The sequence below is a fragment of the Molothrus aeneus genome, chromosome 2, assembly GCF_037042795.1.
Source record: "Molothrus aeneus isolate 106 chromosome 2, BPBGC_Maene_1.0, whole genome shotgun sequence".
Classification (NCBI taxonomy): Eukaryota; Metazoa; Chordata; class Aves; order Passeriformes; family Icteridae; genus Molothrus; species Molothrus aeneus.
The window spans coordinates 87549053-87621141 of NC_089647.1; the positions used below are offsets into that span (position 1 = coordinate 87549053).

Genomic DNA, 72089 nt, shown 5'->3' on the forward strand with positions numbered 1-72089 from the left:
AAAGGAATCACTTCACCCTCCAATTTCAGCCCTCCAACTTGAACTCATGGGAGAGAGTTAAGAAATACGTTTATCATATCTGTCATAATATATCAAACTCTGCTTTCAAAGGAAAATTCTCATTGTTGTTGATGGCATTGTAAGGCTAAAACTGGAAGTGTTCTTTTAGTCATTAACTTTCTTCGCCCCCGAAGTTAAACATTTAAATTAGTATTTCTGTATTCATGGCAGTGACAGGTGCTAAGCTTGAGAACAGTGGCTACTCTTGACAGCCAGCATGGGGACACAGCCTCTGAAATCATTCAATGACTAAGTGTCCTGGTGCAGAGTGAGCTAAAGAGGGGATTTACTGTTTAAACATTAAACATGTTGCTTAGCTATTAAGCAATTAGATTGTTCTAAGACTTAAGAGAAGGAGACCAGCCTGTGATGTTGAATTCTAGACTTTCAGCAAATGTGCCCAACAATGTAATTTTTCAGTGATATCCAGATCACCTCAAACAGAAGTAATAAAAGAAAAAACAGTACAATCACTCTCTGGGTTTCTGACTCTTGATTTTGCCTGTCTTATGAACAGAAGGCCACTTCACTTTGAAGCAATAGCAGAAATCAGCTTCATCGGTTATTTGTCTTCCTGGGTTATATATGTCCCTCTGGAGCTAGAAACATCACTTAGCACTCCTGCAGTAGTTTATGACAGGTCCCTTTTCTGTTCTTTGGATGATATTTAATTCTGATGCCCTGCCATGCTGCTGAAACCTCTCAGTTATTTGGTACGAGGCACAAAGGCTCTCTAGATCTTCCTGGCTGGATCTGCTGGAGATGCTTACTCATGGTGAGCAGAGTGCTGTGTACAAAGCTGCTGGCTGGGGAAAGCCTCAGGAAAAGTCTTTAGGAGAGTGTTCACATGGGTGCAATTACTCTGATGCCCAGATTAGTCCTGGCTTTGGGGAGGTGGTTGCCTGTAATCCACAGAAGCAGCAACATGTTGCTCCTTCAGGGCTTCACAATGGAATAACTGTGCTGGTGCTATGATGGCTGCTGTGTGTGGCCTAAGGAAACCCCAGAAAAGCAGAGCTCATCACTCTGAATTCAGCACTTCATTAATGGGGCTGCTTTTGAAGGCTAAAAAAATAGTTATGCTCCTTCCCTCATGTTCTGCAGCTATTGCCAGGCAATCTGCTGCTTCTACCATTCCTGGAGTCCTGGAATATTAGAAAGCTGATGGTAACTGTCCCCTGCTAACAGAGCTAGGGCCTTAAAATGGCTAACCAAAGTTCAGACCTGCAGAGCTAAATTGCTGCCATTAAAGTGCCCACATGAGCAAGGTATAATGCCTCTGGTGGACCTGGTTTATGGGGATGGTTGCTAAGCAGTCCTGGAACAGTCTGTGGAAAAACACATCCTAAATGGAGTGTTGATTTCAGATAATAAATCATTTGATAGTTGAGATATTAATTCACTAATTAATGGATTTAGAGACAGAGTTATTCAGCCAAGGCCCTGATGACACAGCCCTTATAAAAGAGTCTAACCCCTAATGGAATAGGTTTTGAGAAACAATTGTTAACATAATGCATGTAGGTGAGTGACCAGCCCCCACTCCTAGAGAAAACCACTCTCAGTCAAGCATGTTTATAATCCTTAAATCTTCAATGAGGCTGCTTCTAAACAAGTGAAAAAAAAATCTATGTCCTCTCTTTGATGTGTATTTTCACTTAACTCCAAGAACATCATGGTTGCATGCACTACGGGCACAGGATTTCCTTGTGTAATTGTGATTCCCATACAGCTGCAGATGTCAAGATGAGCCACCTCTCTGCCTGATATAGCCCAGAAACTTCCTTCCCTTTTCTAATGGGAATAGTAGACTTTTTTACAAATTTATTTTAGTAACACTCTAATGTATTTCAAAAAGGTAGTCTGTGTTTGTCTCCTGTGCACTAGGGGAAAATATTTTTGGGGAAAACTGGAAAAAGTTTTGGAGAATTTACTAGGAAGAATGGTGAAATGTATCCTTTTCTTCTGAAGAAGGAGCACAGATTTTACAATACTGCTATATAGACTGTGTCAGGGAAAGTTCAACAAGTATGCAAAATTCCCTGCACAGGGCTAATTTCCACCAAAATAAAACATCAGCAATAGATTATAATTTTTTTTTATTTTTTTATCTGCTGAAATTTTCTGTCAAACTAGAACAGCAATGAAAATTATGGACAAATATTTGTTATTATATTTATGATTTCCCCTCCAACCATTTTGATTTTTGAACTTGTTTACAAGAGAAGACCTAAAACATTTCTTGTAGAGGATCCAGTTAGTGGAATAGTCACATTAACTTTCCAGAATGCTTCTCTGATGACCAAGATGGGTCAGAACATCAAATATGAAAACATAATTTCATAATTTTTAGGGAATCCCTAAAATACGGAGCTAAATTTATGATACAGTGAAAATTCTCATTTTTTTCAAATTACTTATTACTCTTTTTATTGTGAAAGCAAAGTTTTTGTAATAGCAATAGACTGATCTTTGCTACTAAAAAGATAAAGCTGAAATTATAAACACAGACGACATACAACCCCGTAACTCAATGCCATGCTTACAATGACTAAGTCCCAGTGCCTACTCTAGCAAAAGTAAAACTAAACTGTCCTATCACCTGGATGAACCACTCAAGCTACTCCAAATTTGTGTGGTGTATGAGCCAATGCCTCCCTTTCCCAAACAGCTCTCTGTGGGTACCCTGGGCAGTCCCTTGCTCAGTAATAATCAATAAAAGGATTAAAAGGTAAACAAACTGAATCATGTGAGTTAGCATCTTGATGTATGAAATAACATGCACTTTGTCACGTGAAATGCTGTTAGCACTGTATCTGGCAAACCAGACAACGCCTGTGAGCAGAATTAAGGAGATGAAAGCGCACCAGGCGCAGATGGCTCGGCGCAGCGCGGGCAGGGAGGCAGAGCTGGGGGCTCAGTGGGAAGGTCCTCTATGGATCAGCTGGAATCAGGCAAGTGCGGCGTACGTGCTCTCTGTTTGTGCTGTCACTGAAATGGTGCGGAGCGACCTGACAGAAAATTGTTCTGAAGTGGAAGCAGATGCATTGAGCTGTCAGGCGCAGAGCCATGACGAGACACCGCGGCGCCAGCAACACACCTTCATGTCTCCCCTGTAGCTCTCCCTGAGCCCCCTCCCTCCCCTTCTTGGGCAGCACTGAAGCTCAGGGATATTTTTCTCTGTATGGAGAGGTCCCCAGTCATGGCTTCAGGAGAAGCTGCTTCTTGCACAGACACTTGCAGGGCTGGGCACAATGTGAAGGGCAGTGCAGGGAAATGAAGCTGTTGCTGCTGTCTCACACAGCCTACCTAGGTGAGGCAGAGGTAACAAGAATATCATACCCCATTCTGCTGTCTTAGGCAAAGCTCTGCCTGGATTCAAAGACCTTCCACCTGTGGTGAAACCCTCAGCATCTGTGGGACCAGGGCTGGTGGCAATGAAAAGTGGCATGTGTCAAAATATTGCCAGAAACTTCACAAGTGCTTCAGTACCTCATACCATGCTAAGCTTCACTGCAACCATTTCAGCTGGGTCCAAAGTCAAATAGGGTCCACTCCCCCGCTGCATCATTCTATTCTGTAAGAGTAATTCCTGTTCAAATGGTGGATAGTCTCATTTACACAATCCATCCATAAAATACATTAGTTTGGTTTAATAATAGACTATCATCTCTAATTAATCTCAATACCTTTGTTCTTTATTGTCTCAAGTGTTTTGGGGTCTGTGTCAATGCATTATTTCCCTTTTTATTACTGGCATGTAAGTCTCCAGGCTCAAGATTAATGACATCTTTCCGTCAGTTTTTTAAATTCCCATTTACCAACTTCTCATTTTCTTAATATAAAAAGAAAGTTAGCCTATTAACCAGACCCACAGCAGAGCTAGAGGGATTTCTCTCTAGCTCCCTCAGAGCTAGAGGGATTTCTGCTGTCTGCGCCCTTTTATTTTTGGAGTTGAGGAGAGCAAGAGGACAAATAATGGCAAATATCTGGATGGTGCCCCAAGGAAGGGTCTGTTTTCCCATGTGTGAGTGAAACTTTGTGACTAAAAGCACATGACCTGGGTGCTGAGGCATCTCTCTGTCTCTGCCAGCATGCAGCAGCCGTGTTCTGTCATCCCTCACTGCCTGTAATGAACAGGGCAGCAATGACGAACATTTTCCATGAGAATGGACCTTCCTCCACTTTTGTATGACTCAGTCTTTTCCCACTCATAGTGTTCCTTCCCCTCTTATGGCAAAGTGAAATTCCTCAGGCTGTTCAAAAATGTCCAAACATTGGTCTGGTGGCTGGTGCACCTGCAGGGCTGCTGCACAGCGGCTCAGTTCCCTGCTCTACAGTGCATTTTGGCTGTGTTATTGGATGGGGTATGAATTCCAGCATAGATCAGAATTATGAGGTGATTTTAGAGAAAAGGGTCGATGGGATACCTTGCTCTTGTCAATACTTACCAGCACTGAATAGAAGTCTCAGTTCAGTGCAGCATCCTGCAGATAGAGGGGATCCTAGGAGAGCAGGTATTGATTCTTTCATAACCTTATTTTTCAGAAAGGTTTTCTTTATCTGCAGAAAAGGTCATAAATGAAACATGTGAGTACCATTACAGATGTTGTAATTTTAGACTAAATTAAATTTATTATTTATAACAAATAGTGCTATCACCTTCACCTGAGGGTTAGACTTCTCTTCTTATGGATGGTCTGACTGGGACAAGGAGATTCAAAAATGAAAGATCATTTTCTTCTTGTATTCCTTTTCCTATAAAGGAAATGTCCTCAGAATTGGCAATATTTATGTGTTTCTTTTATATCAGAGAATCTAATAAAACAAATAAAAGAAGATATGAAGATATTGCATCAAGTTAGAGAGATGATGTATATAATGGTTTGATATTAAAATATGTTTTCCTGACTGCATTGTAGATAAATAAAGAGCATTTTTTTATTAATATAATGCCTTAAAATTTGTCATTCAAACCACAGGCTTAGTGACCTTTTTTCAGGTTCTGAAGGTAAATGACAATTACAGATATTCAGCTAATTGATTCTGAACTTTAACACCCTACAGACACAGTAGCCACTGATGCATTTGTGGAAAAAAATAACTCCTACTTCCTGCTTTAGTTTTATTGGAAGCCAAGAAAGACATGCTTTGCTATAGAGGCATGCAGAATGGTGTGCTCTAAAGATTTTATGAGTTTGAGCTTTGGAATACTGTCTTACTCATAAGTGATGAAGTCATGAGTAAATCTCGGGTGAGATTGATTCTTTCAGGAAATACAGAAACCTGGTGCTCAGCAGTATCTGATTGAATCAGATCGCAGTGCCTTTAGAAAGAGGATTTTGCCAGTCACATGTTCAATATTTGCAACACACACTGACACACACATACATATATTATCAGTCGTATATTTATATACACATATATGAGAATATATGTATGAGTGATCATATATGCTTATGCAGTGTGTAATTTTAACTGCCTGAATTAATAGAATGTGTATCTGTTAATAACATAAATCAGATTATGACTATCACATGTTTGAGAGGTGGAAACATATGGACAATATATTATATATTATTTTATATATTGAATATATAATATACTAATTATATATAATATAATATATACTTATATTCTATATTAGGCATATACATATATATATCAACCTACATACATATATGTATACAGTATGCACTGTTTTAACTTTCCAAATTAATAGAGTTTTAATTAGTAATTCTGAACAGTATGCTATCTTTCGTATATGTGGTAGAGGCACCTATGCTGCATTTGGTAATGGCAAAATACATACGCTTATACACACATACATATGTAAACATTACTTTAATGTATATATAAAAACATTAATATACATATATATATGTATATACATATGTATACATTTACACGTACGTGTATAGATGTACATGCATAAAGTCCCTAAATTGCGTTTAGATACATGTATTTAAAGACGCTATATGTATCCACAGGCGTACCATACTGAGTGTGTCAACACTTTAGATTAGTTTATGTAACTACATATGTATATATTTATATGACTGCGTATATATCTCTCTTAGAGTAACCTGCAGCTAGAGGAACACCCCCCGGCTCTGCCTACACCTGCGCAGCCCCGTTCATCCCCGCAGGTGCTGGGGGGCAGCAGCTGGTGCCGGGGTCCCCGCTCAGGCCGCAGCGCCAGGCGGCGGCTGGGACCCGGGACACAGGGGCAGGCGGCGGCTGGGACCCGGGACACAGGGGCAGGCGGCGGCTGGGACTCGGGACACAGGGGCAGGGTTCCCCCCGGGCGCTGCCCCGCCGGCGGCCGGCCGGACCCGGGGGCGGCGGGGGCGACTGCAGCGGGGCCGCCCCGTAGCTTGGCCCCGCGGGGGCGGCCCCGGGGGCGGCCCGGGGGAAGCGGAGCGCCGCGGGCGGCTGGAGGCGCCGGCCGGGACTCGCCCAGTCACCGGGGAGGAGGCGGGGCCGCGGCGGCGGCAGGTGCCCGCGGCGCGGGGATGGTGGCGGCGGCCGGCGCGGGGCTGTAGGGCAGCGCAGCGGGGACGCCATGGGCGGCCGCGGCCCCCCGCGCCCCGCCGCGCCTCTGCTGCCGCTGCCCGCGCTGCTGCCCGTGCTGGCCGCGCTGGCGGCCGGCGCCGCGGAGGCGCGGGCCACCTCGGAGGGGCAGCTGCCCGGCGCCGCGGCGATGGGCACCGGCACCCCTCCGAGCCCCAGCGGCACCGCTTTCGAGGAGACGCGGCTCCACGTCTTCACCCTGGACTACCCCCACGTGCAAATCCCCTTCGAGATCACCCTCTGGATCCTGCTGGCCTCCCTCGCCAAGATCGGTGAGCGGGGCCGTGGGCGAGCCTCCCTCCGTGCCGGTGCCTGGCCGGGCCGGCGCGCAGAGCCGCGCTGGGGCGGTCCGTGCCCGGCGCGGGGGGCGCGGGGCGCACGGAGGGGGCCGATGCTCCTCCGCGGAGCAGGATGCTCGGGCGGGATTTGGCCGGAAGAAGTCGGGGTCCTTTCAGTTAGGACAGGTGCGGAGAAGAAAAGAGACGGGTAAACCCGGCACTACGAGGACCGTAAACCCCGGAGTTCAGCCGGTGCATGACTGACTTTTTCTTGATCGCTCTGCTGTCATTTGAGTACGGTCTTCTTTTTCTTAAAATAACGCCGGGTATAATGACAGTCTCAAAGCAGAAAAACGGATCGATGAAAAGCAAATATTTATGAGGGTAGAGTATGCCTCCTCCTTACTCTGCTTTTCCGCCATTCACTTAAGTCCCGAGAAAAATATAAAAGACAGCACTGTAAGAGTAAGGAAGGCCACCTCTTCCCTCATGTGGAAAACATTTGCATTGCATAGTTTCACTGAGTTTTGTGCAGCTTATATGTCATATTTTTAGTTAGCTTCTATGTCCCAAACAGATAAATGAGTAAAGACTGTCAGGTGATGGTATGCTAGATAGCTATTTAAAATCCAGTAAGTCTCTATGAATTGTGAACTTTGTATCTTCTTACCTAGAAGATAATGTAAGGAGTAAAGTTCTGGGAACAAAATAAGTAAGTTTATCCACACTACAGTTTCATTCAGAACTCTTTGACTTTGCAGCACAGATTATCATAAAAAACACCATCATGCTCATTCTAATGAAACATTTTTATCGAAGTTAAAACTTTTAACCTCTACTTGTGACATTTAAATAGACTGTGTCACAATTTGGTTAGTGATCGGGTAATTAGGATTCTGATAAAACAAAAATTTGTACTCACGTCCTGACATGTCTAACATTGTATCTGGGGGCCTGATCCTTGACCCAAGTAACCTGGTCTGCTACCATAACTTGCTGCAGAAATAATGTGTTGCAGCCATTAAGCAGGCATGCATCCTGATGCACATGTCTTAATGCATTAAAGGTGCACGCTTAGTCTTAAGTCTGAGTGTTCAAATATGATACACTCAAATATACTGTAAACTTTAATAACCAGGAAATAGGGAGTTTGGTAGAGAATTTAGCCTGTTGAGTACTGAAAATTGCTCTAGCTTCTGAGTTTAGATAAAGTGAAAACTCTTGTTTAAGCTGAAACTATTGAAAAAGTTTCTGTTTTATTAAAGGTTTTTATTGAAATGAAAGCCATTTCAAACATGTAAATACACACACAGACACAATAATATATAGTTTCTGTAAAGCTATACATTCTGACTGTCATGGTATTTTGCTATGCATAGGCATCTAAAAAGCTAAAAAAAAGAAGTTGCCTGACTGCTTTAATTTTGCAGTCTGGTTCTGGTAAGTAAGCAAGCAAACATCACAGGTGAAGAAAAACATGTATAATTTTAAAATCCTTTCAGTTACACCACGTGAAAGCAAGTGTGGCTAATCTAGGGCATGCTGTTGTCAGTGCATGTGCGCAGAGCAATGAGGGCCAGATCCAGGAGTGGCCCTAGGTGTGGCAGTGCTCAGCTTCACCACACCTATCTGCCGGCGCCCTGACTCCAGGACTGGAATTAGGAACATCCAGTTCTTGCTCCTGGAGCTCTGTCTGTGCTTCCTTATCCAGTGAGTGCATCAGGTAAACCTTCCCAGGTCAGGCTCCCATCGCTCCTCAGTCACATTCCACATCAAATTTTCACTGGTTTATGCCTTCTTTTCTATTGAAGGTAGCCCAGATTGGCAGTTTTGAACCACCAATGGTGCTCTGCCATGTCCTACTGGTTACTAGGAATGAGCCGTGTGTCTCGATTCAAAAGGATGGAGATGGGTTTCCCAGCCCATCTCACTGCCTGTGGCCCTAAGAGGGGCCCTCTGAGAGGGGAGGCTCTCTGAAGCATTCCTCTCCTGATCATTTCCTGCTGGGCAGCAGGGGCATCTTGCCCCTGCCATGCCAGGCAGCGCGAGATCCACCTTGAACTCCCGCACTGCCCAGGAAACTTCGGTGCTTAATCTGGCATCACAAATTCCTTTCTGGGGCTAGGCACTGAATGCTTACACTTGGCACTGCCGAGTATCAAACCTTTATGAACAGATCCCTAAGGTCTTTTCAGCTGTGAGGAGCTCAGAAGATAGGGTCCTGTGTAACAACAGCTCTCTCAGTGTGTGAAAGATCCCAAAGAATACTCAACTGCAGCAATAAATCTTTTAACAAATGCGTTTTCACAGAAGTGCAGTTTCACCAGAGCTGAAATATTCCAGAATTTGCTAATTTTTGTAGGGAATTTACCTGAAAGGTTTGTCAGATCCTGCTGTGATCATGTCAATGTAAGCTTGGTTTAGAGGGAGCAAGAAAGCCAGCATAAGAAAGGAAAGACTGAAGTTGTCAAGCAGAACTTGAACATTTTGACAAGGTACATTTTCACAAGGATATTAGGAATATGGTGCTTTTTATTCCCATATAGGACATGAGCACAATTTGAAATCTAATAAATTACCTTGAATAGAATTATTTTATGACTACCTGTACTTATTTCTTGTTTTGTGTGTTGATACCAGAGGTGTTTTACTCACATGCTGATGGACTCCATGAGTGTATTAGATGGGACCATTGCACCTGAATATGCTAGAGTCTCTAAGCAGTGAGACTATTCTACCTGATCCCCAGTTTTGCTTAATTTTTATGCTATTAAACCTACAAAATATTGTGTAACCGATCCACATTCCCGTTATTTCTATGCTTAATCACAAATGCACAATGAGAAGTGTTTCTTCTGGCAACTGAGCTGATACCCTTCCAAACCTGCTCTCCTGAAAGAAGGTTTATGTTGTTCAGAGGTACTTATCTCAGTGGCATTTCCAGTATCAGAAAGCACTGGAATTCACCCCAAAAGAAGAAGGAAACTGAGATTCTAAGGTCTTTTATCTTGAAACATACTGAACTTGACTTTAGATAAATATCCTACTGTCATTTTTACTATGATATATGGAGGATGCTTACTCAATAAACATCTTCCATGCTGTTGAAGCTGGTCACTGCATAACCTGAAGCCCAAGGTCAGGGTCAGAGGAGAAGAAAGGAGCTGTAGTCTTGCATTCAGCATGAAAGTCTGAGTATTCCTGTACTGCAGGGGATCTGCTCACAGGGTGATCCTGACCCTGTGGCTGTGAATCCATCAGAGCAGGGAAGATGTCCCTCATTGGGCAGAGAATCTCCTACTGACTTGACATGCACTGGACTCTAACTCCTAGCTCCCTGCCTTCAAATCAGGAACCACAGCCTGTCCCTAATCACCCTTGAATACTTTTCATGTAGGCCGAAAGTCTTCCAGGAGTTTTGATGCTGTTTATGTTAGTAAAAAGCATATTTAACTTAGTGGGAGGCTTTCTGTTATCTTTAAGAATGAGGTGGAATCCCAAATCTCTGAGAGGCCATAAACTTTTCAGCGTAATTTGTAAAGAAGGAAAGAAAATATTTAATTTTTTTTTAATTCACAGTAGACATTTCACTGCCATTGTATTACAACTGGTTGGTATTTTTTTGTTTTTGTCAAAAGCTGCATTTACAAAACTTCCCTTCTCTTGAATTTTTATTGAGGAAATGATTTAAAATTCACTTTTGAAGGGTTTAAAAAAACTTTTGGCAAAACCTACTTACTCAGGGGAAACTTCCTTACCATTGTATTGGAATTGTATTTCTGCCACTGCAAGATGAATTACAAAATGTTTATATGTAAGTGGCTGAAAGGTGAAGAGTCAAGTCTCCAACTGCAAATTCCTGATTTTTCCAGGATCATTACCTGTTCTGCCAATATAGGACATTAGTGATTCTGGTTTTGAAGAATGGCAATGAATTTGGCAGTCCTTCTAATGAGTCACATAGGCTGTGTTTCTAGTTATTTAAAGCAGTCTGTGTTCATTTAAAAAGGAAAAAAAAATGCAGCTTGAGCTACTTGCTTTTAAAAATAGCTTTAATAGTTACAGAATATATAAGTAAAAAGTTCATAGATTAAAACAACTTTACTCATGCTCCTTCTTAACCATGTGTTTTTCCTAATTTGTTATATTATAAGTTCAGGCTTTCTTTTAACTGGAAAAAAATCCGTGGTGAAAGGAGAGTTAACAAAATAGCTGTTACAAGATACATAACCCTGAAACTGGGAAACTGGATGTAAACCAAGATTGCAGAAATTTACACTGTTTTGACTACAGGTGTGATTTTTACTGAAATAGTTTTACTGAAATAGACGCCCGTTATTACCACACCCAGTGTTTCCATGCAGCTCTCATTTAAAATAATTTAAATGCTTTTTAGTTAGGCAGGGATTGTGGGATCTTGTGGGTGTGGATCAATTTCTATATAATTATGTGGGCCAAATATAGATAAGGAGGAGTCTGGAAAAGATTGGCATCACTGGGACCTGGAATGTGACCTTGGAGCATAAGGTTGATCATTCCATTAGATTGGCCAGAGTAAGTTCCTTCAAAGCTTTTCCCATTCCTTACCAGAATTATCCTTAAAACAGCCAACTTCTATAAGTGATTAGAATCTTTAAATCAAAACAGCATGGCTTTGAGAGTTTTAGAAGGCTAAGTAACATTCAACCACTAAGTCCTCATTCAGAATCTTTTAAAATGAATTTCTTCAGTACTTTGCACAGATTTTTATGAGAGAATCCTGACTCTGCTACAATTCATACGATACAGAAGAATGAACATAATAATACAGGCCACAACTTATTGTCACTTTATGGAAAATATGTTGACTTTTGTGAAATTAATTTGGAGGCTCCACTAAAAATAATAATTGTATTTGTAAATGCTTCATTCTGGTTGTGGGGGAAGTGATCATGGGTAACTGGGTGGAAGTCATGTGCTAGTTCCCCTCACTAGCTTTGATACTAAAAGTAAAAATGAAATTAAAGTGCTCTTTAAACTCCTTTCTGAAGCTGTCCAGAGAGGAAGCAGTGGCTAGTGTGAATTTTTTTTCTCTATCTAGATGTAATTTACCCCAGAGAAGTGTTTGGACTGTGTTTCTGGAGGATTCCACACTTTAAAAAGACCCCACAGTTTCACAGAGAGTACCCTTGCACACAGCTGATAAGTGGAGTGTCTAGCTATCAATGTCCACCAAATCAATTGAATTAACTATGCTAGCCAACATATTTGCTTTGACCCATTGTGGATGTCCAGTTCAGTCTTTGCAATTAAAATGAAATTGCCCTGCAATCGCTGTTTGTTTAGCATAGAAATGACAATAACAGAATCCAGAATAATCATATGGATTCTGTACAAGTAACCATTTCCCTTTCTTGTGTTTGAATTTCCTTTGAAGGCTTTCATCTCTATCACAAGTTGCCCTCAATAGTACCCGAAAGCTGTCTCCTTATCCTGGTTGGATTGCTTCTTGGTGGGATTATTTTTGGAGCAGAGGAGAAGTCCCCACCTGTAATGAACAGTGATGTGTTTTTCTTGTATCTGTTACCGCCTATTGTACTTGACGCTGGATATTTTATGCCAACTCGTCTGTTCTTTGAGAACTTTGGTACCATATTCTGGTATGCTGTGGTGGGCACGCTCTGGAATGCCATCGGCATTGGAATTTCCCTGTATGGAATTTGCCAGATCAGTGCATTTGGTTTGACTGACATCACTTTGCTGCAGAATTTGCTCTTTGGCAGCCTCATTTCAGCTGTGGATCCTGTGGCGGTGCTGGCCGTCTTTGAAAATATCCATGTCAACGAGCAGCTTTATATCCTGGTGTTTGGAGAGTCTTTGCTGAATGATGCTATAACTGTGGTAAGTTACTTGATAAGTGATTAATTGATAAAAATGATGAATGATTGTTTACATGCCACTCTGTTGTATCTCCTCGTATCTGGTTACTACAATTTGCTACTAGATTGGAATTCAAGGAGTGCTACCGTGTCTAATTCTTTAAACTTTAGATTTAGAAATCACAGTAGTCTTACTACTTGAGAGTAATGGTAGCATATTTACTGTAGGGATTTTACTACTGGTCACTCTAGTTTCAGTATATTTGCAATTCTATTACTTCTGTAATCTGAAACTGTAGATTTTCCTCACCTGCAGAAATGTTGTTGGACAGGAAAGGAAAAGGGCCTGGTGTGGGGTGTCACAGCACGTTAATGGGGAGGATGGCAAATCATGGAGATGGCACAGGACCTTGCTGAGGCTAACTACTTGCAAATGCCCATCCACTTGGAACTGCCCTGAAACCAATACCTGTATCCCAGGCTACAGATGAGATAAGACAGCCACCTGGAGGCAATAATTTCTAATCATTAACTAGCTGAATTGGGGTTGTGGTGCTGACCTGAGGAGAGCAATCTGCAAATTCCATTATCCCCCCTCAGTGTCCCTCATTTGTACCTGATGACACTGTCTGGGGCATTACTCCCATTTATTCATGCCTTGAAGTCCTGCCCATGCCAGACATATCCTAGCATGCTTTCTGTTTTCTGAGACATAGAAGTACAGTTTTTCATATGCTGGAAGGATCAGAAAGATTTATGAATTGGGTCTGCACTTTCCTGTTTCTGTCCCTGGCTTCTTATTCCAGTCCCATTCTATGCAAAATTGTCCTGTTTTCCACTTCTCTTGGACTTTGCCTTACCTGTTTTTCCCTTTTCATAGACTTTCCCTCACCTGCTTAACACATGTATATGTCATAATTTATTTTGAGCCTTGGTATTGAGAAATTCTTGTGTGTCTGTGGGAATACTATATTATTTCTTCACTTAGACTGCATGCTTTATCTGAATCTGTTGCTATCCAGTCAGCTGAATCACATCTCCTCTTACAAACTTGCCTTAAAACCTAATTTTTCTCATTAGCTTACAGTTGGAACTGCCTGCCAATGCTAAACTGGTACTTTAAGCCAGTCCTGTAAATAAATAGGTGCACATACTGAGTTTCAAAAGGCTTAGCAGTTCAGCCATGACTGGGACTGTCTCTAGTCACTCTAATGGCCACTTGTGCGATGGATGTCTATTCATATAATTTTTTTTTTTTGGGGGGGGAAAGAATCTGGTTATTTAAAACTTGTTGTTTGGTGGATTTTTCCGAGCAAAATCACTTTTTTCAATGAAAGTCAGCCACTGAGGCAGCAGTTAATACAGCATGATTTGCTAGGAAAACTCTGCATCCTGATCACTGGCATATTCATATGTGCTATTTCCCAAAGGCAAATTTCTCTAAACCACCATTTTTATGGGGCTGGCATGGCAATTTATTGTGTAACTTTTCTGTAGGCATCATTATTGTCTTTGGAGGTTTCCTTATGGCCTGCCTCCCCAGATGCCCTAACAGAAGGAAGATAATCTGAGGAGTCTGTAGGGACAGGCCAGTAATGCACTGGCCTTGCATATATTTATGAAGGAGTGAAAGGAATGTGGAGTACCTTTGGTCTTACTTCCTATCACGCAAAGGTAGCGCAAAGGAGAGAGATCAAGTTGTTTCCACATGCACAGAAATGGTCTGCTAATGGTTCCTTGTTATGTTTTTGCACACCTGCAATCATGTGATTATACCTAAAATGTGACCCAGGCTGTCACACAGATTCCTGGGGCTGTCCTTACAGGACCTTACCTTCCCTGCCCAAGCAGATGCTGCTGGAGCAGCCTGTGCCAGGCTACTCAGCCCTGGGCTTGGAGGAGGTGGTGCTTTGTACTCTCCCTTCCTCTGTCCCTGTTTTATGGGGAGCTGACAAGACCAGCAACCAGCAGAACTCAGAACTTGTCAGCTTTCATCTTCTGGAGCCCTTGAGTCCCACCTGCCCTGGCAGGGCCCTGCAGTGGGATGTGGGGATGAGGTAGGAAGGGAGTTGAATGCAGGTTGGCCATCCATGGAACCTGCTTAAAAAAAACAGGGGCTATGCAGATAGGCAGTGCAAAACATAGTTGCTGTATTAAATGTGCTTTTATTAGAACAGCAGTGTCATCTATGCTTTCCTTTCCAGAGAACATGCTCCCACACCTTCATTTTGTATACAAAGAAAGGTGTGTTTTCTCAGGACTTATGAGTTCTGCTGCATTTTTCAGGTTGTCTTCCATGCCTAATAGTTTTTGCGATATGTCTGTCAAAAACATTTGAATGTTTTTTTCCCCCACTGGTGGAATTTTGGAACTTGAATTTGATAGAGGACATTGTTTGACAATTGGATTCTTGATCAGAGCTGGTGCTTTACCAAGAAACTGAGTCAGACATGACAAGCAAGGTGATAATAAATCATAAGATCGCAGCTGAGTGTTAGAAGTTCAAACTCCAGTTCTGGGCTTAAAATCAGAAAGGAGCCAGTGTCATTATAATAATATTATTCCCATGTTAGAAAACATTACAGCAGTACTTTGTACTCTGCATCTGCTGACAACATTATTTTAGAGTGCTCTAAAGTAATTTTAGAATTAAAAACTTAATAACTGAGAACTGATGAAAATAAGCAATTAGTGTTTCAGAGATACTCTGAGACAAGATTAAATAGTGGATAGTGACTAATATTGCTTGCTGTGACCTTCAGTGAGTTCAGATGAAGGCTTTTGAGTAAATGAAACTCTTGAAAAAAAACCCTCTGTTATCACATGAGATACATTAAAAATGTGACCAGAGTTGGTGTTTGATGCACCTGGAAGTTTAGAGAAAGCTCAGTAAAACTGAACTGCTGTAGAGTAAAGGAAAGTGAACCTGATTTTGATCTCATTTGCAATAGTGTAAATAAAAAACAATGAGGTTAAAATCCTGTTCATGACATTCCATAGTTGTAGCTGCTGCTTTAACCATGGCTGAGGTACAAAGGAGAAAATGGCTTTTCTTCTTTCAAATAATTTATGGCATTAAACTTGAGATTTATGAGGATGTCTCCACGTGGAGCAGCAGGCTCCATTTTATTTGCAGGGTGAATACTTTGCTGGGAAGTGACATTGTAGAAGGGCTTGGATAGATCAGAATTCTCTGCTTCTTTACAAGAACCTTGTATAGAACCTTTAGAAACTAGCCTTGTCTATATTTATATAGTTACTTTTTAAAACATAAAAAATACTATTTAAAATGCCAATTAAATAAAATAATCAGCTTCCCTAATATGTACCAAGAGAGTATTTTGCCAGGTCAGATTCTGTAGGTGTCTTAGAGAAACACACAACTCTGAGATCATGCCAAATTTCAACAAGTGACTCAGGGGAACTCTTTGCACACATCACAAGTCAACATTATTCTTCAGACTGTGATTAATGGAGTCCTGGGAGTGTGTGGAATGAGAGGTCCTTGTAAAGTGACCAGCAAAGGTACTCCTACTGTCAGTAGGTTTAATTCTGGTATACTTCTCTCCATGCAAATCCATAAGGTCTACAAATCAAAACAGATGGAAAAACTGTGGAGCCTATGACATTGCTTCCTTCCTGCACAGTACATAGTAACAATGAATGGGGAAAAAAGGCTGGGAGTCTGCCTCAGAGCAGCAAGGGGTTTGTGCAGATGAAAAAGGATGCTTCTCCCAAGTGGACTCATCCTGAGAGCATCATTGTTATCTAATAAATAGTTCATGATCCTGCTCTTATTGTATTTGCTTCTTTGTAATGAAAATTACTGGTGACCATTCTAGGTTTGATTTAACCTTCTATTTTCATGCTTGCTCTGGAATATCTTTTCTCTTTTCTGTTTGATTTCTTTCCTTTCACTTAGCCCAAATGACCCATAATAAGCCATGTCTTTGCATTAAACTTTCAGTTCTGTAAGACTTAGCCAGTTTTGACTAGGAAGGGCTGAACAGCTTATGTTCTGTCCTGTGAGAGAGAACAAGAGTGCAAACATGAAAAATCCTTGCACAGCCACTACTCAAACAACTACTTTGTTGGCACAATGCAAGTACTGATAAAACACTGTGATCTCAAATAGCATTCCTGATAGAGAAACCTGTTTGGTGTACTAAGAAGTCTAGAAAGAAAGCAGAGATTTAACTCCTGCAAGCTGTCTAAGATGACTGGTCTTCACTGGTTTAGTCTGTGAGCCCACTGTGGTAGGAGCAGGTGCCTGTGACCAAAGTTAGCTCTGTACAAGAGGACAGTGTAGCCACCCTGGTACCGCAGGGCTGGGGGCATACATGCAACACCATGGAATGGTTCAGTCTCCCAAGTGGATCTGCCAATGGGGCAATCCTTTAAAGTTTTTTTAAGACTAACTGGTTCCATTGGTTTCTGTTTTGGAGAAATTAAAACACTGTATATTAGAGAAATGTGGTCTTTAGATTGTTCTGTTTCCTGTATAAAAAAAAAGGGTCTCTGGCTAAGGAAATGTGATAGTCCCATTGACCTAGTTTGTTTTGAAGGATGGTTATAAATGCTTTGAAAATTAAACTGGACAAACACATGGCAACAGGTTTTTTTAATGGCAACTAAATCCAAATCTCTAGAAATACTCAATATTTTGAACAGTCTTTAAACCGTTGGATTCCTAATGGTCAAGAATTTTGAGAAAGAGCACTGACTTAATGAATACCATGTTTCTTTTACTCCTTGAGGTAGTGACAGTCCATCCCCAGCTGCTTCTACATCCCCTCCTACCCCAGCAGTTTAGATGCATCTGTGGTCTAGTTTAGTAGTCTACCTGTCAGTGTCATGTACAGCAAACAGATTTGAAAATAACCTGATTTTTCACTGGTTATGAAACTGTGGTTTTTTTTCTCCTTCTGTTTTATTTCTTTTAGTCTGGGGAAAATCTGAAATGTACATTAGGAGCTCTGTAAAATAAATTATTTTAAAGAAGAATTAGATAGATTTATGCTCCTGGCCCTCAGAGTGGCATGAGTGAAGAAATCTGTCCCCTTTGCAAAAATGGGGGTAATTATATTTATCTGTCTTTTGTGATCTCCCTGATATATATGGATGACAAATAACATGCCAGATATAAATAACAGCATATCTAAAAAAGCAAATTCAAGTTAGATAGAGAAATTCAAAGTTCAACATTTAAGCAGAGGAACATAATGGCATGAAGGGAAATTAAGAATAGTTCACAAAGATAATGTGCTTTCTTTTTCCTCATAGGTCCTGTACAATTTGTTCAAGTCTTTCTGCCAGATGCGCACAATTAAGGTTATTGACATATTCGCTGGGATTGCTAACTTCTTTATAGTGGGGATCGGTGGAGTATTGATTGGAATCCTTTTGGGATTTGTAGCAGCCTTTACCACCCGTTTCACCCATAAAATCCGAGTGATTGAGCCACTCTTTGTCTTCCTGTACAGTTACTTGTCATACATAACAGCCGAAATGTTTCATCTCTCAGGCATCATGGCGTAAGTACCACAAACTTCAGTACTTGTAGCATCCAAGTAAGAATGCCAAAGGGAATTGGAGAGAGGATCAGCTTTTGCAAACCCTGCCATGTGGCATTGCTCCACAGTGCATGGCACAGTTGCTGGCTTGAGGATTTCCAGCCTCTTCCCTCCCGCTTCCGCCCCGCATTCTCAGCTTGCCACCACACCAGCTGTGTCACTAAAACTGCTCATGGCATCACATCATAAGCTGTATCTTTGAAATGTTCCAAGTTAAAAATATTCACTTGTATTTTCAGTGGGCTTATTTTTAACCCAGGTCGCTTTGGTGACCTGTGTCCTAATGTGACCCTTCAACTATTCATAAGGGCATGGGTGTGGATTGGCCCACGGTGATGTAGGGGCAATGGTGGCAGGGAGGGAGTGGCAGTGGTAGCGGGGAACTTCATGAGCTGCCTTCACTTTCGATGCCAATATATTGTGAAACTGTGTTTAACAGTTAGTCATGTGAGCAGCCAGTAAATGCCATTCAATGAAGACAATGTATATATCATTAAGGCAAACTTCTGCTGGATTACAGGCACAGTAAGGATTGGGTGAATGTAAAATTTGCAGTCCAGTGGTAATATAATCCTATAGTTTAGTATCTTGATACATGTGCCTTTGTGTTACAATGTTCTCTGTATGCATCATTATGTATAAAATAATATTTTTCTTCCCGCTTCCAACAGATTCAAATATTTTCACTTCTGGTTTTTCACTCCTTGTCTTCAGTAAAAAAAGATCACAGCCTCTCTCTTCACTCTGTTTATACTGTAAGAACTTCAACATTAAAAAGAGCCTTTATGACATTTGATATAATTAAATATTTTGCTCTGGTTCCAAGTAATATTTTTAAAGTCAACTTTCTTTAATGACTTTTTATTGTTCTAGTGGCAAATATGAGTCATTCAGGCACGAGGAGCAGAGCTTTTTGTGTAAGCTCAGATGTTACTGCTGAGTGTCACTAATACTCGATAATACCTCATCTGATTATTATCTTTTAGGCAAGTGAAGATAGGTTTACTATTATAGGTATGGCAATATAAGGTTTTCTGGGGCTGGGAAGCAATTTGCAAGGAAACTTATGGGTGATGATTTCAGTAGTATAAAAATAGGAATATGCCATGAAACAACAGGGGTTGGAACTTTAATGCAAGTAAAGAGCTAAAGATTACATGGGTTTCTTTCTCTGATATGAGCCTAAATAAAGCAACATATGCATCCACTTTGACCGAGTTCATAAATGTGCCATCTCTTTCCATAGCTTCTATTCATAGCATTTGTGTGGTTTCTAGTTTCCTCCACCTCTAAAGCCAAATGTCCTTGACATCCTATGATCAAATGCTTAAAGGGTTTCTAAACCAAAAACATGTGGCTAAACTGTACATGGAAAAAATTGAGGCAGTGTTTATGAAAATACTGATTTGGACCTGCTGCATCCAGGACACAATGAATAGGGCATGGTGGATCTGCTGGTTGGTCAAGGGACCCACCACATGCCAGTGCCTGCCACCAGCACACCAGTGCTTCCCACAGCACTAACAACCTGTTCATTTTAGTTTCTGCAGTGGCCCCTGGAGGGGTGCAGAGCAGAAGAGGAAACACAAAGTATTTTCACCCTCAAACAGCACAGTAGAAAATGAGTTATCTTTAAAATGTTGTGTCTGTTTTTGTCTCTAAGCATACTTTGTGATAGCTGACAGAACTGTGTACAGCAGTAACATCCCAGCTGAGACAGAAGGGCTCTCTGCTGCCATGTAGTGTCTCAGCTGCTATAAGCCCTAAAGCTTGTCCCCTCCCAGCAGTGCTGCTGACAGCCTTGGAGCTCCTGCAATCTCTGCATCTCCTTGGAGTAAATCTGCCCTGTTCTTGTCACATTTCTTTGGCCTTTGAATTACAGAAAGTAATTTGCTCCGTGTCACAGTGCAAAAACACACACCAGTGTTAACCAGAGTTCTCTGTCATTTTTTTGCAGCGACTGCCTCATGTAAGATCATGGGTCTGATCTAAAACTCAGCCCTCCTTTGAGCAGGTAGTTGGAGCAAATGACCTTGGAATGTCCCTTACAACGGAGATAATTATTTTATTATTTGCTTCTGTGGCCATTTACAGTTCAGCCTGTGAGGAATAATTGCCTGGTCTCCCCTTTTTCACCCACATCCACATGAGCCTGTTAAACTACTGATTCCCACTTCTTTCATAACCAGGTTTATAAAGATACTCAGTGAGACCTTGTGGTTACATGCTGTACCATACTTTAGGAGAAGGCCATGAGCAGGAACATACAGTGTTACCAAATAAATAAGATACTTAGATTGCCTCATTCCTGGGGAAGTAGGAATTCACTGGCAGAGGAATAGAAGGGAAGGAAAGGCACTTGTCCCTCTTCTGATAAGTTTGTGTACTCATTCTAAGGATAAATGATTCTTGAAATGTCCGTGTATAACCCCTGCACCAGGTTACCTGGCTGCAACAGTGAAGGGACTGAACCATGTCCCTGGGAGCTGCAGGGAGAAAATCTCTTCAGAAGGAGAGGAAAGAGTTTCTACTGTAATTAGAGCTGGGCATGAATGAGGATCACAGCCATAAAACATACAGATCCAAATCTGAACTTTGTTCACTTGCTTCCATGCTGCATTTTCTTCTTACTAATTTCTCATAAAGGCTGTGAAGCAGCAGAAGTTTTAATATAGGTTTCTTTTTTTTTCTTTTTTTTCTTTTTTTTTTTTTGCAACAATGAATTAGCAGACTGAAAGGAGCAAACATTGAAACTACTGTAAATTTAGTAGGTCAAGGAAACTTGAGGATTGAACCCAGTGGCCTGGTTTATTGCAGTCCTGACAGAAACTGTACTGTTTATACAGTGAGACTTTTATTCTTCAGAAGTACAGAATGTTGCAGGTTAATTGCAATGAAGTACTTTTCCCTTCCCCTTCTTGACCAAGGCAACTACTCAGGTCACAGAATTGGAAGCCAGAATTAATGTATGTGGGTACAAAATGTAAAATAAAACACATCTAAGCTTTGGCTTTGATCATTGTGACAGTAAAAATTTAGTTTGTGAAGAATTTATTATAATAATCTATATAAAACCTTGCATAAAGACATTGATTTTATACTAAATTTTAACACTATATCCCCACACAATTTTCAAACGAAGGAGACTTCAACATTTTTTTCTCATGTAAATAAATACTCTAAAGAGATACCTGATTCCAAGTGAGCAGTGATTAGGTGTGGAATATTACTTATCTGAGGAGTAACAAATTGTGTGCAGCTCTATTCCTTGTAGCATTGAACCAACTCCTCTGTTGCTTGACACTAATTGAATGAATGCAAAATGTGACTGAAAATAAGAGTGTTGTCCCTTTAAATTCTAGTGGGTAAGCACGGTAGGTGTTTTAAGTTACAGCTTGCAAGGATTCTGATTAATCTGGTGACAGATTCTTATCTTAGACATCCATTTACAGTGTCTCCATTACCTCAGGTTCCAAAAACAAACCATGTCCAGAGCGTGATCCCCTGCTCCCCATGCTGCAGGGCTTTCCTAAATTACTATAATCATGAAAACGATTCATTTTAAGAAGATAGTAAATAGTACTGCGTGTTTTGTTGTGCCTTTGATGCAAACCTGACAGTCCTAATGCTTCAGGGCACTAAGCTGCTGCTTTGGGACTCTAAAATGACTGTGGGCCTAGAAATGGCTGTTTTCCAGCTCACCCACTGCCTTCTTGCTCTTTTGCACTTGCCAGCTCCAGTGAGTGCCATGGGCTGGAGCAGCCGGGCTGCACCAGACTGGTTACACTTGTGCAGATAAGCACTGTGCACACAGGAGAGCTGTCACAACCCAGGCATAGCTGACATCTTTGTGGCTGTGGCAGTGCAGTGAAGAGCTGTTTTGCCACTGATTATGAGGCTTTTGGCAGGTCAAAGTGTTAAGTGAATTTGAGAAGATTTGTGCAAGTACTTTTGTGGTTGATCATCAGAACAGTGTATAAACTGAGGAACATGGGAGTGTTTGAAGGCTTCTGGGCTTGAGTGCTGACTAAGCTGCTGCTTCTTGTCAGGACAAAATCTATGTCTGTGCCAGGTCCTCTCCCACTTTATTGCTCAGGCACATGATGTGGGATCTGTTGTAAGTCCACAATCTGGGCAACTGTAAGATCAGAACAAGAAGGAAAGCTATGAAAAGCATCATCAGTTTGTCAGTATTGGCACCTCTGTTATCCTAACCATGTGCTCAAACTAGGAATGTTACCTTAATACTGAGTGTTTCAGGGAGAAGGCTTGCATGCTTATGAAATCTACATTACATCTTCCACAGGGGAGCCTGTGTAGTCAGGATGAGCTCTGCTTCCCGGGCAGCATGCTACCTGTGGACCACATAGGATATTTCTGTTCAGGACTATGGTGAAATCAGCTGACAGTGAGGAGAGGGCTGACAATTATATCAGTAAATATATCAGTAAATATATATTACATCTATATTTACTGAATATAGATGGTGGTCTGGGATAGTCTTAGTGAGGCTTTCATCCTTCTTAGACTTGGACTTTGCTTAGGGGTGGAGTAGTCTTTGCATGTCAGTGGGCATTTTATTTTGTGCTGACTAGATCCTTCTCCATCACCAGTGTGGGCAAAAATGCAGGGTGAAGGGCAGGTTAGGTGCAATGTTCTGCCTGTATTTGTAAGCCACTATCTGCCCCTTCAGACTGCATCTGTCCCCATAGCACATCCTCTTCCTTGGGTTTTCTTCACTTTGATGTATATTCAGGGTCTCTGCTGCTTGGGAGAGGTCAGCAGAGTACGCTGTCCTCTCCCAGTGTCCACATGTCCTGCCAGACTTGTCCTTCAGAATTATTGTTGCCCAGCCACTTTGGGGATGTAGATGTGTTTCCATGTAAGAGAGTGGAACTTTTGGAGAAAACTAACTTTAATTAATCAATGTGTTCAGTCTGCCAGTGGCTACAACCTGAGCTGCTGCTACAGACTCCCTCTTGCAAAATGCAAAGAAAGTTCACTGTATGGAGGTCCTTTTGAAGTTACTGCTGCTTCTGGGATTCCTCCTGCTTTGCAAAAAAATTTTTAAATCCCTTATTTAGAAGAAAGAACCCAGGCATGCATGTTCATAAGGTCAGTGAGTTTTTCTGAGCTCTGCCCCAATCTGCCTTCCCATTTACATTCACATTCAGAGATGTTTGGTTCAGAGTGGTTCAGAGATGGGGCTCTTGGCTTAGAGGCAGAACAGGTTTAGCAGAAGAGTTTCTGCAGTGAAATCTCCACAAGATTTGGGAGATTTCAACAGAAATTTTCAGAGATGCTAGCAAGCGTGCCCTCCTGCCCCATGAGAGAGAGAAGTGTAGAGATTTCAGCATGAAGAAATATCCCCTATGTTAGCAATACTTATATCTGAAAACCTGGTGTAACTGGAATAAATAACCCTAGACAAGTTGGCTGTATTCAGAAAGACAATGTAAGTACAGCTCTCTTTCTTTGTTTAGATTTAGTGTGCTGAAACGTTTTAGCACAAACTTTTGTGGGTTTGACTGAGAACCCATACATGGATGTGAATAATGTTTTTCACTGGGAAATTAGAGCAGATGTTGTTGCCCTAGACAGTAGAACCAGGAATGACAGCTGTTTCACAATGTATCTTGCCTTAGTTGTCCTCCCTGATAATTATTAGTGAGCTCAGACTCTTTCCCTACACTGAGACACCACCTTGGAGTTATCCTCCAGCCAGTCTGCTAACTACCCTTAAACTTGTAAACATGTAGCTGAGTGCTCCTCAGCCATCCCTTTACTGTGGACAGCCACACTGAGCAAGTGATGTACAACCAGTAATGTTTTTCCCCCTTGCTTTTCCCAAGGATTAACAAACTCTGCTAAGACAGAAAATAGACTTGTGGATGCATTTACAGTAAGCCCTTTCTTTTCTCTCATGTATCAGCTGAGATGCCCATTTCATTCATTTGTAGATGCTTTAAATGTGCAGCAGCGCCAGTGTGATTTCTGGTGGTGTTTTTCTCCTATTCAGCCCTATGTGCAGGCAGAGCAGGTCTAAACTGGTGAAGGATGACAAATTGTCTGTAGCCTTGCTGCTTACTTTGCTTGGAAAGAGGAGCTGGCTACTGTCACTGCCACTGAGGTTGGACAGCTGCTCGTAGGGAAGGAGGGAAGTCCTGCCCTGCCCCAGGATATGCAGTTTCCACCCTGTCTGATGTCCCTCAGCAGCAAGAGATGCAGCAACTCCTGTTTTCCAAGGCTGTCCCTGTCTCTCCTCATCTCTGCCCCTTTCAAAACAGAGTTGGAGTAACCCCTGCACAGATCATGTGCAGTTAGTATGTGAAAAAACTCTCCATACACTGATGTCTGCTCAGAAAACTTCCCATTGCAGAAAAAAAAAAAATTGTGCCCAAAATTGTAGGTTCACCAAGTCTGTAAATTTGATATTGGGTATGAAATAAGTTATACTTTACATTTTAAAGAAAACTATGGAAAATTAATACTATTATATAGATATAAGAGAGGCTAAAAAAAAATAAAGCCAATGAAATATGAGATAATATTTGCCTTTCAGGATTACAGCTTGTGCCATGACCATGAATAAATACGTGGAGGAAAATGTTTCTCAGAAGTCCTACACAACGATAAAATATTTCATGAAGATGCTGAGCAGTGTCAGTGAGACTTTAATCTTCATCTTCATGGGTGTGTCTACAGTTGGGAAGAACCATGAGTGGAACTGGGCCTTTGTTAGCTTCACCCTCCTCTTCTGTTTAATCTGGAGGGCACTGGGTAAGCAAGTCTCTGACTATGGGTCAGTATTCTTTGCAAGTGAAATGTTTTATTTCTTATCAAGTAGAAATTGCCAAAAATTAAACAGAGACCCATCAGTTTGTGGAACGGTTTTTGTATTAGTAACATGCCCTATATCACAGGGTCAGCTTCTACCTTTCCCTAAAATGGAACCTAAAAATCAGTTTTGCCCTGATCCTACTTACCTAAAGTGAGAGGCAGTCTGCTTGTTAATCACAATACATGTATTTAAGTAAACATTTATTTACAAATGAGCAACTTTTGGTAAAAATAATTAGCAGTCATTCAGGAATTAAAAAGGTTGTGGGTTTTTTTTTTGCTTGTTTGTTTGTTTGTGGGATTTTTTCTTTGTTTTTGTTTTGTTTATAATTTATGTTTACTAGCTTTGGGATTTTTACAGTCATTGACAAGAATAGTATCAAACCAGGAAATGCTGTAATTGAAGTGTAAAGAAAAACTCCTGTAAGAAACTGATCCCTCCTGAATTTAAAGTACTACTCTTTTCCTTTTACCTAGAGAGCTAAGTGCAAAGGGCTTAGCTCTTAGGGCTAAGCTGGTAGGTCTTGAATCTGCTCCTCTCCCCAGCTTCATCTCTAATGATTCAGTTCCCTGCATGTGTAAAGGTGCATCATGCTCTAATCCAGCTCCCAAGTCTCCTTCCAGAGCAGAAACCTGGACTATTTTACTACTGCACCTGCCACCCCACAATCAATATGCTGAATCAATATGCTGAAAAGCAGCCAAACACCCTGATTGCCACTCAGCTCTTGCCCCCTGTGCTTGCTCCCTTCACCTGCCTTTATTCCTTTACTCCAATCATCCCTGGAACCTTTTGCCAAGGTACACCAGCATGCACCAGTGTCTTGTCCCCCCATCCCCAGTCCTGCATCCTTCATGTCTGTGTGAGTAAAATTGAGTGAACAGGAATTTCAGGGTTCAAAGCACAGATTGATGGTGGAGACAAACCAGTTTTCAAAATCACTCCAATGCAGTTAAAAAAGCAATTAGGAGTCTTGGACTATACTGACACAGAGAATTATTGCTGTTTTAGAGGTGCAGTCTAGCAGGTAGCTGTCTTGTAGACATCTGTTAGCTACTTCAGGTCCTAAATCCAGCTGACTCGAGGTGTTTAGCTCACTAAATATGTTCAAAATGATGTTCCTAAGGCTTTTTAATTTAATATTATGGTATTTCAAGCTGCTAAGTAATGTTTAATTTCTTCAATAATATATATTGAAGAAGCAAATAAAAGGTAAGAAGCAAATGGAAACATTTTTAAACAAATATTAGCATCATGGGCTAGTTCTGAAGTTCCTTTTTTTCCCCCCATCCTCTCTGTATTTCTGTTTTTTCCCCTCAGGTGTTTTTGTTCTGACTCAGATCATTAATGTATTCCGGACAATACCTCTCACTTTCAAGGACCAATTTATTATTGCCTATGGAGGTCTCCGAGGAGCAATTTGTTTTTCACTTGTATTTCTGCTTCCTCCTGCTGTGTTTCCCAGGAAGAAATTGTTCATCACTGCTGTTATTGTGGTGATATTCTTTACTGTTTTCATTCAGGTAATACCTTTCTCCTCCTGAACTTCTTCTTTCTCAGACGTGTTGTAAATAAGTACCTCTAATGGGTAGAATATGAAATTTTCTAACTTAATTACTGTAAGGAACATACTTGAAGGTACTTGCCATAGTCATAGTAGAAAAAATGCTATGCATACCACAGGCAGGTAGCAAAAGTATGCCAGATATTAAGTCCTTATGCTAACATGTAAATAGTACTAAGTATTTAAGACTAGTGAGGTTGGAGTAGAGACAGAAGATAATCTGGGCACAGCTTCAGCACTAATTCCTTTTCCTAGAATGTTTAAATTTGTGCATTCACCCAGAAGTTCAGTGTTGGACATAGTGCACAGTGAGCTAAAGACACTGAGGTCCCAGACAGGTGAACTGGAGTCTGGATGTTAGGAAGTGATGCTGCAAACCAGCTGGACAGCCCTAAAAAAGCACCAGGTGTGTGTTAGGACATGATGAACTTGTCTCTGATGACCAACTGGCCATGGAGGCCTCGTCAAGGGTGAGCGAGAGACTGAAACCTGCAAAATGTGGAGGAGGCCAAGCCCATCAGATAAACATATCAGACTGGTCATTATCCAGAGCAGTGAGAGAGATGTGAGTTGCTATTAATGAAATTTCAGATCTGTGGAAAAAAAAGTAGAATTTTTTTACTCTGCTTTTTACATGGAAAAAATTGCTGTGGGAAGCAAGCATATGTGCTCATGCTTGGGCAAAGGGGCAAGGTGGAGGTCAGGTAGTTGACTTCAGCTGTGAAAACTAATTTTGAAATACAGAATAATTTAAAATATGGAGATAAATGTCATATGCTGTGAGATGCAACATGATTTATCAAAGAAAAAACTGATATCATTCTTTCATACAGCAGTTTATTTTCTAGGGTAATCTCATTTAACTGGAATATAGTAAAATCTTTGGGGAGGGGGCTACAGAGGAGATTGTTAGTGTAACTACTCATTAAACTGAGGTTTAGATTGACATTAGGATGACTGTAAAATGAAGGAGGAAGGAGCTTACAGTTCCTCCTTTAAATGGAAATAGAAGCAATTTGTCCTTTGGGTCAGAAAGGATCTCTGGGGGTCTCTAGTCCAACCGTGTGCTCAAAGCAAAGCAGCCCTCAAGTCAGATCATGTTCCTCAGGGCCATGTCAAGCTGAGTTCTGAATGTATTGATGGATGGAGATACCCCAGCCTCTCTGGGCACCTGCTCAAGTGTTCAACCTCCCTGGCCAGATAATAGGCTGATGAGATATTATTAAAGGAATTCCTCAAGGATAAGTTAATACTCTTGTTAACTGACCATGGCACATAGATGTAGGAGTTTTTGTTGCTGATGTTTCTTGATGACAGATTTTGAAAAGTGCTCTCAGGGTGACAATGAGATAGAGTATCCTGTAGAAAGAACTGAGGGCAAATATGAAAGGAACAGAATGAAATTGAACAGTAATATGTGCAAATGTGTTCTTGCAAGGATTTTCTTACTAGGAGTTTCTCTTGTGAAATGGGAAATTTGATTTGGAAAAAAATAGAAAGGGAAAAAGATGCAGATGTACTAGTTGGTAATGGGGTAGATTTTAAGTCAGTGATACAGTGGGGACAGAAGAGAGGCAACTGTGATCTTAGGACACACTGTGACAGGTATTTCCATTAGAGCATAGTGGCACGTTCTGGAGTGATCAGGGGACTGGTAAGCCTGTCATGGGAAAGGACACCAGGATTCCTTGGCCTTAACAAGATGAAGGAGAAGAGGGAATATAATTACTGTTTATATGAGGGAGTGAACACTGTTTAAACTAAAAAGACAAATGTTGGCACAAGAACAAAGTGGTACACAGTGACCATGATGCAATTAAGAAGCAGCTTTCTAATTATCAGAACAATAAGATTCAAGATGAGTGTTCCATTATGAGCAATGGGGCAAAGAAACCTAACTACTTTTAAAATAAAGCTCGACTCATTTACGAAAAGAAATGTGACCTGGGTGTCTGGGATAGTAGGGACTGATTTCAACACCACAGGAGATTCATTCCTCTCCCCTGTGCCAGTGTGTCTGTACAAGTAAACAAATTATCTTAATTCTTCCACAAATATTTATTGAAAACCATTATATCATTCAGGGAACAGCCAAAACTCTTTTGTTCTTTCTCTGAGAATGGACAGGCAAGGATACATATTTACAAAAAACCTATAGTTTCATGATCTTAGATATCCATAATAGTACTGTTCACGTATCTTTGAATACCTATTTTGGATGTAAATACTAAAAAAGGACTTTACATGTTCATTTTGAAATTACAGGGAATCAGTTTATTAATTCATGTTTTTCTAACACATAAAAAAACTGGAAAAAAAAAGTTTAGAATTACTATGGATGGGATAGGTGATGTATTCCTGATAGTTTCTGTTAGGTTGACCCTCTTGGAGCTCTCAATACTAGGGTGCCCCTTTCTTCCTCCTGTTGCATTAATGGAGTTTGAGCTGACAAGGACTTCATAGCTAAGTGCAAAACTTGCTAATCAAAGGAATGAATTCACTTTTATAATTCTTGTGTTCTGTTATTCTTCACAGGGAATAACAATCCGCCCACTCGTGGAGTTTCTTGATGTCAAAAGGTCAAATAAAAAGCAGCCTGCTGTCAGTGAAGAGATTTATAACAGGGTATGTTGCAGCTTCAGTATCATAGGTGAAACCCTTGTATAGATGAAATTCCTAGTCATGTTCAGACAGACAAACATTCAGCATCAGTATTATGGAGAGGGTGTACTAGATTTCTTTTTGATAGCTGTAGTAAGCACAATAATTGTAAAGCTTATATTCAACTTTTGGCAATTACAGAAATTATTGTTACGTATCCTTATTTTGGAATCTCCCATTTTCTTAATTGTTCAGATATAGATGTAAATTAACTTTCTGTAGTTTATTTCACACATGAGATACATGTTATTTTATAATTCGGCTACATAAGGAAACCTTCGGCTTTATTTAATTACATTATACTGCATTTGATTTAATCAAATTAAACAAATGCAAACTTGTCTTAAACACTCTCTTAAAGTTACTAAACTCTTACATCATCAGCCTTTTTTATAGATATATGTTTGGTACATTTGTGTCTCCAATTGTTGCAGATTATTAGCCATGCATCTTGAACGTATTTCTCCTTGCAGCATACCTGAGGCAAGTGGTTTGAAATTTCAAAAGGGAGGAATAGTAAGGGCCACATTTGGGAAATAAGCCAATCTAGGCATTTAAAAGTCTCTTCTTTTAGAGCTTATCCTTTGGACATGTCTACCAGGGTTTTTCCCTGAGATTGAGAAACCCCTATGATGGTTCCAAACATGCTGCCTCTGGGATCAAGTGAGACCTTGGCTGAACTGATTCTGTTTTTCCTAATTGATAATAGACTCAGGAAGTGTATGTTTCTAATATTAGGTGGACAGAATGCTTTAAGATGATACAAATTCCTAAAATAGGATCTCAGGACCTATTGCTGGCTCTCAGTTCTGTCTGTGCATCCTGAGGGGCTGGTGCTGATGTAGGGAGCTTCTGTCCACTGAGATTCTCTTCTCCACAAAGTTATACTTGCCTCACTGTCAGGCCTGGGGGAGTTTCAGGCATAGCAGTGAGTGGTTAGGGCATTTCAAGTAAGTGAAAATATAGGAAAAACCTTTAGTTTCAGGCAGGAGGTGAGCAAGATTGACATTCAGGAAATCATCAACTAACTTCTGTCCTTTTGTGAGCTAAGGAAGATTCAGAGGGAAAGAAACAGATTCTGTCTTTAGCTTGGTTTGAACTGCTTTTGGTAGGACTGAACCATTGTCCTGAGTTGTGACTAGATGTTTCTGTTTTAAAGTAAGTTGGCAATTAATAAGGTCTAAGGACAAGGCAAGTGATGTCTATAAGTTTATGTAATGAACCAATGTTTTCCTTTAGTTCTTTGACCATGTGAAGACTGGAATTGAAGATGTGTGTGGACACTGGGGTCACAACTTTTGGAGAGATAAGTAAGAATGGCATTTGAAACTTTATTATACAGGAGAGGCTGAAATGGCTCTGCAGCAACAAACAAAGGCTGTTGGGCATCAAATTTCATTTTCAGCATTTATTCTTGAAAGCATATGGTTGTTTTTAGAACATGTGGGTTTCAAAGGGAAAGTAGCAAAACAATGTCTTTTACTAAACCACAAGCAAGTAGAACAGAATCTCCAGCTGGGAAGAAAGGCAGACCTCTGATCCCAGGGTGAAGGATGGTACCTTCTGAGGATGCATGATTCTGACTGTTGCAGAGCATCTCCTGTATGTCTGCTGAGCCTTTTTTCCCACCCAGCTGTCCTCTTGCGAGCTGTATTTCCTTGGGCAGTTAAGTGATGAGTTAGTTTCCTGTTTGACAGTAAACATACAAAAGCTAGTGGATTTCCTCTAGAAAGATCAAGGCAGCAGCTGGCATGAGATACATGAGAGGTGCTAATGGCAGGCAGCTCCACAGCTCTTGGTGGTATTCCTTAAGACTTAGTATCAGTTAAGAAGATTACCCCTGGCAATACCTGAATAATTAATATTTTTACTTTATCTGCTGAATCGTCATCATCATCATTATGTTGGATCTAATTCCTTTCACATCCAAATTCTTTAGATCCAAAGCAGGGGCACTGCTCACCACCCTCTAGTCTTTGTTCCAAGAAGAATTTAAGTGTTTTATATAAAGAGAGAATAGCACCAGCAGGAATGGCCCAGGAGACCCCTTTCCAAATGACTTGGGGGTGACACAGTGAGGATGCTTTCCTGACAGATGTGTGACATGGGTGCAGCTTTTCTTTATTTAGCCTGGTTCTCCTCCAGTCTGTGTGACATCTTTAATGAAAAGATTGCAGAGCTAAGGAGAGTCCCACCTCTTCATGACCTTCACACCCAAATTCAAGAATAATTTCAGAATGTCTGGAGGGCAAAATATTTTCTGACAAACAAAATCAACACCAGCTGTAATCAATATTTTTTCACTAAGCATCCAAGAGGGTGCAGTTGCTTTAGAGAAAGGAACAACTTCTAAAGTTTTACGAAAGCAGGCTAAAATTTCAAAGAAAAAGCAGTTGATGCAAATTTTGGCCTTTTATTTGTTATTACAGTAAATATTTAATGTTCTCTTTGTCTTGATGAAAACAGAGAATTAAAAATAATATTTTCTAATAACAGAACACCTAAAAGCTTAAAGTTGCTTCTAGGGAGACTGCCCATTAACATATTAACCTATCTAACCTATTAAGACTATCTATCTGAAGTAAAGTTGAAATTGACCCTTTCTTAAGTTACTCAGCATTAGGTTGTTAACATGACAGACACATTCCCAGACAATAAAGTCCTTTAAAATTTCATTAACTCAATGTATTGGCTTTCCTTAACTGTGCACAGTAAGAATTAACTGGTTGGGCTGGTTTGCCTCATGTACAGGTTTAAAAAGTTTGACAATAAATACCTGCGAAGACTTCTAATCCGTGAGAACCAGCCCAAGTCCAGCATTGTTTCTTTATACAAGAAGCTAGAGATCAAGCATGCCATAGAGATGGCAGAGAGTGGAATGATAAGCAAGGTGCCATCATCGGTGTCTCTCAGGTAAGGCAAGCGAGGCCAGCACAGCCAAGCAGCTCAGCTGGGTCACATAATTTATTTCACAGCCTGGGCTGTAAGGCAGGATAATCACTTTGACTTAGGATTCTTTGTGTCCTAATGACACCAGAACAGTGAGAGGGTGTGAAAGAAGAGCCTTTTGCCTATAGCTTCAGGTGAAGGGCTGTGTTCTTCTGGTGTGTGTGGTTTTACTGGGACAGCTGCTCACTGGCACATCCATCTGCCCTGAAGAGCGGAGGTGGACTTGAACACGTGCCTGCCTGCCTGCCTGCTGAGAACAGCTACAAGGCAAGCCTGAGGGGCATTTTGAATAGTACCTAAATACAGTTGACAAATTACTGTAATTTTTATCACATTTACATCTTACCACAGATTCAAATGAAATCACGATTTCAATTCTACATGTTATATTTTCACCTATTACTTGGTTGTTTTGAAATGTTGTTTCCACCTCTAACAAAGGAAATAATTCAAATGTCATTCCTGACCATAAAAATACAAACATCCTCTCTCTCTCTCTCCCTCTCCTCTATTTTCCTTTTTTTTTTTTTTATTCTGCCACAGTGACTATCATGAAGGAAAGATAAAGCCTCTTTCTCCCACTGAAATGGAAAACATGCGAGAAATATTAACAAAGAATCTCTACCAAATACGACACCGAGTAAGGATGAACTTTTGCCTACATAAATATCCCACTGCTCTTGTAATATACTGATTATCTTCTTAACACATCTTTGAGCTGGTGCATCTGCTCTATCGCATAATAACAAATAATGCTCTTATTTAACTCTGTTGCCTTGAATCCATATCCTGTCATATGTACAGTAGTATATTCACATTCCTCTGTGTAAATACTTACTTGATCTTATACTATTGATAAGGCTTAATGTTTTTGTCTTATTACCTCTGATGCAACCACAGTATTAAAATAGGATCATAGGTGCCAATTCAACCCAACACTGTCTACTTGTATCGCTATATTGGTCACTTCATGATACGGGATTAGATTTCCTATTTGCCTCCAGTTGTAAGATTGTTTGTATTAAGAGCAGAGATGATGAACTGGAAAAATCGTGAAATAAAAGCAAAAGGACATTTCACATTTGTCCTCCTGTGGCTAAGTAGTTTGAATGCCTGAGCCCTTGGAAAACATTCAAAAATTGAGCAAGCTTCAGCTTGCTGTATGTTAAAATGACTTCCCTCTAGGGGACTCATCACTTTCAAATATGTGTCCTCTGCTGACATACTGACCAAGCTACTACAGTGTGGGGGTAAACACGGTATTAAGCCAGCTTCTTCCATTTTGTCTTTCATTATAAATATCATCAGGTTAAAAAAAAATGAACCAAAGCCAAGAAAACCCCAGGTAATTGTGAAGCAGATGAATAAAAACATTCTCGGCATAATTATTGTTCTTGTTCTTAATCATCTGCAATAATCTTGTTCACAAGGAATTATGATGCTTATTAAAGCAAAAAGCCTGATTTTCCCTGCTCATATAGTCTAGCACATTTGACATCATGCTTTCCAGGCTGTGATCTCTGCTTTTCCATTTCAGACAATGTCCTACAACCGACATAGCCTGGCTGCAGATGCAAGTGAGAAGCAGGCCAAAGAAATTCTGATCCGTCGCCGGCACAGCCTTCGGGAGAGCCTGAGGAAAACCAACAGCCTGTCAAGGGAAAGACCGGTACTTGCAGTTTGTGTTGTTTTTTGGGGTTTTTTTTGGTCTGTTTGGGTTTTTTTAATTTTAATTTCTATTGAAAGCAGCTCTTTGTCGCTAACTGTCATGCAGAAAAAGCAATCTTCTGACATGCAGGGAAAAATCCTGAATTTGGAAGACAACTGCACATGTAGTATCACACTTACACCTTGAGTTGCACACATGAGCCCCTTAATTTGTGTTGACACCTTCAGCAAGGCTTCAGGCTTGTAGAAAGTGATGTGGGAGTGGGATCTGCTGCCATAATTTTACCTCAGAGAAGCTGGACAGGCTCTGTACACAATGTAGGTATGATCAGTATTCTCCATTAGTATTTTGATGAAGTGTGGATGATTAAAGGTTAAAAATTACTTTGAGATAGAAAAGCTACTTACAATAAACTCCAAAATATAGGAGAGGACTTTTGACCACATCAGTCGGAGCAAGCTCTTAACTTGAAAACTATTGTATGCTCTTTAGTATTTATAAAATGTAGTCAGGCCTTCAGATTTTGACACTGGTTAGGAAAGCTGCTTCCACTTACAAGGATTGCTGTGACATGATAATATTTGGCTCTCTGAGGCAATCCTGCAGTTGTAAACTTCCAACCATATTGGAATGCAGCACACTAATTAGGCAGGGAAACTGATCCTTTGGGTCATATCAGGTATCAAGGAAATTAGCCATCCTGTAAATATGTATTTTCATGTCACAGGAATATTTAGTGACTTAAAACAGTCACTGAACTGTATCAACATTGATACAGTTGTCCTTCAGCACCTGAGGCTGTAATAATGTCTCCAAAAGGATGATAATGTCTCATAGTTGATCATTACCAGAGCTACTGTGGTGTTAATTATGACAACAAGACTGTTGATTTCTTTTCTGAATGATTTTTTTTCTTCTTATCCGCAGTTACATATGTTATCTTTTTCATAGAATTAAATTATTTACTGTGTAGAATAGTGAGGAGACTCAGCAGGACTTTTGGGGCAGGGAAAGAAAAAAGGATGTCTGATAACTTTTTAAAACACACCAGCTATAATTTTAAGAATAATTATTCTTGGATAAATCCTCCACAGCGGGACGAGGAGAAAGAGGAAAAGAATAAAAATCCAAAGAAGAAAAATCTCTAAGGGAAAATAAATTTCCTTTCAGGTTCTCTTTGGGTCAGCCACAAGTCATGGTATTAGCATAGGAGAGCTGGTAGACTGTAAAGATTTTAAAAATCTTTGTAGCAAATGTAGGAAAGGATGTCCTTGAGAAACTTTTGAATTTAAAAAAAAAGCAACTTGTTCTGGAAAATACCTCTCATATTCTAGAAGTATGAAGTGTGGTCTGTTCCCAGAGCCTTTAAATCTTAGTCTGGGGAAAACAAGGATTTTATGCCCTGAACTGGTAAATGATCATGCTGGTGCCTAACGTCCTCATCAACTTCAGTGTGACTAGTCAACTGTATAAAGTCATTTATATGTATAAAGTGCTTGCAGGATCAGAATGCAGATTAGTTCTTGAGCCCAAGCTACATTCTCACCCATATTTTTGCGGCTGGCTAATAAAAAGTTTTAAACAAGTTTTAAGCTGCATGAAGTGCCATGCTTGTGGCATTTGCCTTCCTTAGGAAAGCCTGTGCAGGCAAGGTTGAGGTTAGAGACCATACATTTATTAACTCTGATCTCAGAGGGCATTTCACTAGGTTTTCATTTGATTAAACTGCTTGAGTTTATTCAGTCTTTACCTTAACTGATTACCTTACCTTCAGCCAGCAATCAGCGCTGAATGTGTAGTAAAGGATCACATATTACCTAATTCAAAACTACTCTCCAGCCCTTTAGCTACAGAAACCTGTTCAAGCCTCAGTTGTGTATCTTAACACGCATTATGCAGGTACACTAGCCTACAGTAACTTAAAATGTTTGGTTTTCTTTGCATGCAGGCTGCAGCAAATACAAAAAGATTCCTTTCACTTCCTAAAAACACTAAACTCCCAGAGAAACTACGAGTGAGAAATAAAACATCTTCCAGAGGTAATGACATTTTTTGCTTTTCTCTTACTGTGCTGCAGTCATTTTGCTTACATAGAAGGAAGGTTTTTCCAGAGATGATGTAGAGAAATAAGCAAACTAGAGCATTTAAAACAGTGTGTCCTAAAGTAGAAATGTGAGTGTAGAGAAATGCCCTGGACAGCAGGGTTTTGTGGGGTGTTTTCGCTTCCTCTCCCATACTGGCATAGTTCTCCCAACACATCTCCTGTCAGCAAGGAGCTGCCTGCTGCACTTCTGCACCAGGAACACTGCCATGGCTCATTCTTCTCATCTTTATTCCATAATCCAGATATCCCTCCTGGATTATGAGCCTATTTGGGTCTTTTCTCTCTGGGGTCAGGGTAGAGGACACTGCTCTGAGAAGCCAACCAGAGAGGGTAATGACATTAGACATTAGACCTAGTTTATTGTTCTCATGAAGAACACAAAATGCTGTGGTTTGCAAGGTTTACAACCAAATTGTTAACTTTTTTCCTCTGCCTAAACTCACAAATGTTTTAAATTGTAGTTTTTGAGTTCTAACAAAAAAATCTGTTGGAGCACAATATTTCATTGAAAACTTTGCCCAATTCTATATATTACTTTTGATACTGGTTTTATTACCATGCTTATATCATACTCTGGAGCATTTTCTTTCATGACAAGATGTCATAAGGATCTCTTGCTGGGAAGAAGAAACCTGTGCAGAATTTCTAAAATTTCCTGATCGCCACCCCAATTAGTTTTCCACTATTCCCAAGTAATTTAACAATAGACTGTGCTTTTGTCTGTTAATAATGATATCACTGCTCTCCTGAGTGTAGGATGCCTTTTATTCTATAGTTAGTCTGCAGAGGTCACCTACTGTCACCTAGAATTAAAGAGAAAATATGCCTCCAGATTATTAAATTGTCAAAAAATATATTATTTGACATACTTAGAAGGGAAAAAGCCTGAAAACACAGTCTGATGAAGACCTGCCTTGATATATAATTATCTGGGTGAATGGACAATTACATGGTGATATATTTTGTTGACCCCTTCCTCACCTTTTTAAAAGAAATAACATGAAGGCTACTAATCTAATTTGTTCATATGACAGTTGCACAGTTGTTTACTTTGATATATTTAAAACATCATATCTGATTTAAGTCTAAAAACAAATCTGAGGCATTCATAAACTATTGTTAAAAATTTTATCACATATCTCAAGTGTTTAAGTTTTGATGAAGATGTTAATTATTTTTAAAGAAGTCTGCTGGGAAAAAATATTTGCACATGTGCACATCCAGACTATCTCCAGCTTGATTTACCTGGCAATGATCATTTAAGGGCATTCCCTAAGCAATGATGCCACCTTTCCCTAGAGCATATTCTACCCTGCTCTGAGTGGGAGGAAGAGTCTGCAGCACTTGCAACCTCTAAGATTTGCCCTGTTGATTCTCTTTCATGTCTTACATTCAGCCTTATTAAGGATGGGCTATTTCCACCCATCTGTACATTGATCTTGAGTGATCCTTTGCCTGGTAAGAGTATTGATGTTCCTTTTCCAAAGTCAAGTTTCTAGAGCCCCTGTACATGTTGTGCTCTAGAAATGCCTCTCAGTTTAGATTTCATGAGATGTGGGGCTGAGAAATCTAATTTTGGTATCCTGCTTGGATGTAAGCAGGGACTAGACCCTAAGCTCAGAGAGATGCAGTTTTTTCTGTCCAGAGAACTGGAAATTTGCCAGAACTGGGGAAATGTCACTTCAATCAAGGGACCCCTCGGCAATCAAGGAGCAGCTGCTGAGTGAAGCCTGTCTAAAAATCACACTTTTGAGGGTAGGGATGTTTTTAAGTCAAATCTATCCCCTGTTTTGGCAGAGTTAAGAGGTTGTTACTGGGTCTAATCAGAAAGCACTGAAGATAGAAAAATATGGGGAAACTTTATTCTATGACTGCAAGGGCCCTGTGTGCTGTTACTCAGATAATTCCTGAAACAGTGATATTCTACACCTAAAACTATACTTTTGTTTTCAATTAACAGTGGGTGACAGCAGTGACTCTGAGCTGGATGCTGCTACCACAGTGCTCAATCTAAGGCCCAGAGCAGGGAAAATCTTGAGAGACCAGAGACTGAGACAACAGAGGCCATTACCTGAGTTTAGGGTGGAGTGGAAGAACGAAGTTGACGGGAGCCAGGACGGACGAGGAGAGCAGCAGGACCCAAGCACTTTGCCTCAGCCATCCATTGGGTTCAGGCAGCCACTGCTGACCAGACCAAGATTTGGCACTTTGAGCAGGGAAGATCTGACTGCAGACCATGGGTCAGCCAGACCTATGCCACCACCACGGTTAGTTAGGCAGGCATCGCAGGGGGACAGGCAGAGAAATAAGCCTGAGAACCAGCTGTATTGAACATGGCCAAAGGAGAACTATTGATAATAAACCATGGACATACTGAATTAGGATTCTCAATGATCTGATCAGACTATGGGATCCATTAAAATAACAAAACAAGCCTCCATCTGGGTCTAACCACTTCCATTTGAGTTAAGTCAACTCCATTAACTAAGTGAAAGGAATACTGCAGCAAATGCAACGTTAAAGATACAAAAAAATAATATATCTCTTTTACAAATAACTTATGGCAATGCTTTAATTTAATTACATTATTTCCACTGTTAAAATAGTATGGAAATGTGCCTTATCACATCATCTCTCATGGAACCAAGTCACGAAGGTTCAATACCCAGTTTTCCGTTGAAATCATTGTTCAAAGTCCAGTGATGAATAGGTTCTTAAAAATACCCCCAAACTTTTGTATCATTTCAGATTTTATTTATAATCAATAATACTTGTTTTAACCAGAGCTTCAACATGAATACCACTGAAAATTGCACAATGCACCTATCATACAGACTTCTAAAGAAGAATAAATATATTCCTGAAGCCTAGTTTGCTTGAAGACCTCTGATGCAGAAAAAGAGGAAGAAGAGAAGAAACAAGCTGTAGGGGAATTGCAAATAAGGCTTATAAAAAGGACTTGCAACAAAGACCTGAATAGCTTGAATTTTTACTTTCTGAATTTTTGGCAATATGTTACCTTTGAAAGGTACTAAGGATCACCAAAGAAAAACTGAATTACCTTGGCTTTCACTTCTGTCAGCAAGAACTGAGAGCACTTAGAAGGACACCAGAAGGCCTAAAACCAGAAAACTTCAAGTGGATAAATAATGTTTTGAATCAAAATTGCTTTTTTGCACCTTAGTTACTTGGTTGCGATGTAATGCAAATGCAGCAGTAGAATAGTTGCAGAGCACTGCCCGTAGACAAAGCGAGCAGTCTCCTGTTTGAGTCAGGGACCACTGAGACTCAAGCAAGCTCATGCTTGTGACCCTGGTTAATTTGTTTTACTTTTTGTTTCCTCATCTGTAAGAGGGGAAAGGTAATCTTTTCTTTGTCTGAGCTATGCACTCCAAGGAACAAAAATGTTCCATCTAATTTGTTTTTACAGAAAAGTAGCACAGTGGGGCCCTGGAATCAGCTGAAGTCACTGTGCACCTTAATAACATGGACTTCTTGATCCTAGAATCAATGGCTGCCGTTTGAGGGCGTATGGGAAGCATTAAAATAAATGATACTTAACTGTAGTTCTCAGGAATTTGCACTTTCTGTCCCATTTAATCTAAGTACTGAGCTTGCTTTAGCACAGATACACATTTCAGTACAATGCAGAAATAGTTTTCTTTCTACTTGTTACAAAATTGATAACTTTCATTGAAGAATGTACACTGTGAAATCATAACTTTTCTCTTTCATTAGCACATTTCTAAATCTGTGGGCAATAAGATTATTTTTTTTATTTAAGCTTGTTTTGAAAGAACTATTAAAAATCAGAGTTTCCTTTTAAAACCACAAAGTAGATTTCTTTCAAATGTTCATGGGTGGGGGTTGATAAGCAGGGATGTAAGACTTTCCTTCTTCTAAGAGCATTTCCAAAATACTTATGTAATGTATGTATTTGAAATATCAAACCTTCCCAAACTCGTTCCTTAGGTCCTTTAGTCTTTTTTCTCTGTTCAAGCTATGGAAAATTCTGCTGTGTGGCAAAAGCAAAGTCTAAGCTGCAGAGGAATGGCTCTCTGAACCCTATAATCCTCAGTCAAATGTTCATGGGTATTCTCAACAAATGATTATTGTGGAAATCGATACTTAGCTGTCCTCTAATGATCATCTCCTGTTTGGAAATAAACTTGGGTTCAAGCAAAGCCAGCAAGTTTTGAAAACAAATTTAAATTTGTCTTTCAACAGGAAAGTACTTTCATCTGTAAAACTGTCAGGGAATGCTATGTCACTGCATTATTTGGATCATGTTTGAATAAGAAAAAAGCCTTGAGTTTTGATTTCAGTTTTGAGACAACATTGTCCTTACAGATCAGATTGTTTAAATTAGCTCTTTTATATCAGGCCGATATGAAATCTGACCAAATCAATAAATGTGAAATGTTGCACATCAACATTTAGTTTACTCTCTGTGGAGTTTTCTTGTTTGTGTGCTGGTAATGACCAAGCATTTGGCTTCTGTCTGGGGAGAGCTGCCTTTCATTTTTTTTTTTTTCAAACAGTTGTTATTTTTTTATGGCACAATTTTAAATAATGAATGCAGGTTTCAGGAACCTTGCTGCTATGCTGGTTGCCCATTAATGCAGGGCACGCTCACATTTTTTGTGCTTAAAGTGGTGCCCCATAGTACAAGCACATCAATTTGAAGGTCATTTCTATCAAATAACGTCTTAAGCTCTTGGTGCTTCAAAACATGATAGTATGTTTTTACCTTTCCAAAGCACTTGAAATCCACAGAATACAAGCATCAAGGCACATCTCCATCATGGTCACACTGTGAAAAAGAATTGCAAATCTTCTGGGACTCTGTGTCCTTGTGAGCAACCTTCTGCCTTCCTCACTTCTGCTCTTCCCACCCTTTTTAGGCTCTTTTCCACTACTGCTGAATGCTCCCTTGCCATGTCTGGGAACTGATTTCTGGGTACTCTCCTTTTCAGCAGCAATGACAGCAGCAGGTGGCACAGGCATTGTTCCAGTTAGCCCTTATCATTCAACTCTCACTCTGGTTTGGGTCAGAGGTTTACCCTTGCCTTTTTTTTTTTCCTCCTTTCCTGCAAAGGAAAAACACGTGAGCGCTTTTTTTGAGCCTGCAGAGGAGACATCCTTCATGTTGTATCAGAGTTTGTCTGCTGGAGAATGAAATGCCCAATAAATCTGTCCTCGAGCACCATCTGATGGGGAAAGTCATGCATTGACGGAGGACAACGTTTCTTGCTTTTTCAAGGAAACCGGATCTTCAGTAGTGACTGGGAAACTTGCCAAAGCCACATACAAATATTTTGTTTCCAGATGGACTCCCCAGTACATTCTGCAGCACAGATATTTTAATGCATTTTTGATGAAGAAAGTTCAGTTTTAGGGACAGTGGGAAAATACAGTTCCACTCTGAATTAGGGTTTTAAGGATTTTCCCTTCAGCTCCTCAAAGGCCTATAAATTAAATTAGGATAAGAAAGTAGGTATAACAAGGCCTAGAGGAGATAGACACCCTGTTACCTTTTTTAGGCAGATATTTGAAAAAAAACCCAAGAATAATTTGCTGAAAGAGCTAAAATTTTAAAGGCTGTCCTACTTTGTACTAAAATATAATGCAAATTCCACTGAAACCAGTTCAACAAAAGAAAACCTTGCTGCATAACAATTTAAAAATTAGAGAATATCCTTCTGTACTAAAGCCACATAGAAATCACATGGAAAAACAAAGTTAAATTTTTTGCCAAAATAACATGCCTGCTGTTATGAAGGGTATCTTGGGCTCTCTGGAAGCAAACACACTGCACCCTGCACCAACTTTTTCAAGAGCTGCCAAGTCCACCAATTCCAGACATCAGCTGACCCTCCAAGAAATGCTTTAGGTCACCATTTCCAAAATTGTCCAAGTTCTGTCAACATCCCCCACACCCTGAAGAAAAGATGAAAGATTTTGAAATTGGATGCTGGAATGCTTTTTTGTACCACAAGAGCTCTGGTCCAATAAAAATATCCTTGTTAATGTGCATGAATATGGCACCCTAATTGCCACAGGTTTTGTTTCAAACAGTAATTTTTTGCCACAAAAAGGAAAAGAAATTTTAAATACTTCAGCTTACTTCAATTTTCCTCTCTGAGACCTCCTATTTATCAGATATTTGACAGAATGGAAGACTGGTTCTTACTGTAGAGCACATCTCAAAAAAATAGTTCCTTGGTGCTGAGATTTAAAATAATTAAAACTTTGAATTAATTTCTCTTTGTAAATTAAAATGTAAGTTTTTCAAGACTTCCCTTTAAAATAAGCTGTATATTCTTTCATTTCTAAAAGCAGTCTGACCTCCATTCACAATCATTTGATTCTCAAAGTTCAGGCACTCTTACAAGATTCATGATCAGCTCTTTGTGAATTAGTCTTCAATATTATAGCAATAAAAGTACAGGCAAATCTTGGGTTTTCAAATGCCAAAGTGCCAGGCTGTAAAGGATCATTTACCCAAGGGTATCCTGCAACACCCACAACCAGATTGGCACTGGCAGCACCCATAGAGGTTCCCAGCAGCAGGAATGTAATGGCACTACAGAGAACCTGAAGTAATGAGCAAGCCAGGTCATGAACAATGCTACTCCTATTTTGTTGCTGCATTATCTGCTCAACTTGTTCTCAGCAGATGAGAATGGTACTAACCTCTGTGATAGTGCTACAGTGAGTAAATTCAGAAGAATGACAAGAAATGCAAGTCTCAAGAAGTGGTGTATTGGGTTTGAATGGCAAGGCTTTGGTAGCAGGGGGGATATAGTGGTGGTTTCTCTGAGAAGCTGCCAGAAGCTTTCCTTTTGTCTGACTGAGCCAATGCCAGCTGGCTCCAAGGTGGACCCACTGCTGGCCAAGGCCAAGACAATCAGTGTTTGATAACATATTAAAAAAGGAAAAAAGGAGTTATTTTGTAGAAGCAGTTGTGGCCAGAGAAGAGAGGAGTGAGAGAAACAACCCAGCAGACACCAAGGTCAGTGCAGGAGGGAAGAAGGCCCTGGAGCAAATTCACCTGCAGCCTGTGTTGAAGACCACGGTGATTACATGGTGACGCAGCTGTGCTCCATGGAGGACCATAGGGAGCAGATATTCACCGGCAGCCTCTGGAAGACCCCATGTCACAGCAGGTGGATGTGCAAAAGAGGCTGTGAGTGACCCCGTGGGAAGCCCACATAGGAGCAGGTTTCTGGCAGGACCTGTGGATCCAAGGAGAGAGGAGCTCACAGTAGAGCAGGTTTGCTGGCAGGACCTGTGGATCCAAGGAGAGAGGAGCTCACAGTAGAGCAGGTTTGCTGGCAGGACCTGTGGATCCAAGGAGAGAGGAGCTCACAGTAGAGCAGGTTTGCTGGCAGGACCTGTGGATCCAAGGAGAGAGGAGCTCACAGTAGAGCAGGTTTGCTGGCAGGACCTGTGACTCCATGGGGAACTCACACTGGAGCAGTCCATTCGTGCACCCTGTGGTAAAGGGACCCACACTGGAGTGGTTAGTGAGGAACTGTAGGCTGTGGGAAGGGGTCACATTGTAGAAGTCTGTGGAGGACTATCTCCTGTGGGAGGGACACCACGCTGGAGCAGGGGAAGGACTCTTCTCTCTGAGGAGCATCAGAAACAACGTGAGAGGAACTGACCATCTCACTACTCATCTCCCTGTGCTGCAGCAGGGGAGGAGGTAGAGCCTGGGAAGGAGGGAGGGGTGGCAGGAAGGTGTTTTTAAGATTTATTTTACTTCTCATTATCCTGCTCTGATTTTCATTGGTAATAAATTCAATTATCTCTCCAGGTTGAGTGTATTTTTCTCATTAAAGTAATCAGTGAGTGATCTCTCCCTGTCCTTAACTCACGAGTCTTTTATTTTCTCTCCTCTCCTCTCTCTGATTCCAGAGGGGAGTGGATTTGGTGGGTACCTGGTGTCCAGCAAGGGTCAAACCCCCCCAACTAATATGTTTATAAAGGGTTTCTTCAAAAGTACACAGCCTACCCCAACAGGAAAAAAAAAAAATCTTACCTTTGCTTCATCATTTAAAAGCAGTAAAATCAGTACTTATACACAGCCTCTTCAACATGAGCTGATCAAAATTGTCAAAAAAGTCACTTGACTTACCAAAGGGAAGGGCAAAGATCAAAAAAACCCAAGGAACCAAACCAAAACCCAACCCTTCCTACAGGCCCAAGAAAACCAACCCAAAATAAAGTAACAGCAAGCAAGAGAAAAATCTTAATTTGCAGTGGTTTGCTGGCAGAAACTGTTTTCCTTTAGGCCATATTCAGATCTGGTTTGTTACAGTCTTCTACAGAAGATCCTACAACTGGATTCAAGAAACAGCTGAGTAATTCAGTAGTTTGCCCACTAGACTGGAGCCAAAATTAGCTGCAACTGCTGCTTCCTCAACTTAAAATGGGGAATCATATCTCTGTATCTGTCATTGAATCTTCACTCCCTGACCTTGCATGGTTATAGCAACTAAGAGGCAACACAAGGGATGCAAATGTGGCCTCCAGGCACAAGGAACAGTAGCTTTAAGGACTTCATCTCAAAATTGCAGAGTTCTCCATTTTATTTTATTTCGTCTTCTTCATTCACTGCCAAGCCACTTATTGGTTGAATCCTTGGTTCCTGTGCCCTTTATGAGAAATGTAGACAGATTCAAATGATTTTAACCACAGTGTGAGGAAAAAAAATAAAGCATCCACACTTCACATTGACTTGAACACTTCTATTTTGTGCTGTAGCTTCAGCAGTGGAAGATGGGAAGAAAACCACAGTGACATAATGATACATACATAATGTCACTTCATTTTATTTCTTAAAGTCCTTAAAGAAAAAAAAAATATAGTGCAATTCTTCTGTACCAATACAGAAAAGAAATATTTCTGTGGCACTTCAGGAATAATTTTGGCCTACAAGTAAAAAACTTCTGTAAAATGTGTTACAATGAGTTCCCAAGACCACAGGCTTCCACAGATTTCTCAAATGTGAGGCTTCTATAACCTACATTCAGTAGGATATATATTAGGATAGATGTACACAGAAGTCAGATTAAATCAGTGCAGCAATTTAGAAGGGTAAATATTATGTCATATAATCCACAAGTATTGGAAAAATTACGAAATCATTCATACACATTAATTTTTGAAGGTTTTTTCTTTTGACTCTTTTCCTTAACCCCTTGCTAGAGATGCAAAACAGAATGCCCTTACTTACAGAATGGAGGTTTTAAGTAAAGGAAAAAATAAGAAAATTAAAAGATGGAAAGAAACAAAATAGGAAATTTAAAGCAACAATGTTTTGGGCATCTACCAAGAAAGGCAAGAGAAGAGACTTGAAAATGCCTCAAGTTCCTAGGGAGAAATGAAACACATATTACTGTAATAAAGAACTCTGAGGATATGTACTGAAATAAAATTAAAACAATTCAGAGTTCCATATATGAATTCCTATGGTGCTGCCACTGGAATCACAGAGTTTTCAGAAAATATTTGAATGCTAGTAGGCAGTGGAAAAGGTAAAGAAGAAAATGAAAACAAATACAAGCACTATCCATGACTGACCTGAAGCAGGAAGAGTGTGCACTGATGTGTTCAAGGGATAACTAAATTGCATAACCCCCCCCAACCAAACACTTACATAGCTGACTTTGTACTTTCATCAGGTAATGTAATGAAGATCATTGAGAACATTATCGGAGCAAAATACATTTTTTCCATGTTTCATATGAAATACAAACAATGGTAACTTTCAAGTAATGAGCTTGAACAGTAAATAGCACAGGAGTGCTACAACTCTGTAGAGATCTGAGAGTAACCTCTCTTCAGTTAAGCCATGCACACAAATGAGGACTAAAATAGTAACAAAACTGTACTTCTCTTGTCACCAAAATGTCACTTATGGCTGAGATGAGACAGGATGCATTAATCCAGATCTATGAACTACTGCTAGATGCTCACACCTTTAGTCATTTGAGAGAATTAAGAAGGACATTTATTCTTAAAGTGAAGGTAGAAAAATTGCACAGGAAATATAAATAAAGAAATTATGACAAAGTTCCTCAGTAGAAATTATTACTAAACAGAAGCCACCAGTTCAAATTTCAATAAAACTTAAATTCAGCCTCAGTTTCAGTCTGAATGGCCTTGTATTATTCTAAGATTAGGTCTTCTAGTACATGAAGTTAGCATATACCCAATTCTGTTACTTGGGAAAGACCAGGAGTCAGCCGGGGTTGCATGATTACTCCAAAGTGCCCAACCATTATCTGCAAAAAGTTCTCTGGACAAAACGTGCTACACAAAAATCATATAAGCAAACATCCTGTTATATAAGCTACTGTCATAACAGACAAAAGGAAACAGACCACAAAATAAGAAATTAAGGCCAAACATATTGCAAATTCTCCTGATTAAATAACAAAAATTCACCTCTGATTCACCCTTTTTAAACAATCTTTCAATCTAAACACTGTTTCAAAAATGAGCTACAAGCAGGATTTGTGCGTTTCCCAACATTCCTTTTTCCCCTCCAAAAAGGTTAAAAATACATTTAAAAAATCACAGCCAGTACAATGGGAACCTGTTGGAATAACATCTGTCTAAACATCCCTGCAGCAGAAATACACATGTATACTTGTTTCCACAGGAACATAATGTGCTCTCTTTAAAAATCATGTAATTACTGTACAAGCCTGGCAGGTGAAGATACATCTGTGCAATCCAAAATTGTGACTACTGATCCTTTAACTTCACACTTCCATGACTATGGTATTTTTGTTTGTTTGCATTCATTATCACAATAGCAACTAATGCTAGTCCCACAGCTAGACTTGGAGGGCCACAAGGACTGAACTCCTGAGCAATTCCAGAAAGGAGTGGGGCAATAATACGTCCCACTGATGTCACTGACTGTCCCACACCCAGGAGTGTCCCGCTGGCCTCGTTCCCACCGACAGTCAGCTCCAGATCAATGATACAGGTACGGCCAATAGTGGTGGAGAAGGCCAAGAAGGTGGAGGACAGAATGACCATCCATATGCTCGGTGCTGAGGCATACAGGAGAATCAGCGTGCAGGTAAAAGTGCTGGAGTGCAACAGAAGTCTGTAAGTGTTGTGCCCATAGAGTCTTGTTATTGGCCCGAGCAAACAACCAGCCAGGACTCCAAGCGCACTGCTATAGCTCATGAGGTATCCAGAAAACAAGGGTTTCACCCCAAATCTCTCCTCCAAGGCCAGAGTAAAATTACTATAGTACAGCAGTATAGCAACAGACATCAGGAACCGTACTAAAAATACATCCCACAAATTAGAGCATGCTATTCCTTTAATTTTCTTCAGCACTGTTGCAGCTTGGATCCATGGAGACTGGAAAAAACTACTGTTTGTCACAGCTCTACTAGTTGCTGATTTCAAGTGATGTTTATGATTTGCTTTTGCTGAGAAACTGTTTGTTTCTTTGTCTTGGTAATGGTTCCTATTGCTAGTGTTTTCTTCACTCCAGGGTAACATCCAGACAAGACCTATACAGATGAAGAAATTAGTTGATTTCATTCAATTGCATCAACTTTACATGGAAGATATTAGTTTGATTGTAACAATTTATAAAATACTTCAACAATACCTGTCCTTAAAAAATTTGCAAATATTAAGTCTAGTGTTATTCGTAGTATTGGTTCAATTTTAAATGCAGTGAAAGCAAGAAAGGAAAGCACTGAAATGCCAAACTCACATGATATAACCTAATCAATCTAATGGCTAAAGCTAAAATTCTGATTTCTAGTCTTCATCTTTGGGCACATCAAAAACTCCCATTTGTGTCTGAATGTAAAGAGGACATAGGCAGAACAAAGGGGAAGCACCTGGAGGATAACTGTTTCAAAATTCCCACCCTTCCACATAAGTTCAAATTCAAACAGTAGTATTGGCATACAAAATGATTATGCCATAAATGATAAACACACTGTGTATTCAAGGTATAACAGATGGCTTAAAAGGACAAAATGAGGAATGAAGAGACCCAAGATGCAGAATGTGACATACAACTTACCACCATTCAGAAGGAAGATGGAGGCACAGATGAAGGCCGTTTGGTAAAAGCCACCTTTGAGCTCTGCAAGATAGCCACCAACAACAGGTCCCAGAATGAAGCCCACACTGGAGGCTGCATTGAAGCGCCCCATTACTAAAGGGCGATCCCTCTCCGAGACCAGGTCAGACAGCAGCGCTTTAGAGATGGACAGTGTGTGTTTGAAAATACCTGCAACGAAATACAAACAAATCAATAAACATGTATTTCTTGGTCCAAAAAAAAGACAGAATCTATCTCAAGTCACAATGGTGCAAATTTGTATGGTTTATATTTTTAAAATCCCATTAATCACAAATTCTTCAGTGCCGGAGTAAGCAGCTTTGTGGGGTTTAGATGCCTCGTGGGTTAGGCCTCAACATTTCAAATTATTTTCAGAAAAAAAAAAAAAAGAGAATTCTTGATTTGTAGAGACTTTTCAATACTAAGGTTCAGTTGGTGCTACTGGGTGATGATGCTATGCAGTCATCCATACACCATGATTTCTCCCGTAGTAATTCTCAACCTGAGACTACAGGGAATTTAAACTGCAAAATGCAAAATGCCAAGTGTTTACTCACCTACAAGGACTCTAGAAATAGCAAACAGGAACACTGTGGTGGAATTTCCAAGAAGGAAGTAACCCAGTGCACTGAGAAGAATACAAGCAAGCAGGGAATACTGTCTTCCTACTATATCACTCCAGCAGCCCTTTCACAAAGCAGAAAAGAAAGATTAGCTTTTTGTAACACTAAACTATGTGCAGTGATCAATCAGTACTTCTACATTAAATTGAGAAAAGACATCAAAGGACTGTCAATGAAAGCCTAATAAGCTTATTACACAACATTCCTAAGTGCTCAAAATTTGGAAGTCACAAGGAGAGCTCTGCCCTCCTGGCAGGCTACCTGCCAAAATTATGATTTCATTTAATGTTGTGTATACAGAATTTTTTAAATAAAAAAATGACCCTTTTAAAAAGACAGTCCTGCGATAAATACCACAAAATATTACCAGTAGAAGCCTTCTGAAAATCTTACCATTATCAGTCACAAATATTTGCTTGCATTACTCAGGCTGCTATGTATTAAGACACTTGTTGAACATCCTAAAAGCAATGATCTTGGCTATGAAGAGTTTGTTATCTGAGCACAGACATGTAAGAAGTAGTTTGCAGAGGGCAAACAGAAAACTTGCATTTATCATGCTTTTAAATCAGCTTGATTTCCAAGAGGAAATAGTTTTTTAAGAAAGTAGACAATGGTCTTGCACTTCCAAGAACATGCCACAAAATTACAGCAGGAAATTATCCCAGGTGTCCTGCATAACAAACCCTGAAACAGTTCTTTTATGAGACACTCTCATAGTATGTTCTCTTCAAAACTAGAAAACTAGTACCAGGGTAATATTAGGATATAAAAATCAGTAGCTAATAGAAAACAAAATGAAACAAATTGCAAAGATGCAACGGTTAATTTAGACCATACAGTGAATTACAAGACATTGCTCCTTAAGCAGAGAAAGCAAACTAGATCACAGGCTATGAAAAGCTGACTCATGAGAATCCTTTCTGGACAGGCTACTGCACTGCAGGAAACTGCTCCACTAGCACCAACACTAGAGGAGCTAACCCTGTGTAACTGTGACCTGCTCAGTAAGGTATCTGAGCCCAAATCTGTATTCTAGTGTTTGTCTAAAAACTGTCTCTTTGGGCCTGAAAAACCTGGCAATTCCCCATGAAGAAAACTGCCATTTCTCATGCAAATTGAAAATTGGTTCCTCCAACCAAAATGCTTGTATGAACACTTTATGCATTTTCAAAATGTCAAGGAATGGTATTATTAACCCCACCCTTTTCCCCCCTTACAATCCATAGAAATACCAATATGCTCTGGAATGCAGTGTTAGAACTCACCACAAATGTGCTGGTAAATAGCTGCATTATACCATAGAGAGATCCTAAAACAAACAAAATAAAAGTGTTAAAAATTCAGCTTTTTTTTTAAATGAAAACTGCACAAAATTTTAAATTATGAAAAATGGGAAAGCATGGGAATAGTTTACTGGAAGAATGGGAAGAGGGAGCAGGACAAACCAAGGGTGGAGTTTAGTACTTAATAAAGGAAATAGTTTCAGAGAATGACAAAATAAAAAAGAAAAAAGTGCTGAAATGTTGTAAAACTATGTAAGGCAAAATGATGTTGCTTTGTATGGTGTATTAAACAAAACCAATCTTGGTATTTATAACTGCTTTCTCAGAATCAGGAGAGAATTTCTCTACTGGAAAGGACTTTCCACTTGGTGCTTCAGTCTACTACAAGGCACCACAGAAGCCCTGAAGAAAACACAGACCCTACTTTCTCATTTTGGAGGTTAGGAGTTTAGCAGCATTTAGTGACAGAAGAGAAGGAGCAGAGAGAAGCAGAGAGAAACATCTGCTAGACTCTTTCATTTATATGAATACACCTCAAAGCTATTTTTTTCCTAATGTTAAAAATCAAAGCAGACTGTTGAAATGAAAACATATGTCTGACTAGTTTCTGCTTAAAATAATACTTTCAACTCAGTATAGAAGCAGAATTATTTCATACAAAGTGTTAAATAAGAATGCAAAATAATAAAACTGAGTAACAGCTCCCATGTCTGGGAATAAAGAAAATACTGTATCACTCCAAACCATAAACAATACCATAAAAAGTACTTTAAAGACACAAAACTTACCTAAACACTAAAAACTTTAAGATAAAATTCCAAATCTTCAGAATTTATTTGTAAATACTTGTAAAAGTGAATAAATATTTTGCCAAGACTGCTGTAAGGATTTTAATCAAACTGGGAACAGTCATGGACATTTGAAAGCTTTGGAGAACTAGCTGCAGAAGCACCATTTGCTAAGTGTAAACAACAATTAAAACTACAAGCAAGATCTCTGGCTCTCTAAATTGCTAAGCTGGAGAAGCTAAGCAATTCTTGCATGCTGGAAAGTAGCTGTACAAATGCTACTGCAAGACTTCCTTGCTCTTTCCAGTTGTGCTCTTTCCCAAGCATGTGCTTTTGGCTACTGTCAGTGCATGAGTTTGGACAGGCCTCTGGGTCTAACACAGTATGGCTGCCCTTAGAGCTTCATGTGGAAATTGTCTTTATTTTTTATTATGCTATTAGCAAGGAAGAACTGTGTTCCAATGTCCAATTTGCACCAAGGCAAAATCCAGGCCTTATCTTACTCTTTCATAAATCAAGTACTGCAACTCACCTATGATTCCAGCAACTGTATGACTTGCTCCTAGAGATTTGATATGAAGATTCATTAAAGGAACCACCATGCTCACCCCAAATAAATCCTGAAAAGAAGGCAGGAAAAGTTTTAGTAACTTTCATAAAGACAATAGCAACCTGGCTTAATAACAGTCATCATTAGAAATATAAATTTAAAAAAGTAAATTATCTCCATATCAACACAAGGTTAAAAGAAAATTTTTCATATTACAAAACACATAAACTGAAAGATAAAGGATTGCCTCACAGAGGAGTTAAACCTATGAAAACATCAATTTTCTTCCCCCACTCTAGATGCAATCTTTCTGAAGATATATATTTAAACATTAAATATTCCTTTAAATATATTAAACTTTACCTGTTTAACAAGAAAAGTACTTTGTATTAGCCCTTTAAATTCAAAGTGGTCTACTTTCAATCACCTAAACATGCTTTTTATTTGTGCAAAGAACGTATATATTGAAAAATGGTACTTTCACCCAACTACAATGGGGAAGAAGCTACAATAGATCTAAACCTACTAACACACTGCCTTTGTGTATAGCTTAAGAAATGTGACAAGACAGAAACTTGAAAAAAAAAATAAAGGCAAAGCATAATTGAAAAACGTTTTGTAAGAGGAGGGTAAAGGACACTGCCCATCCTGAGAAGTACAAGGATCTCCTACTTGTTCCTTTTGCTTTATTACTTTTTGTTAAGCTCACCACTTTGACCCAGCAGTTCTTTCAGTACTACTACAATCTGGCACAGCAGCCAGTGTCCCTAGGAGATCTATTGGAGCACAATCACCTTTCATCACTGACTGCTTGAACTGAACTAGACTACCTCAAAGACTGATTAACTGTAACAATGTGTGTCACTAAGCAAATTCTCACAGTCTGTCATTAATTATTTTTTGATGGTTGAAATTGAGGCTTACAAGGTTAGAATCATTAAACACATGAGCATGAACAAACAGAGCACACCACTTACAAACATCCTCAGTAATACAATCTTAGCTGTCATCTGTGAACCTGAAAGAAAGGACAGTGAGCTTGTCCAGGTCATCAATGGAGACATTAAGAAGTACAAGTCTCAGACTATACCCTGGCAGTACTGGACTGTACAAGCATGCAGGTAGAGCAAGACCCATCAACCACTATCCTTTGATGGGTAGTTACATCTTATTCCACTGTGTAATTCCTTCTGTAGAGTGACAGATATGCTGTATTTATTTGTCTGCCTACAGGAAGTTTGCATCACCACATCCCCTAAAAGGACACTCACTTGGTTGATTTTTTTGTGTGCTCCAGCTCAGTGTCAATAAACTATTTCAGGGCTGGAGAACCACAGCCTTTAAAAGTCAGTTAAAAGGAGCAGAATTCGCTGTAATATTTGCTCCAGGACATAAACCAGCTGGGTCGTTTCTATCGCCCTATTAAAAGTAGGTAAGACAGTTATCTTGACATTTCACAGTGCAAACTCATACTCATTTTGTATTCATTTTCCAAATCGTCTCTTTCAATTTCAAATTAATTAAACGGCACTTTCCTGAGGCTCAGGAATCACTACAGAGTATGAACCTTCTAAAAAGTCTGTTCTTCCAATGGAGAACTTTTTTTTTTAAGAGAAACATATTTTTAGGGTTTTTTGCGGGGGGTAAATTTACAGGAACCACGGGTATTTCAAGAACAGGAAGCAGCTCTCTTATAAGCACCAAGGCAAGACTCAGCTTTTCGGGTGCTACGCTTTTCCAAGGCATTCAAAGGATAAAAATCCGACCTGTGTGTCGAACTGCGTGGCTGTTTGCAGGGGTAAACGAGCCCAGCCGCTGCACACCACCAGCGCTACAAGCCCTGGCGTTCCCGAGGGAACGCTGCAGCGATGCGCCCCGGCAGCCTTGGCCTGCAGAGGAGCCGGTTCCCGTTCCCGGGCGCGGCCGCCCGCCGCAGGCCCCAGGGCCGCCGCTTACCAGGAATCCCACCGCGTAGAGGCACCGCACGAAGCGGGCGGACGCGGCCGGGCTCGCTGTGGTCGCCGGGCCGCCGCCACCCTCATCCTCCTCCTCCTCCTCCATGCGGGCGGCGGCGCAGGGCCTGCGCAGTGCCCGCGGCTCGGCGGAAACAGGAGGCGGCGGCGCCGGCGGCGCGGGAGAGTCTCGCTGTTGTTTCGTTTGGCGCGGTGTCCTAAGTGTGTCCTCTTTTTCGGGCGAAGATGAGGAAGAATAAGGCTCCCTGCCGGCCTCGGGAGCCGTCGGGATCCCTGCCGCCACCCTCCCACACACACCTCTGTAGGACTTTGCACTTCCTGCCTCCTGCGTGTTTGTACAGGGAACATTTTGCAACCCGGGCCCTCGGGACCTGAGGCTCTGGGGAGGGCAGGAGGAGCCAGGTGGAGCCGGGGGGCTTTGGAAACAAATATGCCATAGGAGCATGGTGATGGATCCCCTGCACAGTTCTGTGCACAGTGGTGGCTGTAGAAAAATGTCTTTTTGGCCCTTGCACCTCCGATCCTACGGACCCACATGGAAAGCGCCCGTGCCCCAGCGCTGCTGCTGTTCCTCGGCCATCTCTCGGGCTCAGCCCGGTGCCTGTATCAAGTGTTTCTGGCAGCAAAGTGTTTTCCTGCCTTGTTCGTGCCTTATCATGGTGGTACTGAGCCAAGGAGGAAGGGCATCCCTCTTTCTGCTTAGCACGTTCCCTGCTGTGCTGTGTTTTTGTTAAAAGTCAGGGATAGCTGGAATTGTTGCCGACTAGTATGTTATAATGCATCGGCATTGAAACCAGTGAGACTTTATAAATCTCAGAAGCACTGGTGGAAATGATTGTCACATGCAAAATACGACCACCCATCTTTATCTTGGAGTCAGAGGTTTGCTCTTTTATATAGTTGCTTGGCCAGGGATCAGTAAAACTGCTGCAGTTTTTAATTATTTTAAAAATGCACAAGGGAACAGTAGATGCTTTAACTTTTTAAAATTATCAGTAAGAAGAAACTTTTGTAAAATGTGGATGACTCTTATACTTTAAAAGTCAGCCTGAGTTATAAAGTTTGAGGAAGATCATTCAATAACTGACAATAGCATAACTTCAATTTTATCTTCATGTTTCCAGAAGAAATAAATATCACAGGGTTGAGGATCTTTTACAGATTCAGTTAACAAAAAAGAAATGGGGAGGGGAATGTGATTTTCCCATGATTATTAAAAATTAGGCTAAAAAAACCCCAAAATACTAAAATGGTAAAGAAAGACATATTTATATATATGGAGCTTATTTATAAGATACCAAGGCAAAACATAGTTTCTGCATAGGGACAAAGATGTTATCAGAGTCCAGAAAATAATAACTCAGTTGTTTAATATCCCAGTGACTGATGTTTTCGTGTTGGGTTAACCAATATATCCTATTAATCTCTCTCTTTGAGGCCATTTTGAATAACAAATTCTCTCAGTGAGGTTTTTAAAATTCTGGATACAACACTAACGGAGATGAGTTGCACACAATTTCTCTGAAATCGACAAAATGGTGACAAGATGCTGAAATATTGGAGCATCCTGGGAACTGCTGCCACATTGTCTGCTCAATATTGCGCTAATTCTATCCTTGGTCATTTTAACTGATAGAGGAAATGGAAAGTGCCTGAAAATTTATTAGAAGAAAGTATTAAAGAGTTGGATGATTAAAAGATGATGCAAGGGTTTAGGTACTTTTCCTGGCGTCTAAGGGACATTGACTTCTATGCAAACACTGAGTCCAACTGAAATTTTTAATGTTTTGTGTTAGTCTCTGCCATAAGTCTCTGAAACCAGGTAGCTATTCTGTATTTTTCTCAGGTTCTGATGATCACAATGATCAAATATGATGGGGACAAAATATTGCAGGCAGGAATATTGAATTTCCTGGCAATGAAAACGGTTAGGTTTTGTATACTGTTTCAAGCTATCACCATGCACAATGACTTGTAAAGCAGAGAATAACCAAACTTTATGACATCAATGCAAACTGTTCATGGAAAAAAACCCCAAGCATTTAGAGAACACATTGGTGTCTCTTCCTTTAACAGATCTCTTACTGTTTTTTTCCTGGTGAACTTGATCATATTGCTAAAGAATTGTGCATCTTACATGTTTACATAATTTACATAATATATAAGAAAAAGGCATTAATATGTGGTAATCGACAAATATCTCTGTTACTTTTAAACTGAAGGCAGATTATTTCAGCTGCCTCAAGGTTTCCATTCATGTTCTTTAATTGCAATTACAAAATTTAAGATAAAGTCTCCCAAATAAATAAATCTTGAGGTAAATGTTCTCAAATAAAGTGGTTTTATGACTGCTAAGGGAATTGACTAGCAATTAAAGGAATGAAATACAATGAAGACCACTTACCAGAGCCCTAAGGAAAATAGACCTAGTCTACTATATTTGGGAGCAGAATTACATAGTTGGTTGATTAAAATGCTATTATCAATATAGTACACTTACAGTACTTTAAGGTGTTTGACTTGTTACTGGATGATTCTTAAAAACAAGTACACAATAGATACTCAGAAGTGGCCAGCAGCATGTGTGTTCAGAAATGCCTAGATGATCCTCTTATTTCTATTTTTTTTTCCTGTGACCTGGTAGTAGCACTTGAATGAAAATTAATGATTTTATGGATAATGCTAGAACCAGGAAGAAGATGCAGACTACTGTCACTACACAATCAAAGTACTCTGTCTTCATTATTTTTAAGTAATGTAAGTGTGAGGTGCATCATGCTAGAAACAAAGCATGAGGAGCTGCACCTCTCTGTTGTGACAGTGATTATGAGATGCACTTGGTAGTCATAGTACTCAGCCAGCAACTGTAAGTTTTTTATTGCTATTTTGTTGCCCCCCAGAAAAGTGGTCATCTTTTGACAAGAAATAGAGGAACCAGAATTAAAAAAGCAGGAAAGCTTTACATTTGTATCAGTGTTTCAGTTTGTATACTAATGCAACATTGTGTCTAGGTCTGCTGTCCTAATGGATGATCAATTTTGCATAAATAGAGAGGATTTTAAAAAAAAGGAGGAGAGAGGGTGAGAGAGATTTCAATGGCAGAAGGAACATTTCTTCTAGCATTGGGCTGCCAGAGATCAGATTATCCACAGCCTTGTTGGGCTATTCTTGCCTCAAATTTTGAATGAGAGGAGAACTAGTCTGTGGGAGAATGTCTGAGATTCAATTTGCTCATGAGGAGAAGGGGTGAGGAATCTTCAGCCTTTTAGTGAAAACCTCTACTGTAAATATTTGGTGTCACCTGCCGAGCAAGGAGTTGAGGCAGTCTGCAGCTGCCCTTCCTCAGCCAGCTCTGTGGCTATGTGTGCTTCAAGCCCTGACACAGTGAGAGCATTGATGGAAGTCATCTGGAATCCAATAAAATTCTTTTCAAAAAGATCCTCACATTACTTTAATAGTGGAGAAAATTTTAAACCTTATAAATTCTTAAAAAAGTTTGAAAAATACTTCTGTAAGACAGGTCTAAGACAACTACACTGATTTATTCCAGTAATGGAATTTATTCTTGAATTCCTACATTACAAATACGTAAGGTCAAGACCCCCAAATGTGCAATTTGTCATCAAATTTAGTGAATCTAACAATGACTTATTTCATTCTGGTTTACCGCTTCAGATCGTTATGGTAACTTCAACATAATTTCAACTTTTCATATACAAATTGAGTGAAGTAGAAAAAGTTACAATCCAGTGGTCTAGAACATTTTAAGAGGTACTTGTAAATGAACTTGAGTTTGGAATCTGCTGTTAATCTTAAAGACATTTAAAGTGTAATCTGTCTGAAAAGATCTGCAAATTTAAGGAATGTGGAAAGAAACCTTTTAATTGATGCCACCCTCAAAGCTGTAAATGTATCACATTGGTATGTCAGAGAGACTTAGAAAGCATTTATAAAACAGCTTGTTAAAGGAATGAATTATTTCAGGAATTGGGTCTACTTCTTCCCTTCTGGAGTTTTTCATGGCAGCATAACTAAGGCCACATGGCTTTTTGTGTTTCCTTCAATTAATGTTTAACAGATAAAATAAATACATTGGGAATGGTTTAGATACTATCAATCCTTCTCTGGAGCAGAAGGTGGCCAGGATGACTCCTGTTGACCTCAGTCTCTTTTCTGGTATATTAAAGTACTCTTACATCACACACATCATTCCCCACTCTCCATGCCAGATCCCCCAATCCCTCACTGAGTCTATGATTTTATTTATTTAATTATTTATTTTAAGGCCAGTGGCTCTGTAGAAGCTGGAAGGGCACAGAAAGACCTAAAGGCTAGTTCCTCAGACTTCCTGAATAAATCCAAAAATATATGTATCAGAAGGTGTCTGTGGAGTAAATGGAAGGTGTTACAGCCTCAGAGTGAGATTCATAATAGCATCCTGCTGTGGAAGGACTTGTGTAAGGCAGCAACAAGAATGGCGAAGAAGACTCCAGCTTTTAATTTCTGACTATTTATACATAACTACTTTCATAGGATACTTCCTGGAATACCTCCTAGAATTAGGCAACTCATTCATTTCTCTGAAAATTGCGCATGTGATGTGTCATGACTTGAAAGTATTGTGGGAAATGTTAATGGCATTGGCCTGGCTTTCCTATAATTGTATGAAATATTCAGAGCACTCATGATAGTGATGTGATAAAGGAAAGCACATTCTTGTACTTCTGATAATTCTAGTTATCTTGCCCAATTTTCAGGGACATGGATTCATCACATCTTGATTCAGTGTTATGACACAATTAAAAAAGAAATTATGCTTTGCTGTCTTTTTTGCCTATTTTATCTAATGTAGATTTAATGCAAGATTAGGGATAGAATGGGATGGGAATGTGTCCAGTTCGGCTGTCTGTCTCTGCCCCGACACGGGTAGTGTGGTTCTTGGGTGGCACGCGTTTTAAAGGACGAGTCTGGACTCTTCAACTTTTCGGTCGTCAGGTTGTTTATTATTTCTTATCTACAAAATTTTCTGTCTGCCCAACAGAGGTCTGATCTGCAAGCAGTCACAGGCACTCTCTGACCACCCACGGGGCGGTCATGTCTTTTTATACTAATATCTACGTACATAATATTTACCTTTATTTCCCAATGCTTTTCACCCATGTTAGCAAGTGCACCTTCACCATAAACCAATCCCCAAGTGCCAACATCACAACAGGAGATGGAGGACGAGAAGAAGGAAGAAGAAGGACAAGACACGCCCTGATCCCTCCATCTTGTCTCCATAACCCTCCTGTACCCAAAAACCTTAAAGTCTATATTTCACTTTCTAAATGTGTCCCTTTTACACCTTTTACTCTAAAGTGATTTTCTTGTCCTCAAACTCTTGTTATTTCTGCGGATGGGTCAAAATCAAGCCACCAGACACTTCTGGCAACATTCCAGGATTTCCGAGACCCCCAAGGGTTCTCCTGGCATCTCTGGACATTGGGAACGATGTGCTGAGATCCCACAGGAATGGGATATAGAATGGGATATATGAAACAGAGTGATCCACTCAGTCATACTAAAGTTTTGTCTTCCTTTCTGTGACTGAATAAATCTGTGATGCTTTGTAGTGTCAAAGTCCTGAACACAGAGAGGGTATAAGGCAGGGTCCAAATGGGATGTACACCCTGGAGCTTTGTTCATCAGGGTGATTGCAAGTCTGTCAAGTGTTCCTGCAGGTGGCTAACAGTGGGTCCTGGATACACAGAGATGGGTAAAAGTAAAGCATCATAAAGAAGATTTTTCTTGTTGGTTTATTAGAATTCCTGTTCGACACATATGAGCTGCTTATGTCCCTTTTGTTCTTACTATCATCTATGTAAACTTATAACTCCTGCAGAATGAATGACTCAGTGATACCTGTGTTCAGAATGGCTTGATTTCCTCCTTTTGTGGGGGACTTCATCACATTTCTACAATCTCCACTCAGGTTTACATGACCCAGCCATGTACCCTTGCTGCAAAGAAGGTAGATGGTATCCTGGTCCTCATCAGGCAAAGAATTGCCAGCAAGTTGAGGGAGGTCTTCTTTCCTCTCTACTCAGGCCTGGTAAAGCCACACTTGGAGTGCTGTGTCCAGTTCTGGGCTTTGCAGTGCAAGAGACACATGAACACTCTGGAGGGAGTCAAATGAGGGACAACTGAGGTGATGAAGGGATCGGAGCATCTCTCCTATGAGGAAAAGCTGAGAAAACTGGGACTGTTCTGCCTAGAAAAGAGAAGGCTCAGAGGAAGTTTTATATAAAGAGCCAGGCTCTTTACAGTGATGTCCATTGACAGGACCAGAGACAGTGGGGACAAGCTGAAACACCAGAGGGTCACTTGGAACCTCAGAAAAAACATTTTATTGTGAAGGTGACCAAACACCAGCAGGTGTTTGGTCACACAAGGAGGTTCTGGAGTATCCAGCCTCAGAGATATTCAAAAGCCACCTGGACATGGTCCTGGGCAATCATTTCTAGGTGGTCCTGCTTGAGCAGGGAGGTTAGATTAGATGACCTCTAGGGGTCCCTTCCAACCTCAGTCACTCTGTCATTGTGTGACTTGTGGTCTGATTTACTGTAGTGTTAAGAAAAAAGTGGTCATATCTCAAACTAGTTATTCCAGACCTGCTCTTGGTCAGTGAACAAACCAAACCAAACCAATAAACAACCAACCAAAGTAGTTGTACTTCTAGGGCACGGTTGGTTGCACATTTAGGTGGTCATCCTAAAAAAGGTCAGATGGACTGTGCTGTAAAAGTGATATATGACTGTAGAGGAAACCTGAAGTGACCAGCTTAAAGATGAACTTCAGCCACACATTTAAGGGACAAGGTGTGTGCAGGGTATGCTGTGTAGGTGTCTGGCTGTTTGTCTGTCTAGTACTCTCCTGACAAGTAATCGTGTCGATGCAGTAGGTAACATCTGCCCAGCTGGGGCACATGGACAGGAGGAGGGTTGGAGTCAGTGGGTGAGATACTCCCATTACTGTTTAGAACAGTAAGTGAGCATTGAGGTCTCAGAAGGACTCAGCTCTGAGGCAGTTGCTGAAATTGTTTCTTGGTACATAGTGAGACATGCAGCCAGTTCTAAAAGGCTGTTTTTAGATCATGGGCATATCTGCCAGCACAGATAGGGAGCTGCCTGCCAATTCCAAACATACGCACCCGACACTTACTCAATCACACACAAACATAAACAAGCAAATAAACAACATCCCCTTCCCATAAATATCTTTTTTTCCCCCCTTCAGATAGAAAAGGAAAAAAAGAAACAGCCTGCTATTATTGTTTTTTAAATTTTTTTTTTCTTTTCTATTTTTAAATACGAGGAGGGGCTCAGATAGTATGTTGAAGCTGGCACTATTATATGCATAAATAAATATGCGGATTCAGGACTTAGTTTAGCCCTATCTATCTGGCGAATAAACAGAAATGAAATCAAAAAACTTTTGCAGCTTTGTTAAATGAGACTGGAATCCATCTATTATGTGGGTCCTTCAATCTTCACACTATGAGTCAACAAAATCCATGAATGTTTGGCTTAATTTGCCAAAATAATTGAATATTAAAGCTGATTTAATTATTTCATTGTCATTATAGTAGGGATGAATTTGGCTAAGTCATTTTGGTTTAAAATGACAGTATTTCTGCAGAAGTTTAGGAGTTTCGAAAGGAGTTGGGGAATGACTTTGTTTAAGATTCAAAATAACGCTTGTTTTGCCTTGATAAGCTTGGCCCTGTTTTCTCTCCCTTAAAACTTTCTCTCTTCTATTGAGGAACCTTCAGAATTTAATTTAATTAAGGAAAAAGGCCCTGAGACTTTCTTTGAGTATTCAAGTAGTGGATAACATGAATTTTTAAGCTGACATAACAAGTCTTAACATGGCTTCTGCTTCATTCTTGACATAGACGGGCATAATACTGGTGATGTTAGAGTATTTGGAAGATAACACTGCCAGAGAATGTGCCATAAATATAAAAGAGAATAATTAAATTAGATCCTCTCAGGATGAACATGCTAAACTGAGACCAGAGTGCATGTACAGTATATTAAAAATAAATACTTGCACCGCACAGGCAGTAATTCAGCTGTCATTTGAATTCAGTGAAACTTTCCATGCAAACTGATTTCAGTGAAGCTACTCACAAGAATAAGTTACTTTCGTGCAGAAACAGGCTCACAGAGTCACTGACATATTTCTGTCCTGAGGACAGGTAGGTGCAACATGACTGGAATTAGCCATTTGATATTTTTTGGTTGTTTATTTTATTAATTGTGGTTCAGTAGCTGAGACTGAAAGTCTGGAGTTCTCTTTTTTCTTCTAATTTGATGCTGGAAAAGTTCACTGTTGTGACGTTATAAGACATCCCATTATTTATGATGAGCGAAGTGGCATAAACAGTGCATTAGAATTAATTTTTAATAGATATCATGAAGAACTTAATAAAATAGATTTTGTTTATGCTGTGACTATCTATATCTTTGAATTTCACTGTATGAAATTCTTGAACTTTGGGCCAATGCTTTCTAAGGCCACCCATACACCAGCAAAATAGTTGGGAGCTCCAGTTCACTGAGTAGGATTCAGTTGCAGATTAAGGCCTTTGCATTCAGACATCTCCATGTGAAATACAGGTCTTTGCTGCAGTCAGAGCTGATCGAGGTCTGGCTAAAACACTCAGCGGTGCCTCCAGGATGGTCTGGCAAGCTAATGGAGCCTGGCTTCAGAGGTGGCCTGCATGGCACAGGTGGTGTGAACCTGGCCTGTAGCTATCACTCAGAAGAGGTGTTGGCCTCCTCGAAGTCCCTTGTGGTACCTGCCTGCCCAATGCAGGTGCCTTAGACATCTTGGAGCACCCGGCTGTGGGAGATGACAGCAAGGCCACCATGTCACTCCTTCCAGACATGATTCAGTCACCTCCATGTAGGGTCCCAATGCCATCCAAGGGGAGAGGGGGCATGTAAGATCCCATATGGGGCTAGCAGGTATTTTAAAACAGAGAGGGAAATACACCCTTCTGTCAGGGCAGCTGGGAGCCAGCAGGGTACTGGCTAGAGCTAGGTGTCTGCCCAAGTGACTGAGCAGAGCCCTGTGTGCCTAATTTAGGTTGTGATGAGCTGCTCTCTGGCTCCACTGAGTGTGATCACTATTGATTATGATGGAAAGACATTTAGCTTATATGAAATTGTCTAAATTTGGGCATGTTAGTGCTTAACTGAATCCTACTTTTTTTTTTAGACACGTTAGAATGGAATTGAACAGAACAGAACAGAATAGAATATTTGCTGGAGGGAACCTACAACAATTATCTAATCCACCTGCCTGACCACTTCAGGGATGACTAAAAGTTGAAGTATTATTCCAAATTGCAAGTAATCATTTTTATTTTATTTTATAACACATTCTATGTGTTCTCCTGTTCTTCTTTCTTGGTTTTTTTTTTGTTTTCTTTAATAATGAACAATAAAACATCACTTTCCAAACTTAGGTTTCTAAACACCTCTCTTCTGCTGTATCAAAATGAACTGCATCAGTGGCTGTCAGGAAAAGCAAATATGACAAAAAGAGTCTGTTTGAATATTCATTTGCTGCTCTGCATACACTGAAACTCTGAAGTGCAAAAAGGCCACAGAATATTAAATGTGCTTGTGTATGAAATTAGTGTAGTATCAGGTTTGAATAAAATATGATTAATAACAAATGTGAATATGATGTTGGCAGACTGTCTAGTGGTATAAAACCACTGAGGACACAACACTAGTTCATCTGTGTAGAAATGAAGGGAAATGGTAGAAAAAGCGTTTTCCTTGCTGTCCTCAAGCATGCTGATGCACTGTCCAAACCAATACTGGCATATTGAACATAGGAGTCCCTCTGGAGTCCTAAGTCTATTGCTATAAATTGTTGTGACACATGTTTTCTGGAGTAAACTGGCTTAATTCTTCTTTTGAGCCCAGCACTTCCCAGTATGCAGAATCAATGGAAAATTCTACTCTGGTGATAAATAATTCCTTTGTTGGATAAGGACTGTAGGATCTGGTGCATGTTATAAACTCTACACATTTCTGTAATCCATGAGAGATGACTGGGAAGGCCTGCTTGGCATGAAATGAAGTTGTTGAAAAAGTCTTTTTCTTGTACAGTGAGTACTTGTAATTTAAATGTTTTACCTCATCACTTTCCAAAATGGCCAAAGTATGTTCTTGGGAAAGTGTCTTCTTGTTTTAAAAAGATTGAAGTTTTTTATCAGATGCTTGAAGGAATTTTTAACTGCATAATTTTTTGATATATGCAAAAAAGATGCATCTGAATAAATAAAGCATTTAGGTGTTTTTGTGTTTAGTATTGCTAAAGTTATTACTTTAAATGTAGGATGTAAATTTTTAAAGATAACTGTATTTTTATTATATAGGATTTTTCAGAGGCATCTCTTCATTTTGGCTACCATATTTTAAAATTCTATAAAAAATCCTCAGCCTTCTTTTTATAACATGACTTATAGTAACTTCTTTGCTTTGAAAGATGTTTCCTTTCCTGCTAGCAGCTAAGGAAACATTCACCACCAGGCCTGAACTTTGGAAGTCCTTGCTACTACTGCGTGCTCTGTAACGCTGCTCACATAGATGGACAGAGCCATTGCAACTCCATCTCCACTGGTGATGATGCACCAGCTGCAATAATATTTCAAGTCAATCCCTGATTAGTTAGGGGAAGGTCAGCTATTTCTGACTGGCCTCGCCTGGACAGCGAAACAGAGCAAAGCTCTGCCATCAGTGTCCTAAAATAGAAGGGCCTTTTCATCTGTCAGACTTGAGTCAGCCACATGGAACACAAATTCGGAGACACAAATCGACTCACAGGGCATTGGGAAGAAGGGCACAGGCAGAAAGTCAAGTGAAGAGAAACTTCTTCAGATATGAGCTATTTTCTCCATACAGTTTTTTAGTTACTTTCCCAATAATTTGTTTTAAATTTATTTTACTGCTAACCTTTTCAGTAGTTAAGGTGTTTTGTTTTTTTTTTTTTTTTCCTAATAACTTCAATAATGAAACTGAGTGTGGGGATATTTTTTGGAGGCTTCTTTGCAGCTCTAGGGGTTTTGCTTTTTTTGGTGGCATTTGGAACAGATTATTGGCTTCTTGCTACAGAAATAGGAACTTGTTCAGAAGTGCCTGAAGGTGCTGGGGTTAGTATGAACTTTTTATTTATAATTAGAATTATATATGTAGAATTCTTGGATGTGTTTATTTTATAAACTTTTGAATATACTAATTTTGTTTATTTTCTATTTTTACTTCTGTGTATAATTTTGAATATACTCATTTTGTCCTTCTGGAGGCTTACAAGCCTGCCTCAAAACCTCTTATAATCACTCTAAAGTGAATTTTTATTTTGTGATACTGCTTTTGCAATATGATATTCTTTCAAAAGAAGAAGGACTGTTTATAAATGTTCTAGCTGACCTAAATTCAGACAGGTTGTGTGTGTCATTATGATGGTAGTGTTTTTTGCATCAACATCTAATTGCATTTAATTCTTTCAGCCATTTAAAAATTGTATGATAATGGCTTTCTTTTTCTTTTTTTCCTTTCTCTGTAGGGAGAGAAGGCCACTTTCCATCATGAAGGCTTCTTCTGGAGGTGCTGGTTTAGTGGAAATGTAGGAGATAATAATGGCAGCATGTGGAAGTTTTGGTATAGTAAGTAATTTTTTCCTTTTACTTTATCTACAGTAGTTTGTTCTCATAATTGTTTGGGTTTGTTGGGTTTTTTTTTGTTTTTCCTTCTGTCTTCTGAATCATTAGATTTCATGGCTTCTTTGGGGATCAGGTTCTTCAGCTACCCTAAAATAAATTCTTGACACACACTCTTGTAATCTATAGGAAACCCCAGGACAAAATGGTACAAGTTTAGCTATCAGATTACACTGTGATTGTTATGTATGCCCTGCTAACCTGAGTCCATTCTTAGCTACAAAGTTCTTTACCACTTACTGTTAAACAGTTGCTTTATTTCTGTTAAGTAGGGAAAAAAGAGCTTAGTGGTTAGCCTGGTCCAGGAATTTTTGCTTGGGGAGTTTCTCTATCTGTTCTTAACTGACTACAAGTAGGTTAAGAAGGGAATGGGCTACTCCACAGTGAAAATGGTGTAGGACACACCATCTCCAGAAGAGTTTTTTCCTTATTACATTCACAGATGACCCGTTGCTTTCTTCTACTACATCCAGGATTCTAAGATAGATAGAATTACAAGATCAGAGAGTATTTTACAACCAAAACCTCCCATTTAGAAATCAAGCAAAATTTCTTCTCCAGTCTTTGGCACTCCCTCTGAGGTAGGGAGCTCCCTCACCTTATTGCAAGATTTCCATAATCTTTGTGAAAAGCAGGTGCCATCATGCAGATTTGACTTCAATAGCCCGTATTTTGCTAAATATATTGCTTTGTCTTGGGTGGAAAATGTAATATTTACTGTAGTTAATTTCCCCTTGTTATTTATTTGAAAATTATGTGGTCAGGAATCTGAAACTTAGATGGGGTTTAAGTTATAGTCAGCTTTTGTCTTTTGCCAGGAAGAAGTTGATATTTTTAGAAGTATTTAGTATAAAGGGTGAAATTATTCATTTCTGGAGGATATTCATTCCATAGACTGGACTCTTACTTGTGGCCATAGTAAACTCTGAAGATGCTTGGTATTTTCATTGTTCTTTCACAAAAGAAAAAGTAATTGCCTGGATTTTGTTTATTTGGTTGGTTTTTTTTTTCTGCACATGTATTAATGAGAAGAATATAACTAACTCGGAAATGAGAAAGGTACATATGCATGAAAAGGCATACATATGCATCACATATAAATTGCAGTGTGCTTTCAGCAGGGCTCATTTACTGTCCCAGGGTACAAATCTGTATTGCTCTTTAAGGAATATTCTTGTTTGGATAACAAGGCTTGAGTCTCTTACCAAACCAAATTCACTGTAAGATGTTGCCTAGGAACGGACCTGAAATCTTGACCTATGAAGCTCAGTTTGCCCGTTTGAAGAACAGGCACACAATATTGTTAGGGCAGTAAAATATTAATCTTTAACTTTCTTTCATTTTTAGCCAACCAGTCACCTTCTAAGAATTGTACACATGCTTACCTGTCCCCATTTCCTCTTCTCCGAGATGAACACAACTCCACCTCCTATGACTCTGCAATCAGTAAGTATTGTTTGGTGCAAATGAATACAATGCCCATAGTTTCAAGAAAACAATTTGGATGCTTCAAAATAAAACAGCCTTATCACTCCACACAGTTTAATTAACAGAATTTTGGTATTTCATACTTCTCATACTTTTACAACATGAATATTTAAGCCCCTGTTTAACAAAGCACATAAATAATGCTTAACTGAAAAAAAAAAAAAACAAAAAAACCAGAGACGTTTCCTGTTTAGTGTTTTTTTTTCTCCAACATAGTAATTATCTTCCTTGGGCTGAACACATTAAACAAGAACTTATTGTCATGTATTTCAATAAAACTGGTTTTGGTTGGATTTTTTTTTTTTTCGGGGGTTTTGTTTTTGTTAAATAAATAAACATGTATGGAAATCTACTGCATTTTTACTTTATGTGGAAGTAGGAGCAGAGCCTTGATGCTATCTGAGTTTAAGTGACTCAGATATACTTCACCGAGAAATTCTTGTACTGCAACAGAGATACATGTAAGTATATATTTATATACATGTGAAAGATAAACATTAATAGAAAATTTTATGTTTGAATAGTGCCTAGAAAGATCTGTCTTTACAACACTTAGGACAGAGATAAAAATACCAGGAACATTTATTCATATTAAGAGCTTTACACAAATACATTTGAAGTAAATAACTTCTGATATCTATTTCACATGACTTTTTAAACAACCTGTGATGTGTGCATGCTACATGTCTCTGAGCTTGCTGACTAAGGAACTTAGTGATCCCTTCCTGTCCTGAGGCTGTAATTATGCTTTTGCTAACCTTGAATTGTCTTTATAATCCAATTTTTGTGCTGCAGACATGAAAAAGAAAATAAACTAAAATTATAATGGTTCTGTTAATCTTTAGAAATTATGAACTGTTTGTCCAGGAAGAATTCAGACCTCACCATTCAGAGATCTAATCTGTAACTTCACAGCACATCTAGAACAGTTTATCTTTCCATTTGAAAGTGACAGAGTCATCAGCTCCTAATAGCCTAGACAGAGTTTGTATTCCACCATTCACTCATACATTCACAAAGGTTCCTCAAATTATATTGCATGATTACACAGAAGTGGACAAACAAAGAAAAAGAAAAAGAGAAGGAATATCATCAAAAGTTTAATTAATTTTAGTTAATGTTTGCCAAAAGAACCACTGCTCAAATATAATTTTCCTATCTATATTTCATATTAGGAGATTAAAAGTAGGCAGAACTGTACTATAGATGCTGGCCCAGGTAGAGTATATTCAGAGCCATTCCTGCTATATAAATAGATACAGTTGGATTGCTTTCGAGCTCATTAAAACTGAAGACGGTTTGGGGTTTTTTATGCCTACATTTCATTTTCAGCATCCAAGCTGAGTTATTTATTAGAACAGTTATGATTGCTCAAGAGTCTTTCACAACTTTTTATGAAGAAGGTTGTGTCATCATCTCTTCTGTTAGTTCAAAACTTGTTTCTCCTTTAGTCTAGTTTGACAATCATGCCCGTGATATTTGGCAAACAGGTTTTAAAAACCTTGCTTCATCTGGAGATGCTAAATTAAGAAATGCTAGAAGGTTATCCTCTTCTTCCTGACTCCCAGTGCAGGAAGTGGTTCTCTATAAAGCCAGTGGCAAAAGTCTCCAGTTTGGTTCCCTGAAGAATAAGATTTCATTTATGATTTGTATATCCAGTTGTCTGCATCTAATACTTTGCATCAGCAAAAATTAGAATAAAAGGGCACTACCAAAAATTTGAGATTATTGTCCCCTTTTTTGGTTCTGCTATTCTTTCTTGATAAAATATTACCATTTTCATGGCTCATACCTTTCTTGACATGTTCTCTTTTGGGGATGATAAAAAGCCCAAATCTTCTACCCAGGTTTATCATAGTATTTTTAGTGAGTCAATCAAGTTCTATTTTAACAAAATATAACAAGATAACAATAATTTTTCTGTCATCTTCATTTGCTCTTTCATAGAAAAAGAAACAGCTGAATAAAGACCTTTAAACTTCATTAGAAAAATCAAACATGTATACAACACATTTTCTAAAAATCTCTAACTTTCTGTTCAGAGCACTATTAGTTGTTGAACAAGTAGAGGCATGTGACTTTTTTACAGACAATTTGGTTTAAGAGACTTTTGGATTTTAGAGGAATTTGAATTGAACTTTAGCCCCTTGTGCAGTCACTTGTGTGGAGACACAAGTGTGGTTTGTTGGAGCGCTGTGTCACCATCCAGCTAAAAGAGCTCAGACAAAGATAAGTTGCCTGAGGAACATGAAATCTCTGATGCTTTTTGAGTGCAGTGTCTGGACCAAGTTCTCTGTTGACATAACTCCTTTGGCTTTAGTAGGAATGTGACTCAGAACTTTTCTGGGCCAGAATTCAAAACAGGTTCACCTATCCTCTCTTAGTTTATTTACATCTTTTTGTATGTTGGGTTTGCTTTTGTGTTATAGTTCCCAAAAATCTTAAAGCACTGAGGATGGGGAACTCTAGTGTTTCAGTCTGCCTTACAAAGATTTAGACCAAAGGCTGGGTTCATTCCGGTATACAAACCTAGACTATGAACTCTTGGTGTCAAGGACTGCAGACTTAGATGTAAATGTAAAGGCAGAAAAGCTTATGGGGTGCTTATATTGAAGGTTTGAATGCATACTTTAATGTATCAGATAATTTAATAATTTCTGTTAGATGCATGACCAGCTTCACAGGGCTAGATAGCACTGCTTTGAAATTGCAGTTGGCTATATCTTTTAATCATGGTTATAATGGTTCTGTGCGTTCATTGGTTTTGTTAAATAGTCTCAACAGAGTGGGGAGGACTTCCCCTAGCTGTAGTGTAAGGTATCATCAAAAGCTGTGTGATCCATCATTTATGGTTAATGTATGTTAAGAAATTCATAGGCCATGTCATTTATCTTAACCTGAAACAGGTTCTAAATGAACTCAGGGGAAGCCTGACTCTAGTGACTTTCTGTGATGGTACAGAGGTTTAGAGTGACAACTTTTATAGTGTGCAGCTCTTAAGTTGACTTAGCACCTCATTGTGTTGCTAGCAGATTCATTTTATGATGATTCATTTTATGATGATTCATGTATATAAGTGCAGTAAACTACAACCTAGGAATAAAAAAATTAAATTAGACCAGGCAATAGAAATAGGACAGCAGTAACCTATATATTTTAAAATAGACATATTATTGCATAATCATAAACAGATTAGCTGCCCCATCAGGCTATTCTGAAAACATAATAGTATGGTATTTTTAATATTAATTCAATGCTAGCTAGATTCATGCATAATATCATGTCATTAGGTTACTTAACACTGATGTTTAAGGGCTATCACACTTTCCTAAAGTTCTTTTACTATAGGACAATACTAGGCCTGTTTTTGGAAAATGTGCAAAGTTCTTACTCATGGAAATAGTCCCATTGGCCATAGTGAGATTATTTGTGAGAAAAAGAAGTGAAAAATCTAACACTTAGTCACTAATTCATTATTTTTATTTTTAAGGGGATTTTTTTCATCTTAATTTTGAAATACACAATAGTGCCCTAACTGTTGTAAATCACCCCAACACCTTTTGAAGCTGAAGTGGAAGCATTTTAGTGGGGCAGCACTGGCATATTAGTTTAATACTCTGATTTGTAGCTGCCAGTATTTTTTTTCCTGACTATTGGTATCTTATTTTGTCCAGTACTGGGCACTTTGCCAGCATTTTAAGTAATGCCTAATGGATAATACACAGTGTTTATAGAACTGAAGCAAAAATCTGATTTAGTAACTGTTTAATCTAAAATGGTGAGATCAAATTTATTGGCAGGTTTGTTAATGGGTTGAAATTAACCTAAAGTAATCTGGAAAATATCAGCCATGAAATCTGAAAATAGAAGTTGTACCAGTGAAATGTTAGCAGTAGTCTATTTCTAGGGGAAAAAATGCTCTTATGTAATAGTCATATAATTGCCCATGAGAGATACAGTACATTTATAAGTGTGATCTCTGTAGCCCCCCAAGCAGCTATAAAGTAAGAAGCATTTTAAAAAAGCAGTGTATCCATTTTGTGAATATTTGTATTTGTGAATATTGTATTTGTATTAGTGTTAACACTATTTTTGAAAAAAAAATATTACTAAGGGATAGTAAAGGGTGCTGAATGAAGCTGAGAAAAGTCTTGCAAGGTTTACTGTGTTGCCACCTGTCTCCTGTACAGCTGCTGCTGAGATAGGTGATTTCATTTACAGCTGTTTATCTGCGGAGAAGATACTCCTGGTTGAGAGCAGTTCAGGCACTTTGCCTTTCACTGTATTGGCACTGTGTGTGGCAAAACTCTTGTCAAAAGCATTTCAATATCTCTTACATTAAATAGAGAGGTAAAAAACTGCACATTCTAAAATACAATCCATTGTCAGATCACAGGAAATGGTCCCTTTTGGATGTGAGCTTGTCCATGGTAGTTCAAGGAAACTTTTCTAAGACCTTTTGCCTACCTCTGGAAATTTTTATGTGGCATTGTACTAACATCTTTATAATGCTTAACAATTCATGTTGATATTAAATTTAAGATTAAGTAGCCTGGGTTTTTATGGTAGACCACAGTACTTGTATGGTCTGATGGCTGTGTTTTGAAAACACTTTGAGTCAGCAAGGGCAGTGAAATACTTGATATGCTTTCATGATGCTAATGTTAACATCTCCAACAGTAGAAGGGTGTTGCTTTGTGACATTAGGCTGTTCCTAAGTAACTATTATGAAGCTCCAGAGGTGTCCATGACTGCTTCGCAAGTGTAACTGTAGGTAATACAGCTCTGTAACTTTTCAAATTAATTATTGCTTCTCTTTCGAATCATGCATCAGTAATGTCTTAAAATATGAATCTGGAACTTCAGTTTGTGATCAATGCTGGGATCTACTACACTAGAAAAGAAGGCTTGTGGTAATTTCCTCCCTTTCTCCAAAATTTGGGACTGCACAAACCCAGATACTTCTAGTTTTCAAATAATGTGAAAATCTCTGGAGGGACCTAAATTAGGATCTTTAGTGAGAAAAACAAGTAGCAAGGGAAAACTACAGGTCATGCAATTTTGGAGGAATATAATGTCCTATGCAGGCCCAATGATGCAGTTGTGTGTACTCCTGTTTTCCACTAAGTCTTTTTTATTTTTAGGCCTGCCTGTCATTTCCTAGGCAAATGTTGTACTCAACAAAGGGCTGCCTTACCAAGATGAGTTACAAAACCTTCTGTTTAGTACTCTTGCAACACAGAGAAATGGTATCTAAGATTTTAAGCACTGCAGATATGTTTACTTTGCACTCTGCAGTAGTGCTTGTACTTTATTTCTTCTGTTGTAGGAAACACAGAATAATGCATGTA

The 72089-nt window shown here is 39.6% G+C and overlaps 3 protein-coding genes across 4 annotated transcripts in view; 2 read left to right on the forward strand and 1 right to left on the reverse strand.

The window, feature by feature from the left end:
- The first annotated feature begins 6625 nt into the window (after window positions 1–6625).
- SLC9A2 (solute carrier family 9 member A2) lies at window positions 6626–40563 on the forward strand. Its single transcript, XM_066571592.1, has 12 exons — window positions 6626–6905; window positions 12328–12791; window positions 18053–18303; window positions 24905–25122; window positions 26504–26706; window positions 29283–29372; window positions 30648–30718; window positions 32160–32321; window positions 32901–32997; window positions 33895–34026; window positions 35975–36065; window positions 38091–40563. Exons 1-12 carry the CDS (start codon window positions 6626–6628, stop codon window positions 38459–38461), a joined length of 2430 nt encoding a protein of 809 aa, XP_066427689.1. The 3' UTR covers window positions 38462–40563.
- A 4383-nt stretch (window positions 40564–44946) lies between these two features.
- Window positions 44947–53743, reverse strand: MFSD9 (major facilitator superfamily domain containing 9). 2 transcript variants are annotated; one of them, XM_066571593.1, is made up of 7 exons: window positions 53452–53500; window positions 52473–52513; window positions 51478–51565; window positions 50140–50183; window positions 48806–48935; window positions 48207–48416; window positions 44947–47679 (listed from the first exon to the last, which is right to left on the reverse strand). In XM_066571593.1, the coding sequence occupies exons 2-7, from the start codon at window positions 52503–52505 to the stop codon at window positions 46892–46894; spliced, it is 1293 nt and encodes a 430-aa protein (XP_066427690.1). In that variant the 5' UTR covers window positions 52506–52513; window positions 53452–53500; the 3' UTR covers window positions 44947–46891. The 2 variants fall into 2 exon arrangements, with proteins under 2 accessions (XP_066427690.1, XP_066427691.1); XM_066571594.1 differs by lacking the exon at window positions 52473–52513 and having other exon boundaries at window positions 53452–53743.
- A 10799-nt stretch (window positions 53744–64542) lies between these two features.
- The window catches only part of TMEM182 (transmembrane protein 182), a 19014-nt gene continuing 11467 nt past the window's right edge, over window positions 64543–72089 (forward strand). Inside the window, exons 1-3 of the mRNA XM_066571595.1 lie at window positions 64543–64683; window positions 65097–65196; window positions 66598–66696. Of these exons, the coding sequence (XP_066427692.1) occupies window positions 64543–64683; window positions 65097–65196; window positions 66598–66696 (340 nt within the window). The remainder of the gene's footprint in view (window positions 64684–65096; window positions 65197–66597; window positions 66697–72089) is intronic.

Coding starts and splice junctions, on each gene's coding strand:
- MFSD9 (XM_066571594.1), bottom strand. CDS start 53,556: ATGGAGGAGGAGGAGGAGGATGAGGGTGGCGGCGGCCCGGCGACCACA. Junction 50,184..51,477: donor TACAGTTGCTGGAATCATAG/GTGAGTTGCAGT, acceptor TGTTTGTTTTAG/GATCTCTCTATGGTATAATG. Junction 48,417..48,805: donor TATTTCTAGAGTCCTTGTAG/GTGAGTAAACAC, acceptor ATTTCGTTGCAG/GTATTTTCAAACACACACTG.
- SLC9A2 (XM_066571592.1), top strand. CDS start 6,626: ATGGGCGGCCGCGGCCCCCCGCGCCCCGCCGCGCCTCTGCTGCCGCTG. Junction 29,373..30,647: donor GTGAAGAGATTTATAACAGG/GTATGTTGCAGC, acceptor GTTTTCCTTTAG/TTCTTTGACCATGTGAAGAC. Junction 32,322..32,900: donor CCATCATCGGTGTCTCTCAG/GTAAGGCAAGCG, acceptor ATTCTGCCACAG/TGACTATCATGAAGGAAAGA.